This window comes from Phytophthora cinnamomi (assembly GCF_018691715.1).
Source record: "Phytophthora cinnamomi strain GKB4 chromosome Unknown Contig36, whole genome shotgun sequence".
Classification (NCBI taxonomy): Eukaryota; Oomycota; class Peronosporomycetes; order Peronosporales; family Peronosporaceae; genus Phytophthora; species Phytophthora cinnamomi.
Window position 1 is genome coordinate 212,377 of NW_027150969.1, and position 68,102 is coordinate 280,478.

A 68,102-nucleotide genomic window follows, 5' to 3' on the forward strand; every position below is an offset into this window, starting at 1 on the left:
CTCGGCCTGCTGGTCTTCGCCGAGTCGGTAGATCATCACTTGGTACAATAACTTTTAATCTTCATCTGCAACTTGCAACTGTTTTCACTTTCGTTCTGTTGCAGATAGTCGACATGCCCCAGACTCGATTGGGCTCAGCCGAGTTTGATCTCGGTATGCCTCAGCCAAACTTGAAGTCGGCGAGGCAGAGCTAGGGTCAACACCGACATGCCCCAGACTCGATTGGACTCGATTGAGCTTAATCTCGGTATGCTCCAGCCGAACTTGAACTCGGCGAAACACAGCTGAGGTCAACGCCGACCACGGCTCGGAGACTTGGCAATTTGCATTCAGGTCTTACGAGGTAACTTAGCTCGGCAGTGCCATAGTCGTATGCAGCTTGTGTAACTCAGCGTAATCCGTAATCCATCATCTCATCAGTACATTCCATGCAATTTCAGCAGTAGCAATTCCATTCCGCCGAGCCTGCTTATCACTCGGCGGGTGGTCAACATGTGGTGCAGTAACTTAGCCCTCGTCTGCAACCTGCACCATTTGCAGACGGGTTTCACGTTTCTTGTTGTGATCATCGACCTTCTTTTTCGCCACAAACGGTATACGCCAGCAACGAACAAGCTTCATCTTCACGCGAGGCTTTACGTGCTCCATAATCAACCAAACCCGGCTACCTTCCTTTAACAGGTGCCTTGCAGACTCGGCGACTGGACGTTTTACTGACGCGGCCATGTCAGCGGATTCAATCTGGGATTCGCATTTCTTCCGGCCCAGCCGAGCTCTAGGTTTCTCGGCGTGCTGCGTTTTCTCAGCTATCGGGTCGCTCTTCAACTCGACTTCTCTCTGGGCGCCGGCTTCTTGGTGAGGCCTGAGGTCGCCGAGTTTGTCTTGGGGTTGCGCCTTCGAGTTGACCCGCCTCAACTTCTCATCTTCGGACTCAGCTGTTCCTCGTCGTTGCTCAACTTGTGTTGACACTGAGACGGTGTCAGCCGAATCCAGAAAGCGATTATCACTGACTTCGACTTCGACTTGATCCTCTACTCGGCGAATTTGTGCAGTGGCCTGTTGCGACTTGCAATGTTTGCACTTGTTAGAGCTCGGCGAGGTTGACAAATCTTGACACTCAGTTGACGCGAACTTCTTTGTGGTGGAATTCGCAACGTCTTCGGTGTGGCCTTCTTGATAACTATCGCCAAAATGAACTCGGCGAACTTGGTTCTTCGGCCTTACGCTGACATTAACTGTTGAGCCGTGGAAGTTGGATGCTTCGGATCTGCCCCTGTAGATGACCTCCGGGATTCAGTTCAGCATCCTCAACTCGGCTTTTCTCTCCCGACGAAGAATTACGCGACCTGCCTTGTTCTCCAGGGCTTCCGACGCAAGGGAGTCGGCGGCGGCGTTGTCGCAACGCCCTACATGAAGGTATTGAACCGAACTCAGCTGTTCGACCAACCTCTTGTGGCGTGCCAACTCGACTTGCAGCACTTCCCCCTTACACGCGATCACCCCCATGGATTGCTGGGTCGCAAGCCGCGAGTCGCCCACGATTATCAGCTCAGTTACCCCATGTACCAAGGCGGCGGTCACCCCGTTGCTCATGCCGGTATACTCGACTATGTTTGCCGTGGTCGACGGAAGGTGCGCGCTCGCAGCGATCTCAATGCGCCACTCGGCCAATCGCCACAGGATCCATGAGCAGCTTCCATGCCCGCCGAGGTTCTCCGTCTTCGCCGCGCCGTAAAATGACATCACATACCCCTTGAAGTCGGTTGGTACTCGAGCATAGAGGAGGCCTGGATCCATCCTCATGGCAGCCGAGTTCTCCGAGTAGTCTTCGAGCGGATTGGCTACGACGAGAGCTCGGTGATCAGCTTCAAGCTCCGTAATCGAACTCAGCGGACCGCTGATCTTCCTTAGAATCCCATTCTCCGCTGAGTCGCACGGCCAGGTGACAGCATAGCCGAACGCCTCCTTCGGGGTCCTCGTCCATGGGTGCAGGTCCTCGTCCATGGGTGCATCGCCGACGTCGATCTCTTCGCAGCCGAGTCGACCGGGAGGTGGTCCCGGTCCAGTCTCTTCCAGGATCAACTCGACTGGCGTGGGGGGTGGTTCACTGTCAGAAACAACAGGATCTCTGGCCAGTCGGTCACATGATCTCGGCTCAGCTGAGTCACACGGTGAGCCGGGATCGCTCGGCTCGGCCGAATTTTCATCCATATCCAGGCAGCGATTCGGGGTAGAGCGATTGGCTCCCTCAACGACATCCCTTCTATCAGGGCTCGACTCGGCTGAGTCATCCCCGTGGCTCCAATTGCTGCTAGCCGAGTTGATAACGTGGTCCCCATCCATGGCCAGCGGCCCGGACAGGTCCATCCTGCCTGCAGACTCGGCTGACTCTTCCTCGCGCTTGGCAATCAGCTCCCATTGCTGGGCGCACGTGAGCTCTGGTTTCTCTCTTTCTTCTGGGGGGCGAGCAATCACTTCTTCAGGCTTCGTGTACGGTCTACGTTCTACCGCTGGTGGCTGTCATACCAGCCACTCATCATGCACTGTCGCTCCTTCTTCAACAAAACCTTGTCGATAACCGCTTCATAGGCGAGAACCTGCCAATCTCTGTACTTCGCCGAGTTCAACCGGACGTATCCCTCGGGGGGAAGCACGCCATAAGGGGCCCAAGCAATCACTGAGAAGTGGGCAGGGCACCAGACGGCCACTGACCTCACGTTCGTGAGCACCACGCGCACGGCTTTACCATTCCGGTTGACGATCACAGTGGGGACCCAGTCTCGTGTGCGCCGCACCCACAAGTCATGCATCGAGTCGTCCGGTTGCTGCTTACGCAACTTGAACTCGGCGGGGAGCCTACTCGGCCAGCTCATAGGCTCCGCAGGCCCGTCTGTGATGTACAGGCTGTCCCGCGGCATTTCCGCTGCATTCTTCGACCGGAGCAACGGAACAGTCACCTCGTCGGGCAGTTTGGCGTTAAACAAGTCGAGTCGGATCCCCGCGGGGATCATGAAGTCGGTCCCCAGGATCAGGTCGGCTCCTGCATGGTGGTTCATAACCCGCACATCGAACTCGTAGGCCACTTCCCAGCCGAGTGTCACCTTCACAGTCGCCTTGGTCTGAGTCGGGACCTTGTATTCCCCAATGCCTTGTACATCGATCTGCATATCTTGGCTCACGAATCGCTGCTTCAGCCGCAGCTTCCGGGCGAATGCTTCTGTAATGACCGTCACATTCGCCCCCGTATCCAGTAGGATCTTCGTTCGCTGGTCGTTCACCGCTCCCATCACGAGCGCTCTCATTCGAACTCGGCGGTCGAACTTCTGGGACGACCGCCACCCCAACCTTTCTCCAGGGAGCAACTTCATCACCTTCGTGGTCGTCACCGAGTCATCACTGCACTATTCACTGTCGCTCGGCGTTCTTCGTCCGATCCGTCGCCATTACCACGTTTTCACTTGCACCATCACCGTCCTCACTCCGTTCATCGGGCCATTTTGCTTCGCCGACGAAAGCAAACACAAAGTTCGCTTTTACTGCCGACTCGACGGACTGTGGCAGCCCGGTAGTGTCCAACCCAGTCAGTGTTGGCGGGCCGCCGAGTTTAAATCACTCGGCGTATAGAGGTCTTGTAGATCATCTGGTACCTTGGACTTGTCGACATTTGCCTTGACAAATGAGGCCAGCTTCTCGTAGCGTTGGAACAGTTCACATTGCCCTGCATCATGGACTTGCTTGCAGAACTTGCATCGCCGACGGCAGAAGTGGACGGAGTGGTTGGCTCCACCACAGGCGGCACAGGGACCGTATGTAACGGGGTTACACAAACAAGTGACAACAGGTACTTGTGCATGACAACGGTCACAAGTGACGACTGTCACTTGTGCATGACATTTGTCACTTATGGTTAACAGATAAATATTTGTTAAAGGTTTTAGATACTTCCTCACATTGGTGTAAGACACACCAATGGATACATTGAAGTGGGCCACCACAATGAGCGGTCCACACCTACTCAAAGATCCTATTGGTAGAAAGCAGCATCTTTCTACCAATTAGAGACGTGCATATTGGCGGGGCTCTGACAGCCAGCCGCTGTCAACCCCTTTCATAGATGATAAACAGTTTTTAGCCGATTTAGGAGGAAGATCAATTTACAAACAATACAGTTCTCATTTTACCTTAAATTAGTTACTTGGAGTCTTGTCTAAGTGAAATTATATGTGTGTATTCAAATATAATTAACCTAAGCAATTACTAAGTACTTACGCTTCCTCATACACGTGGCGCAACGTGTAAGCCAAAATAGTGAGTCAAGTTAGATCCACTACACAAGCACTTTGTCAAAGTTGGAATGCTTTTGTTGAGAACTTCATCAAGAAGCCGAGTGCTTACCGTGATCGGATTAAGCAAGCGCGTGATCGGTTCGAGACATACTCGAAGCGTGGAAAGTTGGAACAACTCCACGTTGCTGCGGAGGAGGCTAATGTGCCGTGCGCTGTGCCCGAGGGCTTTCAGTGAGCGAAGTGCTTCCCAGGCGCGACGTGTAAGCTAAAGTAGTGAGTCAAGTTAGACCCACCACACCTGGTAGCACTTTGTAGTCCCTCCAACGACCGACTGCTTGACGTTCGTACGAGGTGTACGAACGCGAAGCCGAGAACCCCATGAGCACGGAGGTGCCCATGGAGAGCTCCAACACGCCTGCAACGCATGTTGCACGCGCTGACTGCCCCCACCTGTCTGACCCAGAGTGGGAAGTCCTCCAACGACTGTCAACAGTCATTGGAGAAGCGGCGATAGCTACGATGCGGCGTACGCTATCGCCGACGGAGCAATATGGTGTTGCTCTGGGGTTCATCGTGAAGGAGCAGCGTGATGCTGCTTCCTCAGTGACGGCGTCGTCAGGGACGACACCGCGTGCGCAACCATTGAAGTTGAGCGTAAGCAATTACGTGGGAAGAGAGGGCGAGCCTCTCCTCCGATGGCTTGTCGAGCTCGACACAGCCATAGCGGCTCGACGCATCGTCGACCCGCTGTCGAAGGTCGCGTTCGCCATGTCCTGCCTTGGCGGACGCGCAAGGGGTTGGGCGTATGGACGCCGACTCTCCGATCCTACGTGCTTCAGCACGTACGAAGTGTTCAAAGAGGAGCTCAAACAAGCGTTTGAGCCCCCGCAAAACGAGTTCCGGTCGAGGGCGGAGTTCCTCGACCTTCAGCAGGGTAAGCATGACGTCCATGCTTACGCGCAGCGCGCACGATATTTGATATCAAACATCGTGACTAACCCGATTGACGAGGCAACCAAGGTCGTCACGTTCATGAAAGGACTTAGAGATGGGCCCGTGAAGACCTATCTCTTCCGAGAGTACCGAGTACTCTCGAAGCTGCAATCACCCTTGCCATGCAAGAAGAGTTTAGCCTGCGGCAGGCTAAACTCCATGTAAATGTACCGAGGCCGCAACCGCGCCCGGTAGCGAGGACGGGAGGTCCGGAGCCAATGGACCTCTCGAACGCAACAACTGCTGGTTACCAGCAGCAGGGAGGTAACGTGCGATGCTTCCGTTGCGGAAGGATCGGTCACTTTGCACGGGAATGCACAGCTCCCATGCCCCCTGGAGGTGGCCGTCGTGGCGATGCTAGGCATCGCCGCGGACCAACAAAAAACGCGAACATCCAGTAGGCGCGGGGCGCCCTACTGGTAATGCAGTCGCGCGTGCCGACATCGGGCCCGCGACACTGAGGACTGCAGCCCCCAGTGAGACTAGCTATCGCTGCAAGAAACAAGATGACAGGCCGAACCTAGTCATCTTGAAGGTTTATTCGAAGAGAGCGAGGGACTCTCTTCGAGCTTTGGTAGATTCAGGCGCGTCGAACAACTTTGTTCGACTACGAAGCCTGTCGAGACTTGACTTCGAGGAGGTTAATGTACCTCGAAGTCTTCTGGAGGTACGACTGGTGCCATCGTGAAGACTGAGAAGCGCGTCGTGAACGTGCGCTTCTCGTACAAACAACAAGTGTTTGTCGAACACTTTATCGTCCTGGACCTGGACGATAAGTTCGACGTGGTAATGGGCATGCCGTGGTTTGCACGGCATGATCCGGTAATAGACTGGAAGAAGCGCACGCTCGTGCGCTTCGGACGCGACAGCGGAGCAGAGAGCGATGGCCCTGTTACCGCAGCGCACGCACCAACAGGTGCGCGCGGCTCACCAGTCGAGACAGCGCTTAATGCTGCTGTCCCGGAGTGCCCAAGAAGTGCGCGAGGGCGCGCACAAGTGAGACCCACGTCGGCAATGCTGCCGACGTCTGAAGAAAAAGATGTGCTGGTTCCGGGAACCAACACCCACGTTCAAGCGTGTAAGGGACAGTCCCTGACCCGAAGAGGTCAGGTCGACAACGACGCGTCGGCTCCGGGAGCCGACGCACCCTCGGTCATGAGGGGCTCCGCCAATGAATGGCGTCGAGGTGACGAAGGCATGTCAACTCCAGGCGTTGACGCTGCAAACAGTGCGGACGGTTGCAAACGTACCGCACTGACGCAATTTGCATGCTGTCGTGCAGCCGGGCTGCACGACGAAGCGCCATGCGATCAAGCCGGGCTTGATATCGCGCGCCCGCAGACAGGGTCCGCCGGTGAACAACTGTCCACGTCCGGCCTTGGACCAGAAGAACAACTGTGCGGAGCCGGGCTCCGCACAACAGGAAGACAGCGCATGCGGAGAACGCTGCGCAAGTCTCGGTCCGGGACCGAGACGCCACAAGAACCGTCTGCTGGGCAGACTGAGGCGGTGACGCCGGATGTCGAGACGCTAAGCGTCTTGATGCGCACCGATACTGGATTCCAGTATCGTGAGATGGAACTCGCTAATCCTCCGACGACGGCGGCGGAGTTGACTTCGCTTCCAGTCATGAGCTGGAAGCGCTTCACACGCGACTTGCACGATGGACTCATCGAGCAGGTCTGCGTTCTTCGAATAGCGAAATAACGGAGTGCGAGAGCGAAGAGCTGAGGCAGCTCTTCATGGGAAGTACCACTGAGAGTGAAGCCACTCTCAGTGCGAAGACGAAGCGAGAGCGCTTCGAGGAACAAGGTTGGGACTCGTTAAAGTCGAGTCCTTATTACGAATTGTTGAGGAAGTACAAAGACGTACTCCCGGAAGAGATTCCTGCGGAGCTTCCGCAGGATAAGGGCATTCAGCACGAGATTGATCTCGTGTCGGGCACGAAGTACTGCGTCACGCGGCAGTGGCCACTGCCGCGAGAGCAAGTAAAAGCGATCGACGACTTCTTTGAAAGTCGTCGCAAAGCAGGACAAGTGCGGGAATCAAAGTCCCCGCACAGTGCTCCGACGTTCTGTGTCAAGAAGCCACAGGGCGGATGGCGCATCGTTCATGCGTATAACAAGCTGAACGATGCGACGGTACCGGCGCAGACACCGAGACCGCGAAAAGATGTTATCATCGATTCGATGGCCGGGAGCACCGTTTACAGTGCTCTCGACTTGCGAGACAGATTCTATCAGATCCTAATGCGTGAGAGCGATACCCCTCTCACGGCAGAGAGCACGCCAAGCGGCATGCTCTGGGAATGGCTAGTGATGCCACAGGGGCTTAAGAACGCCCCTGCGACTTTCAACAGGTGCGTGGCGCACTTGTTGCGCTCGGTGCGCGATTTCGCACCGAGCTACTTCGATGATGTGTTCATCCACAGCCGGGCTGTGGACGGGAAGACCGACGTAGAGATACACAGGGTGCATCTCCGGAAGCTAGTTGATCTTATGCGAAAGCATAAGCTCTACCTGAAGAAGTGTATCTTCGAGGCGACCGAGATACCCGTCCTCGGGTGTCTCGTAGGGAAAAATGGTGTTCGCCCTGACCTGGAAAAGGTCAGAGTGATCAATGAATGGCCAACGCCTTCAAGTGTCAAGGAACTGAGGCAGTTCCTTGGCTTGGCCACGTACTTGTGCAAGTACGTGGAGGATTACGCGGGCAAGATCCGCCCGCTGTCACAGTTTCTTAAGAAGGAAGCTGTGTGGAATTGGACAACCGATTGCCAATAGGCATTCGATGCAGTCAAGCGGGGCTTGACTGAGGCACCTATCTTGGCAGTGGCTGACAAAGATCGTCCATTTCACGTCGTATGCGACGCATCTGACTTCGCGATCGGATGCGCGCTGATGCAGCACGATCACGAGGGCCGTGATCGTGTCGTCTATTACCAGTCGCGTCAGCTGAAAGCAGCTGAGCGTAATTATCCGGTACATGACAAGGAATTCCTTGCCATGAAATATGCACTCGCAAAGTTCCGAGTGTATCGACTTGGAAGTAGACCATTTGTGGTCTACACCGACCATGCATCACTGCGCACCGCAGTGAAGTCACCACACATATCACAGGGAATGGCGAGATGGCTCTCATTCTTTGCAGAATATAACTTCCGGGTCGAATACAAACCCGGAAGATTGAATGTGGTGGCCGACGCGTTATCACGTCGGCCGGATTATGCAGAAGCTGCTGACGTCAATGCCATTTACGCCATGCGAACGAGCACACCCACGTCGTCTCTGTTGGACGACGTGAAGGCCGCGTACGCGCACGACGCGGACGCGAAACTCTTGCTGGCCTATGGCACAACACCTTCTGACAAGGCTCGTCAGAAGTTGCCAAAGCACCTTCGTGCGCGTGCACACCGATATCGGGTGCAGGACGGACTGCTTCTTTATAATGCAGTCGACGACAACGCGGACCGCGTTGTCGTGCCAAATGACCATGACCTGCGCCTCAGGATCATGTACGAATATAATGATGCCCCGACTGCGGGACATCTCGGACGTGAGAAGACATACGTCCTTCTTACGCGCGACTTCTACTGGCACCACCAGTATAAGTGGGTGCGCAAGTACATCCGTGCTTGCGAGGTATGCTAACGCATAAAGCCTGCGTCATTCGCGCAGGCTCCGTTACAATCACTACCGACTCCGTCGGAGTGTTGGAAGTCCATGTCTTTGAACTTCATCTTTGGTCTTCCCCCGGATAGCGGAGGGAATACCAGTGTTGTGGTCTTCGTCGACCGCTTCGGCAAGATGGTACATCTTGCAGCCGTGCCAGCAGAAGTGACCGCGAAGCAGACGGCCCGTCTGTTCGTCGACATGGTGTTCAAACACCATGGCATGCCGACCGACATTGTGTCGGACCGAGACCCACGCTTCACAGCGAACCTGTGGCAAGAAGTGTTTACGCTTCTTGGGAGCCAGCTTTCAATGTCGACTGCGGATCATCCGCAGACGGACGGTCAAACCGAGCGCGTGAATCGCGTGCTCATCGACATTTTGAAGAGCTACGCTCACTCGTTCCAATACTGGAGCGAGTGTTTATCGATGGCAGAGTTTGCCATCAACAACTCAGTGCATGCCTTGACCGGGCATACACCGTTTTATGTGAATGCCATGCGGCATCCACGTCTACCGAGTTTACTCGGAGTGATGGCTCCCACTTTAAGTGGGGGAGTATCTACGACTGCAATACAGCAGCCGCAGAAAACCGCTGACACTTGCATAGTGTCAGCTGCAACAACGAACGAAACGCATGAGTCTGCGCAGGGCGCACGCAGACTCCTCCAACAACAAGGACAACGACCACGGGTCTGCGCAGGGCGCAGACACCGCGAAGAACCACGCAGAGACCGGGCATCCAGCGGAGAGCGAGCTGAATGACTCCAGCTCGGATGCAACCAACTTCCTTTCCAAAAGACAAGCCGTAATCCGGTTTGTCCAGGATGCAATAGCAGCTTCTGTTGATCAACAGAAGCTGAACGCAGACAATGTGGGCAGAGGCAACACAAATGAATTCACAGTTAGTTCATTCGTTTTGTTAGCTACTCAAAACCTGCCTAAACATGCAGTTTCGGATTTCGGAGCAAGTAAGCTTGCTCCGCGCTTCATCGGGCCGTTCACTGTGTTGGCACGGCACGGCAACGCTTACACGCTAGACATACCGTCTAGCATGCGCTTCCATCCGACCTTTTACGTCGGACGGCTGAAGCCATACCTGCAGCACGAGCCATCTAGCTCGGCTGACCCGAAGCCGAGGCAGAAACGGAAGCCTTGGCCTCGGCGACGAGCAGCCTCTCCTCCAGCGCGCGGACGCGCCGGAGCAACCCCTTCGTCTGCGTCCTCAATTCGACCTGAATATTCGAGGCGGTCTGCGAGACCGCCGCGACTTGGGCCTTCTGGTTCGCCAGCTCCTGCTTCAGGGCGGCGAACCCAGCGCCCTGCAGACGCTCCGCGGCGGTCACCCGGTCGTGGAGAGACGCATACTGATCAGCCCGGGGCTGATCATACCCGGGGCGTGTTCCCACCCCCTGCCACCGCCCATCCGTGACGCCCGCGGCTCAACCCGCTGGATTGTTGAGCGGATTGTTGACCATAGTATCACGAAAACGAACCCTCAAGGGGCTCGTTTTCGTATTCGTTGGAGAGGATTTCCTCCCCATCAAGATACATGGGAGCCGCGGAACGTCTTGCTGGAGGACGTTCCGGAAATGGTGAGGGCGTACGAAGAGCAGTACGCGCTGGCGCAGCGGAAGTAGTGCGAGCGCTGCGGTGATCGCCAGCGCCCGAACCCTCACGTGCTAAGAATTTAGCACGGAGCTCTTTGAGACTCTCGGGCACACGGAATGACGTGTACCCGTTCAGGTCGCGGTCGCTCAAGCGGACCGCGCCTGGGAAGCACTTCGCTCACTGAAAGCCCTCGGGCACAGCGCACGGCACATTAGCCTCCTCCGCAGCAACGTGGAGTTGTTCCAACTTTCCACGCTTCGAGTACGTCTCGAACCGATCACGCGCTTGCTTAATCCGATCACGGTAAGCACTCGGCCTCTTGTTGAAGTTCTCAACAAAGGCGTTCCAGCTTTGACAAAGTGCCTGCCACTCGGGCACTTTGCTGTGAGAAGATGTCTTCTTGCTTTGAAACCATCGGAGCCTTTGATGGCGCTGCATACGTACAGCGGCACCTCATTCGGAGGTACCGAGTTCCCATACCGGTCCGCGATCTCGGACGCGGACGGCATCCATGGATCGCGCGCTGCAGGCGCAGCGCGCGGAGAGCCTCGAGCTTTTGAATCACGCGCTGCAGCAGCAGCGCGCGGAGTACTGAGAGCCCCAGCGGAAGCGAGTGGGGTATCGCTCTCAGTTCGCGAACGTTTCGAACTCGAAGCGTCCGATTCGTCCCCTTCACGCGGGCGAATGTTCTTGGCATGAGGGTTGAGCGATTCGCTCGACACTGAGTCTTTGCGCTTTGAGGGCGAGTCCTCCTCGCCCTCCATTTCTTCATCGTCGTCGTCGAAGTCGACGATGTCGCCATACTTCGCCTTTTGGCGTTCGAAGTAGTCGTCGATGGGGAGATGACTCCCCATCGACTTTGAAGTCTTCTTCTCTTGAGGCGCGCTCATCGTTGAATGAGCGCGAGTTTCTTCTCCAAACGCGGAGAATTGACGAATGGTCAATTCCGAAGATTGACGTGCGGAGACCCCGCGCGTCTAACCTTAAGGGGGAGATGGTGTAACGGAGTTACACACACAAGTGGCTACAAGCCACTTATGCTTTTTAACAGACAAGATATCTGTTAAAAGTTTTAGATACTTCCTCATCTTGGTGTAATTCACACCAATCGATACATTGAAGTGGGCCACCACAATGAGTGGTCCACACCTACCCAAAGATCCTATTGGTGGAAAGCAGCATCTTTCTACCAATTAGAGACGTGCATATTGGCGGGGCTCTGACAGCCAGCCGCTGTCAACCCCTTTCATAGATGATAAACAGTTTTTAGCCGATTTAGGAGGAAGATCAATTTACAAACAATACAGTTCTCATTTTACCTTAAACTAGTTACTTGGAGTCTTGTCTAAGTGAAATTATATGTGTGTATTCAAATATAATTAACCTAACTAAATACTAAGTACTTACGCTTCCTCATACACGTAGCGCAACGTGTAAGCCAAAATAGTGAGTCAAGTTAGATCCACTACACAAGCACTTTGTCAAAGTTGGAATGCTTTTGTTGAGAACTTCATCAAGAAGCCGAGTGCTTACCGTGATCGGATTAAGCAAGCGCGTGATCGGTTCGAGACATACTCGAAGCGTGGAAAGTTGGAACAACTCCACGTTGCTGCGGAGGAGGCTAATGTGCCGTGCGCTGTGCCCGAGGGCTTTCAGTGAGCGAAGTGCTTCCCAGGCGCGGTCCGCTTGAGCGACCGCGACCTGAACGGGTACACGTCATTCCGTGTGCCCGAGAGTCTCAAAGAGCTCCGTGCTAAATTCTTAGCACGTGAGGGTTCGGGCGCTGGCGATCACCGCAGCGCTCGCACTACTTCCGCTGCGCCAGCGCGTACTGCTCTTCGTACGCCCTCACCATTTCCGGAACGTCCTCCAGCAAGACGTTCCGCGGCTCCCATGTATCTTGATGGGGAGGAAATCCTCTCCAACGAATACGAAAACGAGCCCCTTGAGGGTTCGTTTTCGGGATACTATGGTCAACAATCCGCTCAACAATCCAGCGGGTTGAGCCGCGGGCGTCACGGATGGGCGGTGGCGGGGGGGTGGGAACACGCCCCCGGGTATGATCAGCCCCGGGCTGATCAGTATGCGTCTCTCCACGACCGGGTGACCGCCGCGGAGCGTCTGCAGGGCGCTGGGTTCGCCGCCCTGAAGCAGGAGCTGGCGAACCAGAAGGCCCAAGTCGCGGCGGTCTCGCAGACCGCCTCGAATATTCAGGTCGAATTGAGGACGCAGACGAAGGGGTTGCTCCGGCGCGTCCGCGCGCTGGAGGAGAGGCTGCTCGTCGCCGAGGCCAAGGCTTCCGTTTCTGCCTCGGCTTCGGGTCAGCCGAGCTAGATGGCTCGTGCTGCAGGTATGGCTTCAGCCGTCCGACGTAAAAGGTCGGATGGAAGCGCATGCTAGACGGTATGTCTAGCGTGTAAGCGTTGCCGTGCCGTGCCAACACAGTGAACGGCCCGATGAAGCGCGGAGCAAGCTTACTTGCTCCGAAATCCGAAACGGCACGTTTAGGCAGGTTTTGAGTAGTTAACAAAACTAATGAACTAACTGTGAATTCATTTGTGTTGCCTCTGCCCACATTGTCTGCGTTCAGCTTCTGTTGATCAACAGAAGCTGCTATTGCATCCTGGACAAACCGGATTACGGCTTGTCTTTTGGAAAGGAAGTTGGTTGCATCCGAGCTGGAGTCATTCAGCTCGCTCTCCGCTGGATGCCCGGTCTCTGCGTGGTTCTTCGCGGTGTCTGCGCCCTGCGCAGACCCGTGGTCGTTGTCCTTGTTGTTGGAGGAGTCTGCGTGCGCCCTGCGCAGACTCATGCGTTTCGTTCGTTGTTGCAGCTGACACTATGCAAGTGTCAGCGGTTTTCTGCGGCTGCTGTATTGCAGTCGTAGATACTCCCCACTTAAAGTGGGAGCCATCACTCCGAGTAAACTCGGTAGACGTGGATGCCGCATGGCATTCACATAAAACGGTGTATGCCCGGTCAAGGCATGCACTGAGTTGTTGATGGCAAACTCTGCCATCGATAAACACTCGCTCCAGTATTGGAACGAGTGAGCGTAGCTCTTCAAAATGTCGATGAGCACGCGATTCACGCGCTCGGTTTGACCGTCCGTCTGCGGATGATCCGCAGTCGACATTGAAAGCTGGCTCCCAAGAAGCGTAAACACTTCTTGCCACAGGTTCGATGTGAAGCGTGGGTCTCGGTCCGACACAATGTCGGTCGGCATGCCATGGTGTTTGAACACCATGTCGACGAACAGACGGGCCGTCTGCTTCGCGGTCACTTCTGCTGGCACGGCTGCAAGATGTACCATCTTGCCGAAGCGGTCGACGAAGACCACAACACTGGTATTCCCTCCGCTATCCGGGGAAGACCAAAGATGAAGTCCAAAGACATGGACTTCCAACACTCCGACGGAGTCGGTAGTGATTGTAACGGAGCCTGCGCGAATGACGCAGGCTTTATGCGTTAGCATACCTCGCAAGCACGGATGTACTTGCGCACCCACTTATACTGGTGGTGCCAGTAGAAGTTGCGCGTAAGAAGGACGTATGTCTTCTCACGTCCGAGATGTCCCGCAGTCGGGGCATCATTATATTCGTACATGATCCTGAGGCGCAGGTCATGGTCATTTGGCACGACAACGCGGTCCGCGTTGTCGTCGACTGCATTATAAAGAAGCAGTCCGTCCTGCACCCGATATCGGTGTGCACGCGCACGAAGGTGCTTTGGCAACTTCTGACGAGCCTTGTCAGAAGGTGTTGTGCCATAGGCCAGCAAGAGTTTCGCGTCCGCGTCGTGCGCGTACGCGGCCTTCACGTCGTCCAACAGAGACGACGTGGGTGTGCTCGTTCGCATGGCGTAAATGGCATTGACGTCAGCAGCTTCTGCATAATCCGGCCGACGTGATAACGCGTCGGCCACCACATTCAATCTTCCGGGTTTGTATTCGACCCGGAAGTTATATTCTGCAAAGAATGAGAGCCATCTCGCCATTCCCTGTGATATGTGTGGTGACTTCACTGCGGTGCGCAGTGATGCATGGTCGGTGTAGACCACAAATGGTCTACTTCCAAGTAGATACACTCGGAACTTTGCGAGTGCATATTTCATGGCAAGGAATTCCTTGTCATGTACCGGATAATTACGCTCAGCTGCTTTCAGCTGACGCGACTGGTAATAGACGACACGATCACGGCCCTCGTGATCGTGCTGCATCAGCGCGCATCCGATCGCGAAGTCAGATGCGTCGCATACGACGTGAAATGGACGATCTTTGTCAGCCACTGCCAAGATAGGTGCCTCAGTCAAGCCCCGCTTGACTGCATCGAATGCCTTTTGGCAATCGGTTGTCCAATTCCACACAGCTTCCTTCTTAAGAAACTGTGACAGCGGGCGGATCTTGCCCGCGTAATCCTCCACGTACTTGCACAAGTACGTGGCCAAGCCAAGGAACTGCCTCAGTTCCTTGACACTTGAAGGCGTTGGCCATTCATTGATCACTCTGACCTTTTCCAGGTCAGGGCGAACACCATTTTTCCCTACGAGACACCCGAGGACGGGTATCTCGGTCGCCTCGAAGATACACTTCTTCAGGTAGAGCTTATGCTTTCGCATAAGATCAACTAGCTTCCGGAGATGCACCCTGTGTATCTCTACGTCGTCTTCCGTCCACAGCCCGGCTGTGGATGAACACATCATCGAAGTAGCTCGGTGCGAAATCGCGCACCGAGCGCAACAAGTGCGCCACGCACCTGTTGAAAGTCGCAGGGGCGTTCTTAAGCCCCTGTGGCATCACTAGCCATTCCCAGAGCATGCCGCTTGGCGTGCTCTCTGCCGTGAGAGGGGTATCGCTCTCACGCATTAGGATCTGATAGAATCTGTCTCGCAAGTCGAGAGCACTGTAAACGGTGCTCCCGGCCATCGAATCGATGATAACATCTTTTCGCGGTCTCGGTGTCTGCGCCGGTACCGTCGCATCGTTCAGCTTGTTATACGCATGAACGATGCGCCATCCGCCCTGTGGCTTCTTGACACAGAACGTCGGAGCACTGTGCGGGGACTTTGATTCCCGCACTTGTCCTGCTTTGCGACGACTTTCAAAGAAGTCGTCGATCGCTTTTACTTGCTCTCGCGGCAGTGGCCACTGCCGCGTGACGCAGTACTTCGTGCCCGACACGAGATCAATCTCGTGCTGAATGCCCTTATCCTGCGGAAGCTCCGCAGGAATCTCTTCCGGGAGTACGTCTTTGTACTTCCTCAACAATTCGTAATAAGGACTCGACTTTAACGAGTCCCAACCTTGTTCCTCGAAGCGCTCTCGCTTCGTCTTCGCACTGAGAGTGGCTTCACTCTCAGTTGTACTTCCCATGAAGAGCTGCCTCAGCTCTTCGCTCTCACCTCCGTTATTTCGCTATTCGAAGAACGCAGACCTGCTCGATGAGTCCATCGTGCAAGTCGCGTGTGAAGCGCTTCCAGCTCATGACTGGAAGCGAAGTCAACTCCGCCGCCGTCGTCGGAGGATTAGCGAGTTCCATCTCACGATACTGGAATCCAGTATCGGTGCGCATCAAGACGCTTAGCGTCTCGACATCCGGCGTCACCGCCTCAGTCTGCCCAGCAGACGGTTCTTGTGGCGTCTCGGTCCCGGACCGAGACTTGCGCAGCGTTCTCCGCATGCGCTGTCTCCTGTTGTGCGGAGCCCGGCTCCGCACAGTTGTTCTTCTGGTCCAAGGCCGGACGTGGACAGTTGTTCACCGGCGGACCCTGTCTGCGGGCGCGCGATATCAAGCCCGGCTTGATCGCATGGCGCTTCGTCGTGCAGCCCGGCTGCACGACAGCATGCAAATTGCGTCAGTGCGGTACGTTTGCAACCGTCCGCACTGTTTGCAGCGTCAACGCCTGGAGTTGACATGCCTTCGTCACCTCGACGCCATTCATTGGCGGAGCCCCTCATGACCGAGGGTGCGTCGGCTCCCGGAGCCGACGCGTCGTTGTCGACCTGACCTCTTCGGGTCAGGGACTGTCCCTTACACGCTTGAACGTGGGTGTTGGTTCCCGGAACCAGCACATCTTTTTCTTCAGACGTCGGCAGCATTGCCGACGTGGGTCTCACTTGTGCGCGCCCTCGCGCACTTCTTGGGCACTCCGGGACAGCAGCATTAAGCGCTGTCTCGACTGGTGAGCCGCGCGCACCTGTTGGTGCGTGCGCTGCGGTAACAGGGCCATCGCTCTCTGCTCCGCTGTCGCGTCCGAAGCGCACGAGCGTGCGCTTCTTCCAGTCTATTACCGGATCATGCCGTGCAAACCACGGCATGCCCATTACCACGTCGAACTTATCGTCCAGGTCCAGGACGATAAAGTGTTCGACAAACACTTGTTGTTTGTACGAGAAGCGCACGTTCACGACGCGCTTCTCAGTCTTCACGATGGCACCAGTCGTACCTCCAGAAGACTTCGAGGTACATTAACCTCCTCGAAGTCAAGTCTCGACAGGCTTCGTAGTCGAACAAAGTTGTTCGACGCGCCTGAATCTACCAAAGCTCGAAGAGAGTCCCTCGCTCTCTTCGAATAAACCTCAAGATGACTAGGTTCGGCCTGTCATCTTGTTTCTGCAGCGATAGCTAGTCTCACTGGGGGCTGCAGTCCTCAGTGTCGCGGGCCCGATGTCGGCACGCGCGACTGCATTACCAGTAGGGCGCCCCGCGCCTACTGGATGTTCGCGTTTTTTGTTGGTCCGCGGCGATGCCTAGCATCGCCACGACGGCCACCTCCAGGGGGCATGGGAGCTGTGCATTCCCGTGCAAAGTGACCGATCCTTCCGCAACGGAAGCATCGCACGTTACCTCCCTGCTGCTGGTAACCAGCAGTTGTTGCGTTCGAGAGGTCCATTGGCTCCGGACCTCCCGTCCTCGCTACCGGGCGCGGTTGCGGCCTCGGTACATTTACATGGAGTTTAGCCTGCCGCAGGCTAAACTCTTCTTGCATGGCAAGGGTGATTGCAGCTTCGAGAGTACTCGGTACTCTCGGAAGAGATAGGTCTTCACGGGCCCATCTCTAAGTCCTTTCATGAACGTGACGACCTTGGTTGCCTCGTCAATCGGGTTAGTCACGATGTTTGATATCAAATATCGTGCGCGCTGCGCGTAAGCATGGACGTCATGCTTACCCTGCTGAAGGTCGAGGAACTCCGCCCTCGACCGGAACTCGTTTTGCGGGGGCTCAAACGCTTGTTTGAGCTCCTCTTTGAACACTTCGTACGTGCTGAAGCACGTAGGATCGGAGAGTCGGCGTCCATACGCCCAACCCCTTGCGCGTCCGCCAAGGCAGGACATGGCGAACGCGACCTTCGACAGCGGGTCGACGATGCGTCGAGCCGCTATGGCTGTGTCGAGCTCGACAAGCCATCGGAGGAGAGGCTCGCCCTCTCTTCCCACGTAATTGCTTACGCTCAACTTCTATGGTTGCGCACGCGGTGTCGTCCCTGACGACGCCGTCACTGAGGAAGCAGCATCACGCTGCTCCTTCACGATGAAGCCCAGAGCAACATCATGTTGCTCCGTCGGTGATAGCGTACGCCGCATCGTAGCTATCGCCGCTTCTCCAATGACTGTTGACAGTCGTTGGAGGACTTCCCACTCTGGGTCAGACAGGTGGGGGCAGTCAGTGCGTGCAACATGCGTTGCAGGCGTGTTGGAGCTCTCCATGGGCACCTCCGTGCTCATGGGGTTCTCGGCTCCGCGTTCGTACACCTCGTACGAACGTCAAGCAGTCGGTCGTTGGAGGGACTACAAAGTGCTACCAGGTGTGGTGGGTCTAACTTGACTCACTACTTTAGCTTACACGTCGCGCCACGTGTATGAGGAAGCGTAAGTACTTAGTAATTACTTAGGTTAATTATATTTGAATACACACATATAATTTCACTTAGACAAGACTCCAAGTAACTAGTTTAAGGTAAAATGAGAACTGTATTGTTTGTGACTTGATCTTCCTCCTAAATCGGCTAAAAACTGTTTATCATCTATGAAAGGGGTTGACAGCGGCTGGCTGTCAGAGCCCCGCCAATATGCACGTCTCTAATTGGTAGAAAGATGCTGCTTTCTACCAATAGGATCTTTGAGTAGGTGTGGACCGCTTATTGTGGTGGCCCACTTCAATGTATCGATTGGTGTGTCTTACACCAATGTGAGGAAGTATCTAAAACTTTTAACAGATATCTTGTCTGTTAAAAAGCATAAGTGGCTTGTAGCCACTTGTGCGTGTAACCCCGTTACACTTACCCACCTGTACCCGGTAAAGACACGAGCTCAGTCAGGCGCCGCGATGTACGCCGAAGCCAAAGTGACGGCTGAAAAGATCGTGGATCGAATGGCACTCCAATCGACGCCTACATTTCGAGTAGCACTGAAGTGGCTACAGGATTTCTATGCGGCGCTCAACTCTGGGGAGGTGATCGACTTTGTTGAATGTGGTGTTGCAGAACACAGAAATACCGTCAGATGTGGATTCCGTAGCACAAACCACAACAATCGCCGAGTTAGGTCGGCGTTTGTTGGCCTGTGCAGGGGTTGTCCCCTCGCGGTTCGGCCCAACCGGGACAGCGGGTGTCTCGCCTCTCGCCGACACCTGCCAACCAAGGTCCACTCTTCCGGAGATCCGCCGAGCTAGCGGACTCCGTTCACATACTCCTGTGCCCTCCACCAAAGGATGGACGGCGGCGCGCTAGCGCTTTTACAGGCCGCCGGGGCAGAAGCAACCCGACTTGAAGAGTAACGGCACTCGGGCTGTCCGGCGTACCGGCTCGCTGAGTTAGCGAGACTTTTCCTTCGCACTTGACGAGCACCCAACGCCCAATCCCGGGCCGACCTAATCTCTTGGCGCTGCCAGTCGAGTACCCTACAAGCTATGCCTCTCGGGTACCGACGGCAGGCATAATCCGACCCCGTGCAGGGACTTACCGGAAACTGTGCACGTGTTGTGGGCCTAGAAAATTCTGCTCTGTTTGTTCTTAAGTCTTTTGGGCGCCCTGAAAGGGCGTCTCCACTACTCCTAAGGTCCTATACAAATATCAAGTGAAATGGAGTGGTTTCGGATCTCGGCCGACCCTTCAACCTCACTACAACGCCTCGAACTCGGCGGAGCCGGATAAGTTGTCCGGATAACCCGGCGAGCTCGACGGGGAGGTCTCGCCGACTCGACTGAGCGCTGCTGGGCTCGCCGGGCTCACGCTTGGTCCTCTTGTGCGGCTTCTGTCCATGCCCTGCGTCGTCTGGGCGGCCGGTGGCTCTGTTTAGCCGAGATCAGGGCCTGGAAACTGCCTTGAACTCGGCTGAGCGTCTCCTAGCACTCCCCGCACTCGACCGCCGTACGTGCGTCTTCCCCTTGCGTGGCGCCACCCGTCCTTGGTCTCTGGTGCTCTTGATTCCTCGTCAGTCGACCGCAGTGCGCCCGTGAAGCCTGCGAGCGCGGCGAGCTCGGCGGACTGGCACAGTGTACCCATCCAGCCGAGTAGTACAGTCGATTCCGCTATTAGGCGGATTTGGCACACTATTCCACTTGGGTGCTCCACAAAACTGATGCTTCCTACACCACATGAACGTGAGGTTCCTGAGTTCCCTGGGTTGTCCCAGGTGGCTTCGGTTGGCGGAGCAAGTCTTTCACAGTTTTCTTTTGCCGATGCGTCGTCTCAGTTGACTACAAAGGCTGATGTCGAAGTTGTAAGCAACGATGGAGGTAGTGTTGCGCAATTTGAGACCAAGGATAAGGGCAGCGCGGTCGTTTTCAGCCTAAGAGTGGAGGTATTGCCGTCCCTGAAGATGACTCGACCGAGGTTGTGTGCGAGGACACTGGAGCCGATGATAATGCTACATCTGTCAAGAACACTGAGTCACAAGATGATACCGAACCCACCCAAATTTCCACCGAACCTGGCGTTTCGTCAACGGAGAGCGTGAGGGCAGTAAATTGGGCATTTGCGGATCGCCCAGTGATCAATGGAATGACCGAGGCACAGCGCAAGCGGGCGCAGGCAAAGCAAGACAGCGAAACTGCGCTTCAACTAGCTGCTAAATATCGCCAAGGGAAAGTGTCCAAGTTCGTCTCTTTCGACGAGGTCGCTGCATTACTGGACGGTCCCTACAATCTTTTTCACTCCAAACCTATGGTGGACGCGCTAATACTTCCGAATGTTGATGTTGTCGGCCCTCTATCCGTTCGATCCTCCGAGGTTGGACAAGCCATTCCTGTTATAAAGAGAATTCCACCACTACCGGTAGTGGTGGAAGCCATCGAGGCTATCAAACTCAAGCAAAACGTTGATTTACTGGCCTACTGGTCAGACTATGGGTATGCTACGTTTGACCAGCTGGATGCAATGGCGAGCATTGCGGAAGCTCGCCAAAGGTTCCTGTTAAGTGATGCGCTCCACTAAATGGATTGACAATGTGGAATGGCGAGTTGCTGACCTTCGTGAGCACTTTACTGATACGCACAACGTCACCAAGGTAAATATCCACTACAAAACTTTGACCGATTTTGAACCGAACTGACTAAACCATCGTATATTATGCAGAGCGAGCACAAGGCTTACGTCGAAACGCTAAATCTAAGCGTGAATCGCGTACCAGGCGAATGCATAAATGGATATCAGCTGCATGACTTCCGTGAGAAATTGGGGCTCCACACCACGTTGATACTGCTGTCTCTGACGGATCTACGCGATGAATACCCAGGCGTCGGTATTATCAGCCCCAGCTACCACGATGTCACCATGCCGGAGCAGAAACGTAGAATCGCAGCGGAGCTTGGAGCAAGAGATCATAAAAACAAGCGCTTCATTGGAATCATCCACATCAAGCATCATGGGGTTGCTTTTCTCATCGTCAGGACGATCGGAAGCAGCAACAAGAAAGCAACGTGCTTCATGTTTGATTCACAGCAGCGCCGCAGCAATTATACAGTCATCGAGAAGAGCGTGCGCACGGTGATCGAGGGAGTGCTACAACTGGGAGGCATGGTGGCTTACGAGCAGGTAGCGTGGTACACTCAGCAAGATGGCAGCTCGTGTGGACTTTGGTGTATTACAGTACTGGAAATGCTGCTTAGCAAGTCGTCGTGGGATGACTGCTTGTGTAACGGGGTTACAAGCACAAGTGGCTGCAAGCCACTTGTGAATTTTACAGATAGGTTATCTGTTAAAAGTTTTGAATACTTCCTCACCTTGGTGTAAGACACACCAATGGATACATTGAAGTGGACCACCACAATGAGCGGTCCACACATACCCAAAGATCCTATTGGTAGAAAGCAGCATCTTTCTACCAATCAGAGTCATGCATATTATCGGGGCTCTGACAGCCAGCCGCTGTCAACCCTTTCATAGATGATAAACAGTTTTTAGCAGATTTTAGAGGAAGATCAAGTCACAAGCAATACAGTTCTCATTTTACCTAATCTAAGTCACTTGGAATCCTTTCTTACTTAACTTATATTTGTGTATTCAAATGTAATTAACCTAAGTAATTACTAAGTACTTACGCTTCCTCATACACGTTGCGCAACGTGTAAGCTAAAGTAGTGAGTCAAGTTAGACCCACTACAGCTTGTATAACTTGGTGCCCTATCTGCGAATGCGCTCCCCGCACAAGGCTCTAGGTTTCCTCGGCAAAGTAGCAGCTTAAGATGGATAACTTCAACTTCAATATACGTGTCTCTTGATTTCGGTTTTAGTTTTGGTATCATTAAAAATAGTATACCGAAATTTGACAAGATGACTTTACCTCACATGAAAATACGCGAAGTCCCACGATTCCCAAATCTAGAATTGGCCCGAAAAGACCGAGACTTTGTGGTGTATTTTGCATACACCAATCCGAAAATAAAATAGCTTTCCCCTAGATAATGGGTAACGATTTCTACATGTGTTTTCAGGACAACGCAGACAGTGCAGATGCATCGTTAATGATCAAATAATGGCCATCTAAATTCGGCGGTAGCAACATCGTCCTCATTTTTCCCCCAGCTTCGTCCGCTTGCTCATTCCGCCTTGCTCCAACGCTGCACTCACTTCGCGTGGAAAACTACCTGCCAAACTACTTTTGGTATCGGGCAGTTGGTGTAAGCGGGAAGGTAGATGCCGGTGTCGTCGTGAAGGCTGGTGTAAGTGGTGTCGTCATCAAGGCTGATGCCGACCTCGGGTCAAGGCTGGCGTGGGTGGTGTTAACGCGAAGGTTGGTGCCGCGGTCGGTGCCAAGATTGGCGGTACCGGAGTCAAGGCGGGTGCCAATGCCGGCGCCACTGTCAGTATCGGGGGCGCTAAACCTAACACCGACGAGAAGACTGGAAGCGGCTACTCGAACGGCATGAGCCCTGCGGTAAGCCGTAAGGCCACACAAACCGCAGCGCAAGCTGCTGGGAAGGCGAGTGTTTACCGAAACCTGCGCGCGTAGTTTGTAGTGTAGTCTGGTTGTTTGCCGTGCCACTGTACAGTCTAACTTGTTTATATGAGGCCCCGTTGGTGGCCATCTACAACAATGACTCATATAAAATGGACTCAGTTAAAAAAAATTATGTGGTGCACGTAAAGAAATCGCGCATAATTCGCTGCCGCTTTGCCTTCACCGTAGTATCCCGAACCAAAGTGGTCACGGTCTGTAAAGCTCTTCGTTCTCTATCAGTCTGCTCTCCGCATTGAAGCAGAAATGCAGACAGCTCCATGCAGTGTCTCAGAGCGATGGCAGGTTGAATTGTGGGTTCCTGGTCCTCCTCCTCCTCCTCCTGCTTGTCCTGCGAAACTGCATCACTTCCTGCTGCTTCGTCCAATATCACATCTGGCTCGTGCGCAGGCACGTCCTCGTCCACTGCCAGATACTCACTAGCGCTCACAGCGCCCTCCCACTTCGATAAAATCGCTGTCAAATCCACTCAGCGAGCATGGGGTTGTTCATGCCAGGATTCTGCTTGAGCTTTAGGTGCACTTGGAGCTTTTGTTCTAGCGTCAGACAGGTGCGAGGAGACATTGCGAGGGAAGGGGACTTGCGTTGGGCGTTGGGCGTTGAGCAGTGGGGGCTTTGAAGAGTGTGTGGTCGTGAACAGTGTGAATCAAATAAACAGGTTAGACCTAATTTGGTCCTCCAAAATGTGACTCATATACCTTGTATACATATAAACAGCGGTTATACAAAAACTAAGTAAAATATTTGGTAGCAACAAAGCTTGCATCAAATAAATGGCAAGGCTCAAATAGGGAGGATCATATAAACAGGTTTGACTGTACCATATTTTGTTGCCATTAATCATACTGTGTCTGCCTTTCGCGAAGCGTGGAGAGGTCTTGCTACCTAGACTGTCACTATCGTGCCAGTCTGTGTGCGGCACACCACGAGCTCCGATCTGCGCCTGCCTCACTCTCTGATCCTTCCGCCACTTTCCGCCGCCCAACGCTCGCCATGGACCCGGTGACGGTCTTCAAGCTCGTGTCCATCGGGTGCATCTGGGTCGTGGGGCTGGCTGGCGGCCTGACGCCGGCGCTGCTGGCCTCGCGGCACGACAAGTCGCCGACGCTGAGCATCCTCAGCGCCTTCTCCGGCGGCGTGTTCCTGGCCGGCGGCTTCTTCCACCTGCTGCACGCGGCCGTGGAGAACCCGGCGCTGCGCCGCTGGTCCACGCAGGACGAGGGCCGCTACGAGTTCCCGTACGCCGAGATGTTCTGCACGCTGGGCTTCCTGGGGCTGCTGCTGCTGGAGCAGGCCGCGCAGGCGCACATGAGCAGCAGCAGCGAGGCCGGCGGCTACGTCCCGGCCAAGGGCGAGGACGACGAGGAGCTGCGCGGCGCCACCGAGAGCGACGACACGTACCTGGGCGACCTGGACGTGGACGACGAGGAGCAGGCCCTGGCCGCGGCCAGCAACGTCCGCCACAGCCACAGCCACTCACACGGCCCGGGCCAACAGGCCGACGAGGCCGACGCCGGGTCGCTGGCCGTGGCCATGGTGCTGTTCGTGGCGCTGTCGTTCCACTCGGTGCTCGAGGGCCTGGGCATCGGCGCGCAGACGGAGACGGCCTGGGGGGTCTTCCTGGCCATCATCATGCACAAGGGGCTGGCGGCCTTCGCGCTGGGCTCGGGCCTCGTGCAGAGCGCCATGCCCGTGGCCTACGTCATGCTCTACATGTTCGTCTTCTCCTTCATGAGCATCATCGGCATCGTCGTGGGCTGGATCATCGCGGCCGACTCGTCCGAGGACTCGGCCGCGGCTGGGATCTGCGTGGCCCTGGCCTCGGGCACCTTCATCTACGTGGCCGTGATGGAGGTCATCCCGCAGGAGTTCCCGCGACACAGCCACGGCGGCGACGAGGGCCACAGCCACCAGCCGAAATCCACCGTCACACTCAAGAAGTCCATTGCGCTCGTGGCCGGCTACGCCATCTTCGGCCTGCTTGCCAAATGGTCGTAATAACTGTTTGCATGTAGTTAGCCTAGCTGGAGATATCGTCGCGAACGTGGCACAAACTGAAGTAACGTTAGTAAGAAATCCGAGCGACATCATGAGTAAGACAGCAATGCAAGTGAATACACACGGATTTAACATACGCTCGCTTTCGCTGCAAGATCGTCGCGAGCTGCTACCTTTCTCTTCTCTCTCTCTCTTGCTCTTCCTGTTGCTTCGTTCTTCTTCTTCGTCTGCTTGCTTTGTCTTCTTTATCTTGTGATGCTCGTTACTTGCAAGGCTCTCAGTCCTCGTGTCTCGTGCGTGTCCTTCTGATCTCAGTATCGCATCGCTGTTTGTACACGGCATTTTGTACACCTTCACGCCTCAAAACTCACCACCAACCAACCGACTGACAGACTGACTGACATGATCGACGAGTCACAAAAACACACCGTGGGGATCTCGGGCTTACGCGTCAATGCGCAGGTTCTGGACGGCCTCGTCTAATGACGTGTCGACGCCGTTGTTGCCTTCCGCAGCGCTGCTCGGGGACTTGGCGCCGTTTTCATCGTCGTGCGGGTCGAGGTCATCATCCAGGCCGGGGATGCCCTGCTGCGCCTGGTGGTGGTACTCCATGCCTGCCAGCTCATCGTCGTGGCCGACGAGGCTGCCACTGGAACCACCAAGGTAGTCGTTTCTCTGGTGAATGCGCTTGTGCTGGACCTTAAGTCGCTTGGTGCCAATCTGGAATCCGTTCATACTTGCAATAGCAGCGTCGGCAGCATCCGCGCTGTCGTAACTAACAAAGCCGAAGCCCTTGCTTTCGCCCGTGATCTTGTCCATATACACCTTGGCGCTGATGACAGTTCCGAACGGCGCGAAGGCAGTGGCCAGGTCGGCGTCCGTCAGGTCGTGCGGCAAGTGGTAGATGAAGAGGTTGGCGCCGGTCGGGCCTTCCAGCTGACTGGTCGTCCGCGAAGCCTTGGCCGCAGCATCCACACCCTGTCCCTGCAGGTCGAGACCAGCACCCAGGCCTCCTGCCTGGATGTCGAAGCCAGCAGCCCCGCCGACGTTGGGCAGGCCGCCAAATCCGTACGGGCCAGCCGCGCCTGCAGCAAAGCCGTACGGGTTGTAGTACATGAATGAGTTTGTGGGGCTTCCCGGGCCGCCAGTCGTAGCTCCGACGGGCGATCCCAGGCCGGCCACCGCGGGGTTCAGCCCGGCCGCCGCCTGGGCCCCGAACGCCTGCATCTGCTGCATGTACTGCTGCTGCAGCTGTTGCAGCTGCGGGAAGGCCAGGCCCGCACCGGGCGGCAGCGGCCAGTAGGCGTTGGCGGCGACCGCCGCCAGATTGCGCGCCCGCTGGAGGCGCTGGCGACGGCTGTCGGCGAACTTGACGACGAGCGGCGAGGTGCCGCGATCCATGGTGACGTTGCCGTTGACCTCCTCGATGGCCGCGAGCGCCGAGCTGCGCTCCTTGAACTTGAGGAAGGCGCAGCCCTTGCTCTGGCCCGTGGCCGGGTGGCGCAGGATGTAGACCTCCTCGATGGAGCCGAAGAGCTCGAAGACGTCGCGGATGGCGGCCTCGTCGGCCGTCTTGGGGATCATGCCGATGAAGAGCTTGTGCTCCTGCGAGGCGCCGGCCTGGCCCTCGGCCGGCCGCACCTGCAGCGGGTTGATGCTCTGCGGCAGCGTGACCTTGTTGTGCAGCTCCTGCACGGCCTTCTCGGCCGCGTCGCGCGTGAAGTACGAGGCGAAGGCGCAGCCGCGGTGCGCGCCCGTGATCTTGTCGCGGATGATGACCAGGTCCTCCAGCGGCCCGAAGACCTCGAGCACGGGGCGCAGGTCGTCCTCCTCCATGGTGCGCGGCACCTGGCCCACGAACAGCTTCACGGGCCCGTTCTGCGCGTCGGCGTAGGCGTCGGAGGCGGAGGCAGAGGCGTCGGCGGCGGACGGGGCCTCGGCGTCGTACGGGGAGACGTCCATGGCGGCTGCGGACGGAGAGGGGGACGGAGAAGACGTTGACGCACGCACACGGCACGCACACGGGACTCAACACAGACGAGTGGCGCGGACGCTGGAGCTGGAGCTGGAGCTGCCTTGGGCTTGACCTTGGGCTGCTGGCGCGCGATTGTTACGAAACCACTATTGGGGAGATCTCGTTGGTGACAAAGGACTTGGGTTGAGTATGCGCGCGCAGAGAGGAGACGCCATTGGCGGAAAAACGCAGGAATCAGAACAGCACAGGGAGAGGCCGACTAGGTGCGATGAAACTCTAGCCACAGTGCCGAAATGGCTACAGTGCGACTCATGAAACCCGACGTGTTCGTCGTCGGACGCGAGGCGGACGCGCCGGGCGTGGTGGTGCCAATTGCTTTGATTGCGGCAGATTCGTGTCGTCCACCAGAGCAGACGAAGACTGAAACGAGCACAACCATCAACGGCTCCAGGCTGTGCTTGAGAGACAACGTGTAGGTGAGACCTAAGATGCAGCAAGTCAAGTCAAGTGTCGACGTCACGCATTGGCGTGCACAATCACGACGTGGACGAGCTACTGGGGCGAGAGCTGTGTCAGTGGGTGATGGACCTCAAAGCGCGAAAGGTGCGCGTGTACCCGATGATTATCAAGAAGGCCGAGTTACTGTACGGATGCCAGAGCTTCGAGGCTGGTGGTACGGGGGTTTCTAAAAGAAAGTAAGTGGAGCAGGTTTGTACGAGTCACTAAGCTTCGCTTTAGCATGGATAACCGCGCATACGTGGTACGTATATAGATTTTAAGCCCACGAGCAAGTACAGTGCAAAATCGTTAAAGTCACGGAATATCCACTCAGCTCATCATACGATCGCGCAATACGACGCGAAATACTCTTTGTGAGAAAACGTTCTCGAGCGGCTTGTGGTTTGTTTCCAATGTTATCTAAATGTGAAACTCAAGTCCGAAGTGACGATGCCGTGTACATGAAAAACTAGTGAACCACATGTGAAGATTCTTCAGTGACGGCAACGGTCTTGATTCAGGGGCTGCAAGAAGAGTGTTCTAATACTCAGGATCCCATACAATACAGTGCTACAGACTGGAACAACGCGTACAATTGAAGCACCGAAGCACATCACCTTGGTGCCAAGCACACAGGTGGTGGCGGCGCGCGCGCACAGTCGGCGTGCCGAAATCCAAGCTTGTGCGGCGTGTACGTGAAGTACTGAAATAATGATCAACTTTGGGATTTGTAGTACCCAACCCTCATGATTTGTCACGATGGTATCCTAGGATCGCAACTCAATGCAAAACGTAAAAACTGTCAGATCTCCGCTAAAGACAGATACAAGATAATTGGAGGGTGACACACCGTCTTTATCTTAGTATTTGTATGTTAGAGGCTAAGCATTTCTTCAATCCCGCAAATATACGATGACTGATCATGTTTACTTAAGTAGTAGGAGTTTTTACGCCGTAAAAACTTAGAATTTGTTGACAAAGTATATAGGACGGGAACTTTTTACGACTGTTGCGGTGACTTATGACATATGTAGCACACTACATGTATTATATGTACGTCGGAGTGCCAGGCGCCGACAAGAAAACTGTTACTACACGAGCCTAAATACTGATGGAATATTCACGAGGCAGCAATGCGCTACTGAGTAGAAGAAAAAAAAAAAAACAGTTTTTCGAGGGCAATGGACAACTCTAGGTACCGTAAATCACGGGTTCATTGCAACATTCGCAAAATTTTCCAGTCCAATTTAATTTGTCAGCAAATTATAAGTTTTTGTAAAAACTAAACGTGATCAGTCATCGCATAATTTGCGGATTTGAAGAAATGCTTAGCCTTTTCCATACAAATATATGTGTTGAGATACCCCACATCGGTATATCTGATCTGTGCAACGTTTTTTGCCGAGAACGTGGCAGTTTTTACGTGCTTCATTGAGGCTGTGCGTTGCGATGAACCCGTGGTTTACGGGACGTTGCCAAAAGTACATGGGTTCATCAGAATCATATGTAAAAAATCAATTCATCTTCAACCCGAATTTTCATCCGTGGATGAGTATGTACATGTACCTTCCCGACTGTGCTGGTTTTATATTGAGACACTGAGTGCAAGATCTGTTGCCAGATGGCCTTTACACCTCCACTCTTGAGTCGACTAGCCAACAGCTAACGGCTCGCATAAATCAAGCGTGAGCTCATTCTCCAATTCGACTCCGCATCCCCAAGGTACATCGTCCAAGTCCAAGATGCATATGAGCTACGTGCTGCTGGCGATTGCGACCGCTCTCGCTGCCTCTACTGATGCTTCCTCCCTCACGAGCGCAACATCGGACCAGACAAACGTGGCAGACCTTGTGCGGGCCGGCGGAGCTCAGCCGCCACAAATGCGATTCCTGAGGAAGCGTGCGAATGACCAAAAGAACGATGAAGAGAGGGCTGGAAACCTCGACCTACTCACGTTCCTTCCCAAGTTTGTTAAGCAGATGAAGGGAAAGAGCACTTTGGTAATAATGCACCATTTGCAACTACTTCGGTTTACCGACAGCCAGCGCCAGGCTTTCTTCGTGTTGTACGATGCCCACCTCGAGAAGGCGGCGAAGGCCGCCGCTGCAGCCGGCAAATAGAAATCTACCAGATTTCTGCGGAACAGCAAAAATACGTGATCGTGCTCGTCTAAGAATGAATGACCCCACTCTTTCATCTCGTAAGAAAAGCTCCATCTGGTCCTCACCGATCATTGTTCACATTCGTGCAACCTTCACTCGACAACCTTTTTTAATCGACAGTATTTTATGCGGGCATGGAACGGAAGGAGAGTATCAAGGGCGAGTACGACGCTGAGAGCTGTGGCTCCTCCAGAGCGGAGACACCCGACCAGACGCTTCAGACAGGTGACGTGGAAGAAGAACCCCCTGCGTCTCCCCCAGCAAAGAAGAAGCGGAAACTAAGCACCACTAAACCCTCGAGATCCACGGCTAAAACATCTAGTAAAACCACGGCAAAGTCCGTAAAACCCAGTGGTAAATGCGCCCTCGAAGGCTGTAGCAAGAAAGCGCTGCAAGGCGGCAGCTGCTTCGAGCACGGCGGAGGCTACAAGTGCTCGGAGGAAGGTTGCGTCAAGCAGGCCAAAGTGAAGGGCAAGTGCGTAACCCACAGTGGGGGCAAGCAGTGCTCCCACCCGGACTGCACCAAGCAGGCCAGAGCAGAGGGGCTCTGCGCTGCACACGGAGGCGTTAAGCTGTGTTCGGTCGAGGGCTGCACGAAGCAAGTTCAGTCCAAGGGGAAGTGCTTTGAACATGGTGGAGGCAATAAGTGCTCCAAGAGGAAATGCACGAAGCAGGCGCTCTCCAAGGGACTGTGCTTCGAGCATGGAGGAGGAAGTAAATGTTCTTATGAAGGTTGCACCAAGCAGGTCAGGGCGAATGGGGTGTGCTTCGAGCATGGCGGAGGCAAACCGTGCTCGGTCGACGGGTGCGACAACCAAGCGGTGACCAAGAGCTTGTGCTACAACCACGGCAGAAGCGACCCATGTGGGCATTTGGGCTGTCTTCGCAATGCTGAAGCGAACGGATTTTGCTACGAGCACGGTGGAGCTCGACAATGTTCGGTCGAAGGTTGCACGAAGCGCGCACATGCTAAGGGTGTGTGTGCCGCTCATGGTGGAAGCACCCAGTGCTCCCATCGTGGCTGCGTCAAGCAGGCGCTTGCGAAGGGCAAGTGCTTTGAACACGGTGGAGGTACCAAGTGTGAACATGAAGGGTGTGAGAAGAGGGTCATGTCAGCGGGACGGTGTGGCGACCATGGAGGTGCTGCTTCCTGCACGCACCCCGGGTGTGCCAAGATGGCGTACTACCAAAACCTTTGCATTGCGCATGGCGGGAAGAGGAAGTGCTCGCATGAAGGATGTGACAAAAATGTCAAGTCCAAGGGATTGTGCTACTCGCACGGTGGAGGCACCAGGTGCTCCGAGCCAGGATGTGAGAGCAACCCCAAGATTGACGGCAAGTGCTTGGTGCATGTTCAAGGTTCCAGCGGAGAAGAATGCTTTGATTGAACCAAAACTCCCGGGTCTGATCGCCTTTCAGTTTTGTAGTGCTACTAAAAAACTATTGGCCTCTCTTGGTACAAAATATACCTTCTTATCGTCGAACATTTTGCTGCGTTGTTGGCTGCAGTAAGAACATTTTTTTTAACTCGTAAGTGACCTTATTGCCTCTGTTACTAATGCGCCGCGAAAAAAAAAATTTAGATGATGGCTAGCCTTCGTCTGCTCTGAGGGGAACTCCATGGCAGCAGCTTACACTTTACTTAAAGAGTCGGTAATTAGTCATTACCGTATGCGTCATCGTTCATTTTATTTCTTGCCGTTCGGCATACAAACTCAATTGTATTATAGTAAGTTACGGTTGGCCTCGTGTAGTCTGCCGTCTGGCGGTATGTGATGCTGCGAGGTTGTCATTGCCAAAAAATCTGGTTGGCGCACAAGCGGATGGGCGACTTCCTGGAGGTGCTGGAGCTCTCGCGCTCGGGTCTAAAGTCCGCGAAGATGGTGTAACAGTTGTTACTGTAATTTAGGGTATGTTTTAGGGTAGGATTTACTACTATACAAACTTTAGTATAAACGCAGAGTAGGGCAGCCCGTGGGAGCTTCGCTCCCAACTGCCTGAACTGCGTGGGGCGGCAACCTCATCACTTCTCGTTTTGGCCGCCCCTGCACAGATAGTCTTCACAGTATCTGCATCGTCAACGATAAACTGGTAGCACTTGTTGGTCCCATCCCCTGTTCAAGAAGACGATGCCTCCTACGAATGCACAGTTACGTGCCGAGATCGACCGACTCAACCAGTCGGTCGCCGATCGATCCAAGGTCCCAAACAACCTCCCTAAGTTCAAGGGCAAGCGTGGTGAAGACGTGAGAGAATGGCTATTCCAGATCGAGAACGCGTGCCGGATCAACGGAATCCAAGTTGAAGACACAAGCGCAAGACTGCCAGGAATCGCCGGATCTGCGATGGGGAAACCCGCGTCCGGATGGTTCCTGCATTGGTCGTCGGCGACAAGAGTGGATGAGTACACGTGGGAAAATTTCCGTGAACATGCGCTCAAACACTTCGAGTCGTCGAACTATCAAGCCTCGCTCCGTGACAAACTTCAACGGCTCAAACAGACAGCCGACATCGAGTCATACAACGGAGATTACAGTGCTCTCATCTTCCGTGTCGAAGGCATGAGCGAGCTAGACCAAGTCCTGAACTACGCAAACGGTCTCAGGCAGGGCACGCGCAGCTACGTGAAGCTGCAAAACCCAGCGAAGCTAAGTGAAGCGATGGACCTTGCAGTCAAGTACGAGGTGACCCACTACGTCGAGGAAGCCCGTACTCGCCAAGTTCATCTAGACAACAAGAAGGCATCGACTGGGCAAGAAGCTAACCAAGGAGGGCGGAACAATGGGAAACCTTTCCGTGGAAAGGGTCGCTTCAAACCCAGCGCGAAACCCAAGGGCGGTAAAGAGACTCGCACGAGCTTCTACTGTAAGAAACCGGGTCACATCAAGCTCGAGTGCTACGCGTGGAAGAAGAAACAAGGCGAACAGGGAAACGACAAACCGCGCCAGTGAATGAGGGTCCTGCCGTGGTCAAGAGAATAACTGGAGCATTAACGTTGGAGAATATCAGCATCAATGTTCTGAGTGAAAACCCTCTCGTGTACAAGTCGCGTCCGCTATTCTCCGTTGGTGGCGAGATTAGCGTCGGCGACAAGAGCTTCACGACACCCACTATGCTGTTGGACAGCGGAGCTACAGCGGTGTACGTGTCCAAACATTGGGTCGAGAAGAACCAGCTTTCGACGACAAAGTTCAGCGAAAAGAGCATACGCGTCAAGCTGGGAGACAACCAAGTGGTTGCAGCTGAGCTAGAGCTACTGGCTCTATCCATCAAGATTCAAGGATTGGAGGAAGCATACGACTGTGTTGCCGTTGTCTATGCGATTCCAGATGAATTCGACTGTATCCTCGGGGTACCTTTCTTCGAGGATGTGCAGCCGATGATCGACTGGAGCGGTCGACGGATTGAAGGAACAAGGACGAAAATTCTGCAAGCGGAGCAAGCAAGCAAGACCAGTGAGCCGATCGAGGAAGGCGGACAGGTGATTGCCTCCGGGCTTCGGAGATCTGCCGGAGCGAAAGGCTTGTCGGCGAAAAGACCTGATTCCTGTAGAGGCGCCGCACTGGAAACGGATGTGAGGTCCACGGTTGAACTTGCTGGTGAAACTGAGCAGAAGGATACCCCGAGAGTTGCTTGCGGGCAACTCGACCGCGAGTCAGCGGAAAGAGACTCGGCAGTGAGGAGGGACACGAGGTCATCCTCGGATAAAGGCACTGTGGAGAAGAGCAGCGCTGGGGGTAACAACAGCGTCGTGGTGAAGATGTTCACGATGGGAGTTGTTGATGCAGCGGGCGTGGAGACGAAGTACATCACGCGGAAGAAGTTGCGAAAGTTCCTGAGAATCAAGACCAAAACTCCAGACGAACCTGGTTTCATGCTGGTTTTGTCGAACGATACGATCAAGCGCGTCGCAAGCTCGTTACAACGGCACGATCAAACTGATAACGTTGGTAGCGCCAAAGCTCAACATTATCTGGATACGGACTCGGAAAGCTTTCGTGCTAACCCGGCCTACGAGCTACTGAAGGAGATTAAGGACACCATGTTCCGTCCTGAACTCCCTGAAGGTCTACCCAAGAAGCGCGAGATCGAGCATCGAATCGATGTGCGAGATCCAAACGTGGCAATGTACCGTCAGCAATGGCGGCAGTCGCCAGAGCAACAACGTGAAATTGTGCGCTGGGTAGAAGATATGGTCAAGAAGAAGCTCATCCGACCAAGCATCAGTCCTCACGCAGCGCCAACTTTCTGTGTGCGGAAGCCTGTCGGGTGGCGAATTGTCCACGACTACAGGTACCTCAACTCGAATACGATCCGACAGAGTGTGCCAATGACCAGGAAAGAAGACATCATGGACGACATGGCTGGAGCTTACTACTTTTCGACAATGGATTTGATGTCTGCATACTACCAAGTCCGAATGCGTGAAGAAGACATCAAGTTTACGGCGTTTCAAGCACCAAACGGACTCTGGGAATACCTAGTGTTGCCTATGGGAGTCTGCAATGCACCTGCTACTATGCACAGGTTGACGTCGAAGTTGTTTCGCCGGTTAAAACATACAAGATCCTTCTACGATGATATCTACATTTTCACCAAGTCACAAGACGTGAACGTCCACTTGGAAGCCCTGCGCAAGACGCTGGATATACTGCGAGACAACAAGCTATATGTCAAGCTGGCCAAGTTTGTGTTTTGCGCCTCGGAGATTCCATGTCTGGGAGACTTCGTGGGACGCAATGGTGTAAGGATGGATCCTGAACTTGTCAACAAAATCAAAGCGGCGTACTTGAAAGATCGTGAGAGCCAAGCCATATTTGCCACTATCAAGCAGCGTTCCGGATCGATGAAGCAAAAAAGACAAGCGTGAGCAACGGAAGAAGTACCGGCTGTACACAGAGGACAATGGCTTGCTCTGGTACCAAACTCCTGCAGACGACGTACCCCGTGTTGTCGTTCCAAACGATGTTAAGCTTCGGAACGAGATCATCAGCGAGTGCCACGACTCCAATTATGGTGGACACCCAGGTGCGGAACGGACATACCTGACTCTCGCTAGACGGTGGTACTGGTCAAAGATGTTAGTGTCGATCTAGCAGTTCATCGCGGATTGTGAGCAATGCAGACGCAACAAGCCTCGGCTAACCAAACCACCAGGTCTGCTCGAGCCTCTAAGTATCCCAGATGAACGATGGAGATCCATCTCTATGGACTTTATCACTGACTTGCCTCGGACGAAGAACAAGGTCGATTCCATATGGGTTGTTGTGGATCGCCTCACGAAGAGATGTCACTTCGTGCCGACCACGAAAACCGTGACAGCAGAAGGTGTCGCTCAATTGTTCGTGAATCACATCTGGAAGCTCCACGGTATGCCGACCAACATTGTTTCCGATCGTGACAGGAAGTTCGTCTCAGCTTTTTGGCAACATGTTTTCAAGTCCATCGGGACCAAGCTTCGCATGACGGTCGCTCATCGAGCTCAAGGCGACGGACAGACGGAGCGAATGAACCGAACTCTGGAAGGGTATTTGCGATGCTTCGTTGGACCTTTGCAAGATGACTGGGATATCCATCTTGCCAACGCTGAGTTTGCAGTCAACTCCACAGTCAACTCAAGCACCAAGCTTGCACCATTTGAAGCTAATCTGGGCTACATCCCGTTGAACCCACTTCAACTAGCAGCTGAAAAGCTCGCTAAGGTGCCGTCAAGTCGACGTGGATCTGACTTTTTGGATCGTCAAGCATCCATCTTACTGCGCTGCCGTGAGGCATTCGCGCAGGCGCAAGAACGGATGCGAGATGTATACGATCGCAACCGTGTGGAACAAACATTTGATGTTGGCGACCGAGTGTACCTGAGCACTCAACATTTGGATCCAAAACATACTGGGCTACCCAACTCGACTAAGTTTGGGCCTAAGTGGATTGGTCCGTATACCGTCGTGCGGAAGGTGCACAATCATGCCTACGAGCTGAATATTCAAGCAGGCAGCAAGCTCCACCCAGTGTTTAACACTGGATCACTGAAGCCGTACATTGAACCATCAAGATTATCGAGACCCCATGATGTGATTCTTGCGGATGGAAGTGTCGGTCAACTAGTAAAGCGACTACTTAAGAAGCATCATCACAAACAACGGACGTAATTTCTTGTGGAGTGGGTGGGCGAAGAGGAACCCACTTGGGAACCGGTGGAGAATCTAAGTCAAGTTCCTGGTTTGATTGCAGAGTTCGAAGCTAACAGACGCTTGAAGCGGCGAAGGAGAACCAAGCAACCATGAAAGGGGGCTCAAGGCCTACATGTATTAAGGCTCATGCCTGTCCTAGTTGTGGCTATGCTTGGCCTTCTTGCGCAATCTTTGCTTCTTGGACATCTTCGATTTCTTGGGAACCTTGGGAACTGCTGGAGCAATGCGATACACGATTAAGCCATCCCAACTTGCGCACAGGCTCCAACTTGCAAGGCGGGTCCGCGCTGTCATCGTAGTCATCGTATATCATCGCCGATTGCTTGGAGTCCGTCTTGGTCACCACGAGCGTGAAGCAATGCTCAACGAAGTGCTGATCAGCGTGGACGATGTAACAGCCAGACGGAAGCTCAAGCGCTTTACGTTCCAGCTCAGCAGGAGTTGTCATAGAAGACTTCTGGAACACCTTGAACAAGCTGACATAGTCCAGCGGAACATGTTCACCACGGACGAAGTTGAAGAAAGCATCGATGTCCCTTGTAAGAACGCCACATGGGAACGTGCTGTTCCTTGCACGGCAGAACCGGTCCCAGTGACCATGATTCACAAGACCATCCAAGTCAAGTCCATAGCAAGCTGCTTGAAACGAGTAGAGGAAACACAAATTTGTCTTCGACGCTCCAGCTCCACGAAAGTGTTGCTCAAAGAACTTGGTGAAGGTAACGCGCTTGCCGGACTCGATCCACTGGTTGATCTGGTTCATGCACTAGTATACACCCTCGAAATTTTCAGGCCACTCCCACGTCAACTGCAGATCATCGGTCTCCCACTCGACGAGGAACGCGACGTCCGGAGGCTCTCCATACCGATCGATGAGACGACGTACTTGCCAAATCTGCTCCGGGTCATACGGATCATCTGTATTGAAGCAATTCTTAGCGTGTGGCGGTGATGGGTGACGCTCCGGAGGCGCAGGCAGCAGCGGACGCTCGGTGATTTCCTTGGCTTCTAGCAGCAAGTTGTATGCCGAAAAAGGGTCATCAAGCTCGTCTTGATCAACGCCAACGATCCAAGCAGGCGGTTCGTTAACCCAGTTATTGTCAACGGCGCTGGGATCCACAGCAGGAGATAACGCTGGAGCCGAAGGCGCAGGAGATTCCGGTGAAACCACAGTATCGGCAACCGACTCACCCGAGTCCGAGTTGCCTGGAGACGAAGGTCCACCATCAGGCGACGGTGGAGGCGAAGTCGAGCGAAGCGAAGTCGCAGAGACCACTGGAGAAGGCAGAGCAGCACAGCTGAAGACTGGATTCACCGTTTGGGAGGCCGTGGAGATATCGTTGAGCAGCGACATGGGCGAATGGGAGCCCAGGAACTCGGTCAGCTCTTCCTCGGTCATGCCACCGAGCGTGTCGATCTGGCAAGACCGCTCAAGCAAAGGCGGCGGCGTTTCGATGACACCAGCAGCAGCGAGCAGGTCAGGCACGAGGCCAAGACCGTAATCTGGCTCAGCCACCACTCTTCCCTGAAGTGGTGGCACGAGCACCTCTTGCTCGGAGCTTTGCTGGACCATGGTCTCAACCGGCGGCAACCTCAGAGAGGGACCAGCCCCTCCCGAACCAAACGTCATTTGAAGCATTGGAACTTTGGAGCCGTTCAAATGCCACCGGATCCACCCGAGCAAATTTCCGAATGACTGGCTATTCACGGACGGACGACTCCTGGAGGATGGGTGTAACGGGGTTACACGCACAAGTGGCTACTAGCCACTTGTGAATTTAACAGATAGGTTATCTGTTAAAAGTTTTAGATACTTCCTCACCTTGGTGTAAGTCACACCAATGGATACATTGAAGTGGGCCACCACAGTGAGTGGTCCACACATACCCAAAGATCCTATTGGTAGAAAGCAGCATCTTTCTACCAATCAGGGACATGCATATTAGTGGGGCTCTGACAGCCAGCCGCTGCCAACCCCTTTTATAGATGATAAACAGTTTTAGCAGATTTTAGAGGAAGATCAATTTACAAACAATACAGTTCTCATTTTACCTTAAACTAGCTACTTGGTGTTTTATTTGATTTATATTATACTTGTGGATTCAAGTATAATTAATTCAAATTATTAATAAACTCCTACGCTTCCTCATACACGTAGCGCGACGTGTAAGCTAAAGTAGTGAGCCAAAGTAGGCCCACTACAATGGGTGAGTGTAACAGTTGTTACTGTACTTTAGGGTATGTTTTAGGGTAGGATTTACTCCTATACAACTTTAGTATAAACGCAGGGTAGGGCAGTCCGTGGGAGCTTCGCTCCCATCTGCCTGAACTGCGTGGGGCGGCAACCTCATCACTTCTCGTTTTGGCCGCCCCTGCACAGATAGTCTTCACAGTATCTGCATCGTCAACGATAAAGATGGGGCCTGGGAACGATGCGATCTCAGCCAAAGCCTCATGAGTAGCCGACGCCTCGGAGCTCATTGACTAGAAAGTATTCATCTGCGAGTAGTGACATCCAGAGCGGGTCGTCAACATTACTGCGACAATGCTCGAGAATTGAATGGCTCATTTTATTCGTCGTTAGTTAGATTTAATGACCGTCATGCCCTTGCTTCAAGCTAAAAGGACTTGAATTTTGTTGTGAAATGAAAAGTGAGGAGTATTAAAATGTCCACGGCCAATTTAAATTTAATCTAGAGTAAGTTTGATCCCACATTTTCATGTGCAAACGAACAAAGATGCTATAGGTATGGAATATCCACAAGTGTTGTCAGATCTCGGTTGCTCTGTTGATCTGTGAGGTCATTCGGACTCTCTTTACCGAGTTTCGAACCACTTCAGGACGGTAGCAATTGCTTTTTTATCCGTCACACCTGCTTCCACGAGATCGTTACGGATTGTTTCCGGGGAAGACTTTTTCAACTTAAGACCGGGGACGATATCGTCCACAAGGAATTTCAAATCGTCGTACATCTTTTTGTCATCCTCCTTCGCGTCCAGCTTTTTCAGATCGATCGCATCGTCGAGCTTCTTGGGTTCGACCACGTCGTCCAGCTTCTTCACATCGAGCACGTCGTCGAATTTCTTGGCATTGATCACGTCGTCCATTTTTCTCAGGTTGACCATTTCAATGGCTTTCTGCGGCGGTAAGTCATCAAGCTTTAACAACTTGGTAAGCCATTCGATCCCTCGTTCTTCATCATCCGCATCTTCATCCTCAATCGCGGGGACGTGCTTCCTCAAGAGTCTGGATTCAGCAGGGCTAGGCTCATTCCCTTCTTTTTGGTACTGCTTGGAGAGATTCATCGCTTCTGAAACCATGGACGCCGCGACATCGTGAGTATTGGCAGCGAAAGTAAGCGCTGTAGCACACAACAGTATCGTTTGCACGCGCATGACAGGTCCTTGTGGATGCGAGTAAATTGCAAAATGACCGCAGGTCACTGTAGCTGGATACACTGCTGTCACCAACGATTATTCCCATTACGAGGCACAGACGTTTATGCCGTTTGATGACGGATTATGGGGATGGACGGTCACTCCCGGAACTGTACAAGTAGTGGTTGTTCGTGTGTAATTAATATACGTACATGGTACCGGCAAGGATGGGGCAAAAAACAGAAAGTAATAATACGACTGTTGGTACAGAATTTGACGGCTAGCTGTTGTCTTTTAAACCAAATGAATTTATACAATGACTTGTACTGCACATCCGGTTTGGAAAAGAAGCCGGTTGATTATGAAAATCGAAGATTATGGGGCAGATCGATACCACTCCGTTTCAGAATACTTGTCCTCTTTGCTTAAGTGCTTCGGGATTCGTCAATTTTTGCCTAAAACAACTACGATTGGTCTTGATAGAACGCAGGCGCTCTGACGGTTTGAATGGTGGGTAGACCTTCACAGAGCTCTCAAAATTGACAGCGTGATGGCCTCAAAGGAGCTTTTGCACCCGAATCGTCCACAAATGTCGCCCAGCCTTCCCCTCGTACCTCAAATCTCAACTATGAATGTCAAACGAATCAGGAGAGAGCTTACAGTGATGGAGCGTCGACAGGCAATCAGCTTTGTCCTCGTGCGTTCAAACGGAGGCAAACCGCGTCGAAAAGCGGTGCATGAAGTGGCCAGCAGCTTTGGCGTTCACAAGAGGATGATTGCGAGGCTGTGGAAGCGCGCCAAGGCGAATGCAGAGCTTTTTGGGGTGTACGAGGCGCCGTCTTTGAAGCACCGATGTGGCAGGAAGCCCTGTGACTTGGCTGCTGCCCTTGAACGCCTCCGAAACGTCAGCCCCCATGAACGAACAACGCTTCGCTCGGCGACAACGGCTTCGGGCGCGCCGACTAAGACGCTGTCCCGTCGTCTCAAGGAGGGCAAGTTGCGCTCGTGCACAAGCGTGACCCGCCCACTGCTCACTGCCGACAACATGCAGGCCAGAGTGACGTTCTGCCTCGACCACGTTGCTCACATGGCAAAAGCGAGGTTTCGCCGGGAGGGAAGACTTCCTTTATGCACCCCCTGCTCTGACCATACAGTCTCGGTTATATGAACAGTAGCTAGCGTAAACACAACTGGCCATAGTTAAACCAAGTATATTTGGCGACAAGTTGAGGGGTGACAAGTATTCTGAAACGGAGTGGTATTGCAGGAATTTAGGCATGTACATGTAGCGGTAACATGCCATACCCCTTCTTCTAGTGGTAGGCTGTAACGGAATACAATGCCTCCTTTGAGTTTTGATCGCACAGGTTTATCCAGTTTGTTTAGATATTAGAGTAGTGATCACTATAGTTTTGACAAGCGTTCAAGCTACTATTCTACCTCGCAAAATGCCTTTGTTTGGGTACACAAGTACCTAACTTTATGACCGGACTGACAATTTTATCGTTGCTTGTTTCCAGCAATAAACCCTTGTATGTTAGAGCAAGCGAGCTGCGTTACCTTCCAGCTCTCTCTTCTCCCTGAAGGTTTCAACGAGCGGGCGGGGGAGGAATATTGTTGGCTGTCACCGGAGGACCGGGAGTCTACACACCTGAACTTACATGAAGCTGCCGAGGCCTGCTGGAGGCTCGGCGTTCTCACAGTTTTCCGAATCATATGGAAATGGAGAACCGATCATTTTGCTAACGTAACTTTGCTGACGGCAACAAGGTACAAGACCATTCTGAGAGCCCGGCTTCGGGAAGCGTATTACACCGTCGAAGCTGCATATCGAGCGGCGGGACGATCACGAGCTCACAAAAGGGCGATCCACTCAGCCGTGGGCGCACTAAATGGGCGGTGAGAGCCAACACTGCCACAACTAGATAGCAATTCGTTGCTGTATGTATTTTTTTTTAGGTGGTTCCCGGGGGAATCCTGGACCTGGGGGTAGTGGAACAGTCATCGTGAAGGTGGACAGCACCTCCTCCGCAGGCGTCGTCATCTGGGCAGCTAGCATGTCGTACGCTGCACCAACCACTACGAACAATCAAGCGGAATACAAGGGCCTGCTTCAAGGGCTGCTTCATGCTCTGAAAACTCCTAATTTGAGGCCAATCCACGTCGTTGGGGATAGCCAACTCGTCATACGGCAACAATTGCACCGAACCCCCACCGATGGCGGCACATTTACGCACATTGTATCAACGATGCCGCGTGCTGGCTGATAAATGTGGCGTCCGATCGTGGACCCACCATTTTCGAGCCTTCAACAAAACGGCTGATGCTTTGGCGAATATGGCGATGGACACGGGCCGCAGCAGGCAGACCACCCTTGAGGCTGGTGGAAAACCGAATGCGCTCTGGCCATCAGCTTTGAGCCACTTTAATAACGACCTTCAACACTGGACGAATGGAGCTGCACATACAGAAGGATCAAATTACAGAGCGGATTAGTCTCCCCACAAGGGACTACACCCACGGTGACAGCTTGCAGACGACGCAAACGAGCGGAGGCAGGAACTTTGTATTAGAAGTCGTTAGAGTACCTAAGTGACTACAATACAAATCAAAAAAAAAAAAACCTTGTACAGTAAGCGCGCCCACTTCCGGTACTGGTATAAAGTGATATCCCGGATAAAAAGATGCGATCTATTTGGAAAGGTTTATTGTTACAAAACTTTGGCGGGCGTTTTGGCGCGAACTACTGCACACCAACCATTGCCGTAGAGCAACCGCACAGCCAACCTTTAGCAGGTTTTCATTACAGAAATAACACAGAGCGACACAAGCAGAAGCACGCCATGGGGGCCTGGATGAAAATACATCAGAAGCGAGGTCTCATCGAGAAGGCAACCGACTGCCCCACGATGTCACAAGCGGCGCTCGCAGCATGGGTTAAAGCGCACTACAAACTCAAGCGCGCGCCAGCCCAGTCGACCGTCTCGGACATACTCAAGAAGGCCGCGTTGATCATGAGCAAGGACTGCGGTGATGGCAACCGCCGCAAGCCCGTGAAGGTGACCTCGGCGGAGCTGGAGATTCCAATGGCACTACTTACGACGAAGACGTCAACGTAGAAGATATTATAATTCGTGCTTCGCAATTGAGCTTATAATATATATTTTACGTGTGCTTCATTGCGGTCCCTTTAAAATAAAATTGCAAATCTTGGGAAATGGTCGGACCTCGTTACCGGAAGTGAGAGCTTTTACTGTATGTCAGTGTGACTTCGTGTAGGCAGGCATTTCCTTCTGCCATTTCCTGAAGAGCTCGAAACGAATTGGCTAATGCACATAACTGTGTCCCCAGCAAACGTAAGCGGAAAGCAAACTACTTTCACTCGGTGGACACGTCCACATGGAGACCCTTCAGCGTCAACAAAACTTGTAGGAGAAACACTGAACGCTTCAATTTCGACGAATAACACGTCTGAGCTTTAGAGTGCGCTTTATGGCGATCCGCTTTCTCTGATATCCATTCGGTTAAGTACGACAGTGAATGAAGCTTTCGTAGGCAGCTACAACGCGTGGGCGAAAACAGGAGACGGCGTAATTCACCTCATCTTTTAAAGCGCTGATGACAAGGAAGTGACGGTCGTTACCCATTCAGGTGGAGACAAATATGCTGAAAAGTTGACATGAATGCTGGCGCAACCGTTGGGATTCTACAATTCCAGAGCTGAAGGATAAAAGCCGATCTTTGGATCGCTGGCGCCCGGGCTTGCCTGGGTCTGGAGATGATTCACTGCTGCTTTGGATTCCTCGGTCGTCGGATGGGGAAAATTGGCGATGCATGTGAAGGTTAACGCGAGCTGAGGGCAGTTTGGTGGTGTACTGTGCTTTATGCAACTTTGATAACCTTGTGTAGACTTATTCAACTCAACGTAGTTACTCGTCATGATTTGCTAAAACAGCGAGTTACGACCTGGTTTGGCTACAATGCAATGCATTGAATGCATATTCAAAGCACAATAGGATAGACTTCGGCAAGCTCCTTTGTAACTAAAAGACGCTTCAAAATCCTCCATCAGCATCTTTGTGGCTATTCCTTCATAAGAACCGTGCTGTTGGGGTCGCGGACAAATTGCCATGTCGACCAGAAACAAGTAATATCTACTGCTGCAGTTCCGGACAAGAATGCCCTTCAGCCTAATAACCTGGGATTGTAGTCTTGGAGGACGACGATGTGCACAAGGTTTCGTTAGCACTTTCTACTAGGTAAAAAGGTACATAGTATCTTGTACCCACACTACCTGCACGAACCTCTGTTAGACGAGGTTGCATGACGTACTGTACAGTGTCATAAGCTTGGTAAACGCATCCTGCCTGTCCGGTTAAAAGACTTCAGTTTTTAACAGACGCACCCCGCTCCATAGTTTTTGGGCTGCGCAAGCAATATTGTGAAGAACGAAGATTGGGAACTGCGGTTAGTATTTATCGATGTTGTGTTAAGCCTGGGCCTTCAGAAAATTCACTCGAGCTTAATGATGAGCTTGCCGATGTTCTTGCGCGCGTACATGAAGTCGATGGCCTCCGGGATGCTCTCAAGTCCGCGGAACTCGGTCGGGTCCACGCCGGGGTTGAGCTTGCCTTCGGCCATGAGCTTAAGAAGACGCTCGATGTGCGACGGAATGAACTTGGCGTGGTTGTGCAGCAGGAAGCCGCGCACACTGGCCGACTTCATGAGAAGCGTCGGGTTGAGCTGGTTTACCAGCATCGGCTCAGCCGACTTGTCGCCGTGGTAGCCCGAGATGTACCCGAACACGATCACGCGCGCGTGCACCGCCAGGTTGGCGGTCACGGCCTTGAACATGTCGCCGCCCACGGTCTCGAACACGACGTCCACACCCTTCGGGTACTCCTTCTTGAGCACGACGTCCACGTCCTCCTTGGTGTAGTTGATCACGCGGTCGCAGCCGAGCTTCTTGAGGTGCGCCACCTTCTCGTCCGAGCTGCACGTGCCGATCACGTGGTTGCCCGCGAGCTTGGCCAGCTGCACGACGTACTGGCCGGTGCCGCCAGCAGCCGCCGACACGAAGACGGTCTCGTTGGTCTTCATCTCCCCGATCTGCTCCAGGGCGATGGAGGCCGAGATGCCGCCCACCGTCATGGTGAGCACGGCCGGGGACAGCTCCGGCGTCTTGATCAGGTTGGCCGACGGCACCTCCACGTACTCGGCGAAGGCGCCGAACTTCTGGTAGGCGACGGCGTCGCCCACCTTCACGTTGGTGACGCCCTCACCGACGGCCGACACGATGCCAGCAGCCTCCAGACCGCAGCCGAACGGAGGCGGCAGCGTGCCGGTGTAGGCGCCGGCCGTCAGGTTGATGTCGGTGGCGTTGATGCCCAGGAAGTGGTTGTTGACCACCACGTTGCCAGCCGCGGGCGCCGGCACGTCGGCCACGTCGACGATCTTGGTGGCCGCGCGGAAGTCCTTGGACTTGGTGTGCACTTGGACGGACTTGAAGGATGGCATACTTAAGCACTGGGGTGGGTGGTGCAATGCAGGACTCGCCTTGAGCTCTTGGTCTCAGATTCAGGAATGACGTCAGAGCCGTTTGTGTCATCCACAAGATCACCCCAAAAAGTGTTGATGCATCAAAAAGAGGAGGACTAAAAACGAGACAAACGGGTCGGGAAATGCCGGCCCGGGTCGAAATGACTTGGAGGTTGTATGTGGGCAAAAGCAGGTGGTTTTGTGATTTGTTAATCGCAGCAGAGCACGTCAACGGGATCACTTTCGTCCACAGCGCGTCAACCGCGAAATGGATTGCGGGGAGCCGAATTGTCGAGAACGAGCGGTTTTCGCGACGAAAGAGTGTGCGGTGGTGTTAACTGCGCGGTCTGGTTCCCTTTGTCGTCCTGTTCGAACCTGGGGCTCCTCTTTAGGCTCACGTGACTTCAAAGGACCCAACTTTAACTAAAGTGATTATGCTTGTCTAGGCAGCTTTTTATTTGTCTTTACATGCATGGGTTTGGTCTGTTCATGTAGTCTTCGCTAAGATCTAGTTGTTCTGACGGGAGTCGAACTCGGCCTGGATCTCCTCGCTGCTCTTGCCCGAGGTCTCAGGCACCAGCTTGAGTGCCAGGAGGTAGAAGACCACGAGCAGCACCACGAACGGCAGGTAGGCGTAATCATCCAGCGCATCCGAGATGTACGGGTACGCGACGCCGACGATCAAGTTGCACAGCCAGTTGATGCCGATGCAGAGCGACGAGCCGCTGGCGCGGATCGAGTCCGGGAACAGGTCGGCGGTGACGACCCACACGAGCGGGCCGAGCGTGGCGCCGAATGCGATGACATACAGAGCCGTGAAGACGATCGACAGCGCCGACACGTCCACCAGGAAGGCGATAGTCATGCACACGGCCATGATGCACATGCTGGCAATGCCCCACAGAATCATCTGGCGGTTGCCGAAGCGGACGGCCAGGGCGCCAGCGGTGAATCCAGGGAAGATGTTGATGAAATCAATGATAAGCGTTCCGATGCGCGAATCCGAAATGCCAGCGTCAGCGAAGATGCTGCTGGAGTAGTAGAACACGGCGTTGATACCCGAGAGCTGCTGGGCACACGACAGAAGAATAGCAGCGGCCAGTTGCATGCGGTAACGAGGCGAGAACAGCGACTCGATCACTTCGGGTTCGTTGTTGACTTCCCCCAGCTCAGACTGGTTGGACTTGCTCGACGACTCCAGCCAGTTGAGGGCGACTTGAATGTTCTCCTCACCGTAGAGACGACCAATTACCTCTTTGGCCTCTTCGCGGCGGTTCTTCATTAGAAGCCACGCCGGGCTCTCAACGCACATCGTCGGCGCCAAGAGGAGGAAGAGGACCGCGAGAATGATCGGGAAACCGGCCAAGTAGCGCCAGCCGCTGCTCGTGTTGGCGAAGAAGAAGGCGATGGCAGGGAGCACGATACCCATGGTCACGGAAATCTGCAGACCCAGACCAAGGATATTGCGAAGGTGCGGAGGAGACAGCTCGTTGATGTACGAGCCCAGTGTGCCCGTAGCGACACCGGAAGCAATACCAGATACGACGCGGCCCACGGCAAACGCCCAGATGTTGGAAACGGAGGCCTGGATTACAGCACCGACCACAATGAAGGCGCAGTTCACGAACAGCAGCTTCTTGCGTCCCCACATATCGCTGAAGTGGCCGCAGAACAGAGAGCCGATCATACCGCCGAAGATCCACGCGTTGACGGCGAACGTCCACTCCAGCTTCGAGTGGCCCGGGAACATGAGGCACGTGCCGTCCACAACGGGGCGCGCATTGCACTGGTCGGTGTCGTTGTACTGCGTCAGGTTCGTCTGCGAGGTGGACCAACCGCTCTGAAACGGCTGGAGCAGAGCGACCAGGACGCTGCTGTAGAGGATCCAGTTGGGCTTGATGCTGCGCTCCGCTTCCTTGTTGGCCTTGTCATAGGTGGTCGGGACGGCGGCCTTGGGCGTGGAGACCTCCGAGTACATCTCGTCCGTGACTGTCTGCGGCGGCATTCTTGCTTGCTGTCTTGCTTAAGCTTGTACGAAGGCCGGAAAAATGGAAAATGAAAGAGAACTGGTGTGCAGGCGACGCGCTTGGACTCAAGGCGATTGCTGGAGGCGCGTCCCCCGTCTCTGTTGTTGTAGTTTCGCCGCGGAGCACAATCGCTAAAGCGACATGAGAAACCCAGGCACACTTGGATTTATTTCTCCAGTAGGTCCGGCGTTTACGAGCCCTCTGCGTTCATGCTCTGCAGAGCGCACGTGCGCCTTGGCGATCGATGCTGGGTGGCACTAGGGTTGACGGGCCAGGTTGACGGGCCCATCCCACAACTTCAATTCTGATGTTTTCGTCTAATCGACGCGCACCAAGCAGAAAAAAAACTAGTCATGATCACAAAGTGTGGGCTCGAAACTTGGGAGCTCTGCTGTTGCGGTACACTAGCACGGACCCAGAGAAAATATGCCAGACTGTAAAGACATTATGTCGTTGTGTGAGGGGCAAGAAATCGGTCGTGAGCGTTCAAAGTAGGTTTTGAGATGTCGGTTTGGCTAGATTATGTTAAGTCGCTTATCTTGGGTAAAGTATGCATGGAATTTGATCGTCACGCAGACCTCTGTTTTGCTAGAAAAATGCAGTGCTGTTTGGTGAGACGTCAAACGCGAAAGAACTGGGTTTCCGCGAGCTGCGCAGCAATCAGCCAGTCTAGACTCTATTGCAGACTTACAACCTCGCTGCTCGAGGTCGTGCGCGTTCGCCTGTATTACGCCACACAACGCTGCTGCAGCTGCGAGGTCTGCACGCCCATGTGACGACTTCCACGAGCACTTTCGCCAATTGAGCCCCTCGTTGCCACAACAAGGCAGCGGTAGCTCGTTGTTTAATGGTCACGATATCGCGCGTCAGCGACTACGGCCGGAGGAGGTCTGATCTTGTAGAACGGGGTCCCATGGAGTGATCTTCCGGTACTTGAAGTGTTCGATGACTCCAGTACATGTACCTCGTAAATCTACAAACCACCAGTATACCACTGCAACCATGGGCTGTAACAGCGACTGGTATTATAACTCTTCAACCATATATCTACGTACAGTGGTGGAAGTGCGTTTAAAGCACCAATTCAATATAATATACGTATTACTATATTATAGTACATGTATTGTATCAGTGTTGCAGCCGAGGATGGACGCCAGGTGGGACCACGGCACCTTTGCCGTCATCGTGGCAAGCCGGACAATAGTGTGTTCTCATGAAACTGCGACAGCTTACACACCATTCAGTTGCTATCACCCACGACGCCATTGTTAGCGCCACGAAAGATAGGCTATGCTCGAGTTGATTGCTACAACCACTTGGAATCAAGGCTGCCTATGCTTCATGGCGGCAGGCGAGCAGACAAACAAGTGCCGCCGTAGCATGTTCAACTTCAACCGCTAAGTCCAAAGCGGCCGCAAAGTATCCCCGCTGACCATCAAGCTGACGCCCACAGCAGCAAAGTTGAGCAAGTTACTAATGGATCACTGACTTGAGACAACGATTGTCGAATACGACCAGTGAATGCAAGGTGACGTGGATGTTTGTTGGTGAAGACTTCCCTTCCCGGCTCACATTGCCGCGATCTCAGGATTTTGCTAGAAAACTCTGTTGTAATATGATCGATCCACTACCAGCATTCGTTAAGTAAGGCAGCTGAAAGTGATAGGAGGCGTAAAAGGCGGAAGTGCATTTTCATCCAATGTTAATCCGTATCGGCTAATGTGCCACTCTGATCGGGTTTTCGTGTTAAACACGATAAACCCTTGTTCTCAACACCCACCTACAATTTTCAGGCACCTTGTGCTCTTAAATATGCCCAGCAAGTTAATGAGAAGCGACCACGACAGCGCAAACAAGCAGTATGCGATGGTAACCCCACCTAGCACCTTGCTGTGGTGACCAGTGCGCTTGAGCTCTTGCGTCTGCGCTTTTTGTCGGGGTAGCCATACAAGAAACACCAACGAGAAGAACTTGCATACGTACGAAATGAGCACGGTAATCGTGACGTCGCGGCGCGTGGTGTGCGAATCGTTCATGATGTCTCGGTTGCTCACCGCAAACGGTTCGTTGATAGCCTTGGTAAGAGTCGCCGAAAAGGGGTTGCTGAGGTTACCCACCGTGGTAAGCAGTCCGTAGATGGCGGCCTCATTGCCTTTGTCAGCCAGCTCCACGACCACAAAGCTCGAGACGATGAAGTTGACGCTCGCTGGAACGGTCTCCACGACAGGCAAGCCGAGCCAGAACCACTGGTTGCGCACGACAGCCCAGGTGGTGAGCATTGCGCACACAGAATCAAGCGCTACGACCGCAATTGTGGTGATGATAATGACACGACGCCAGTCCCAGTCAAGCCCGTAGCGCCCCATCAACGCCAATGTGAGAGCCGTCACTCCGGAGCCGATGATCTGTGAAATTGAGATGTTGAAACTCGTGGCGCGCGCCCAATACATCGTGACCGGGTCCGACGCCACGTAGCTGATGCCGCCGAACACACCTGAAAAGAAGCTGTATGCGATGACCTGGTAGACGGCGCGACTTTGTAGCGTTTTCCACATTATGGTCATGTACTTCTTCGTATTTGGAGTCGCCACCCGCTGCTCTGAGACGAAGAACCAGGTCATCGGGATAACCGGCACACAGAATACGGCCAGAATGATCGAGCACAATGGGAAGCTGATACCGAAGTCAAAATCCCCACCGTAGGGTGGTGAGCTCAGTCCAAATCCGATCAGAAGACTGCCGAAAATGCTGAAGATGCTACGAACAGTGTAGATTGCTGTCTGCGTCCGTCCTCGAATCGCGATGGGTTCTCGCTGAGCATACTCGACGACTACACCGTCGGCTGCCACATCAGCAATAACGTAGCCGAGAGTCGCCAACATCATGAGCACGACGTACTGGCCTCCAGTGTCGGGAGCATGGTAGTTGATGGCTGCAATTTCTTGAGCGGTGTACTGGCTGGGCTTTAGTGTTCTCCACGATGCTTCGGGGAAGTACGGATTTTCCAGGGGCAGCAATGCCAAAACGATGAGGCAAACTGTGCACAGACTCCAGCCGGTGATCATGAATGGCCGACGACGGTAGCCGCAGATAGGGAAGCAGTCCGAGGTGATTCCGATGAAAACCTTGACAGACCACGGAATGCCGAGCAACGCGCGAGCTGACGTCGTAGCTCGTCCTTCCATGTTCAGGTAGTAGCCGAGAAACGGTGTGACCGCGCTGGGCAGAGCTCCCATCATCAATCCTACCGCAGCATACTGCGCTAGAAGACCACACGACTCAGCAGAAAAGAGTTCTGGAGCTCCACCGCCCCTCAAAGCTCCTTGATTGTCGGATCGATCACCTTCTTCGCAGGAATTCGGTAGCTCACCGTACACGTCTTGGTGCGGCACCTTGGTGGAACTGTGATAGGATTGCCTTTCCGCTGCCTCCACATGTCGAAATGAGCCAAACATTGTCTCGTCGTGCTGGAAAGTTGGGCAAAGGGGCTGGAGTAGCTGGGGGTAAATTCACAAGTGTGAGACTGCTTTGTGCCGTCTAACGTTCACCTTTGTATGTGCAACCACAATCAGTTTTTTCGTCTCACGTCGAGAAAACAGAGCTTCGATACGCTATGAAAATTGTAGTACTGGTGCTGAATCTGAGTAACCGAGTGCGACGATGGGAATACACCGCATCGAGAACCGCCTTCACCTGGATTGATGCGATTCATTTGGGGAGAAAAGTTTATGCTTGATGGAAAATATGGAAGATGTTGGACAACTTCACAGTGATTAGTTGTCAAGATGCATTCTCAGACGCTAGAACGGATGGAAGAAGAAAAAATATGCCAGAATAGCGCTTGCCAATGGAAAATGCTTCCATCAGATACACCGCTTGCGCTTACGCGGATTTTCATAGTGGTCCTTGTACCATTCCGCCACTTCAGGGTGGTGGTTGCCGCATCCAACGTAGAAGACTGTTGGATTGCGACAGAAATCCGTTTCGTTGTTAATAAAGTCGAGGAGGCTGATGTCACCGTTGCGAGCTGCATTAATCGCAAATTGCGGTAAGAGCTTCATCCCCAAGTGGCGGTAAAGCCATTTGACGGTCTTGGTGTGGCCTTGTGAATGCGCGCTTGTGATTGCTTTCTCAGGCCAATCCAACGAGTAATTCTCGGCCAAAAACTTCACGACCTTGAGATAGCCGCCTTGAGCTGCCAGATTCATGGCAGCCGCTGTGCATCCTCCTTGTCCGTTCTCGTGGAGCCACTTCACCACGTTGATATGTCCATGAGCCGCCGCAGCATTCATCGCTGGTACTGTGCTACCTTTCCGCCTATTCGCACGCAGCCATTTAACCACATCCAAGTGGTTGTGCTGGGCTGCTTTGGTCATTGCACTTTTAGTGCATCCTTTCTTGACGAGACGGTGCGCAAGTAGAAACTTTAGTATCTCCAGGTGACCATGACTTGCCGCCTCGTCCATGGTTTGCTTGGACCAAACTCCTTTTCCATTGGCGTGCAACCATGAAAGCAGCTCGAGGTCCCCTGTCTGCGCTGCTCGGTCAGCGATGTCGTCGGGGAGCTTGAGGCCTCGATTTTCATGAAGCCACTTCGCTACGTCCAGGTGGTGATTGAGCGTATACGATATTCCCATAGCTCGTGAAGTGCAGCCTTCTGTCCGATTAACATGTAACCACTTGAGGACGTCCAAATGGCCCCCGATAGCCGCCGAGTTCATTGCTTCCGTAGTACAGCCTTCCGATCTGTTTTCGTGCAACCACTGCACGACTTCCAAGTGACCGTTCCTCGCCGCAGAGTCCATCGCATTCGTAGTACACCCTTCCGAACAATGAGCATGGAGAAATTTGACCAGCTCCAGGTGACCGTATTCCGCTGCGTTGTCCATGGCGGAAGTCGTGAACAGCTTGGAATAATTATCGTGTAGCCAGTGCACCATGTCAATATCTCCTGTTTTCACGGCATAGCGCAGTGTGGAATCACGGAAATCACAGAGTTTTATCTCGTGGAGCCACTGCATCATTTGGAGGGATGTGACTCGTTGTAGTGGCCAATACGACTTGGACATTGTCGGCTTGTGGTGGTATAAGAATTTAGCAATGTCGAGATGTCCCTCCATGACAGCTGCATAAAAAGCATCCTCGACTTGTGCATTCCATTTTGTGTTCTTCATCAGCCACTTGATCAGGCCCACGTGACCTCCGCGAGCAGCAAACTCGAGAGTTCGTACTGTGTCAGGGAACAGTTTCACCAGCCAACGCACTACATCCTTCCTGCCTTTCAGCGAAGCGAACTGGAATATTCTCTCATCACACCACGGGAAATTCTTGAACAACCTGGGCTCGCATGCAAACAGCCACATCAGCACTTGTAGCTCTGGTTCATCAGTTATAGCTCGGACTGTATCATTATCCACCGATTCACGGTATCGTTTGTACAGTTCCTTCATTGCAGCCAACTTTCCTTGCTTCAGTGTCATTTTGCTCGGAATCCATTTCATGGCGAGCCGATATTGGCGCAACCTCTCGTGGTGAACAAAGTCCACACTCTCGTCCACAATTTGGAGCATCTGGAAGAAAAGACTCGCGTCGCCGTGCTCCAATAGGTTGGGCAGCGACATTGACGAATCGTCTACAGTAAACTTCTGAATGAGCAACACCGCATGAGGCAACGCCTCGACGCTAGGCCAGTGGCGGCACACAACGCGCACCATCGCGATAGCACACGCCTCGGACTCCCGCATTACTCTCGAGTGAGAAACTTGATCGGATGGCATTGGAGACAGGAATTGACCAACAGGATTGATGCAGTTTTTTTTTTCATAATTTGAAAAATAATCCAAACATACCTTTCGAAGATCATTAGGTATCATGGTTTTAGTAAAATGAATGCTGGAATGATAGTTATGAAGTTAACTTGTGCATACTAGAAACAAATCGCCACTTGCGTTTGCGTGGGTTGCAGTAGTGATCCTTACACCATCCGTCACTTTAGGGTTCTTTCATACCGCAAGCAGAGAAGTATAGTGTAGGATTCTCGCAGAACTTGCTCAAAATCTCCAGGAAAATGATGAGACCACAGCGAGCTGCCGACAGAACGAATGACGACGAGAGCTTCATTCCCATGTGGAAGTAATGCCACTTCATGACCTTAGTATGGCCTTCGGACACCGCGTTTGCAATTGCCTTATCGACGAACCCAGAGTGTAATTCGTGGACAAGAATTTCACGACCTTAAGATGTCCGCTGTTCGCGTGGTCAATGCCGTTCTTGTGTATCCTCCTCGGCCGTTCTCACGAAGTCACTCAAAATGGCCATTTCTTGCCCCGCGTTCATCGCCAAGGTTGTGCTAACCCTTCGCCTATTTGCACGCAACCATTTCACCACGTGCAAGTGATTGTTTCCGGCTACATTTATCATTGCAGTTTTGGCGTAAGCAGCGAGGCTTGGAGTTCCCCCATGACTTCGTCAACTGTGCAGCGCAGACAGGAAATCTCAAGTTGCTTTCGTGGTTGTTTTTCAATGGAAAAGGAAGTATGGTATAAGGAAATCATGGACGAGGCGGCAGGTCACGGACTTCTCCGATTCTATAGGAAAATCGCATGAGGCCACTTCAAAGTTCGAGAAAAATCGAGAATAGTTAATGTGCAGCCATTGCACCATTTGAAGATTTCCCGTTTTCACGGCACGGAATCCGGGAGCTCCCAGAAATCCTCCACTGCATCATCACGAGGACGTGATTGACTCCGAGAACTGACACTTGGTCATTGCCGGCTTGTATTTGTATAAAAACTTAACACTCTCAAGATGCCCCGCCTTGACAGCTTTGGCGAGAGTCGTCCATCTCTCATAAAAGGCATCGGCAAGCGAAGCTCTATCCCATTCTGTGCTCTTCAGCGCCACTTGATAGGACTAACGTGACCTCATCGACTTGCAAGTTCTAGACCCCGAACTGTATCATCTTTTCGACCTTTCAGCGAGGCGGATTGAAATATTTTCCTTTCGCTCATTTTGAAAATATCTTGGGTTCACATGATTCAACACAGGCAGCTCTGGCGTTCTCGCAATGGCAGTAGCTATACCAGCGTTCACAGACGCACAGTACCGTTGGTACAATCGCTTCATCGCCTCCAACTGGCCTTCCTCTAGCGTCATTTTGCTTGGGATCAAGGTAAGGCATTACTGCCGCAGCTTCTCGTGCCGGAGGAGGTTCGAGCTCTCGTCCACCGCCTGTAGCGCCCGGAAGACTTGACGGGTTTCGCCCCGCCCCAGCACACCAGTCAACGCCTCCAGGGAGATGTTTTCAAGCGAACACGAGAATCAGGTTCGCGTGAGTCCCTCGACCCCGGACCATCAGCGCTCGAGCAAAAGGCCCGCCCGCTGCCGACGTTCTTGATGATATATGAAGCATCCAAAGGGCAATGAACCGCCCGTTGATTGACAGGTACAGTAGTCAGCACAGCAACTTCAACTTGTACCCCTACGTTCCAGCATATGGCTGCACCGCATGCTCTAGCACAGGCTTGAAGTGACCCTCCCCCTGACTTACCATCGCCAATCTTCCCTACGTATACTTACCTCCATATGCGGCCCGACTCCCATCAAACACCTCGTACTTAACCCGACAAGATCGATGTTGAATGCGAACGGGTGCGTAGCAAGCAACACAATCCAAGGCAAGGGGCAAGAAGCAACCAGCACACACGCCACCTGCGTGACGCCACCAACGTGTACGCAATCCCCTCCACCTCCCCCCTCTGCCCTCCTTCTATCACCCTCTCACTCTGCAACTCGCCCAGCCCGACACACTCCAGCACCGCCCAGCACCGCCCACAATGGCCCAAGAGGAGCAAAGAGTGGCGTATCTGCGCTCGCTGCCGTCCGTGCGCGACGGCTGCCAGCGCGTGCTGGCTCTCGGGCGGCAGGACAAGTTGCCGCACTTCTCGGTGGTCGAGAGCCGGATCCCGGCGCTGGCGGACTACGTCATCGCCGTGATCCGCCAGAGCTACCCGCCGCCCAACGAGGCCGCCGTGCCCTTCCACTCGCGCTGGCGCCACTTCGAGGCGGGCGACCCGCGGCGCGTGCAGCAGATGACGTCAACTTGGCGCTGCGACACGCTGGAGAGGGCGCGCCGCCTGTTGGACCTGGCGCTCGTAAGCGTCCTCCTGGACGCCGGCGCGGGACCCTCGTGGACCTTCAAGGAGCCCGGATCGGAGGACGTCTACAGCCGCAGCGAAGGGCTGGGCGTCGCCAGCCTCCACATGTTCCTGGACGGCAGCTTCTCGGCGCAGCCCAAGGAGGACCCACACAGGGTGGACGCAGCCGCGCTCGCCACGTTGCCGGACGATGCTATTGCAAAGGCCTTCCAAGTGGTCAGTTCGATGTAGTTGCAGTTTTATTTATTTTTTTTACATTTTTTTTTGACTTTTTTGTTGTTGTGGACAGAGTGACGCCAACCCGTTGGTGGGTTGCGCGGGGCGCACGGATCTACTCAAGGTGGGTGTCGTTATTGAGCTTTAGCTGTTTTGATTTTGCGCTCATGATGAGCTTAATTTCCTTTTTGCAGCGGCTGGGGAAGAGTATTGCCAACTACCCCGAGTTCTTCAAGGGGGTGGACGGGTCGGTTCGGCCGGGGAACATGGTGGACTACTTGAAAAAGCACCAGAACGCGACCGGTGAAGTTTCCATTACGGAGCTGTGGAAGGTGGTGCTCTACGGGTTGCAGGACATTTGGCCCGAGAGCCGAACGCGCATCGGCGGCCAGAACATGGGCGACGTCTGGGAACTTTCGTACGTGGATCCACCCTCGATTGGGTTTTGAGCAGCGGTGAGAGGGTTGATAAATGCTAACAGGTACTTTTGTGGTTTGATTGCCCAGCTACTTGCCCGAGCATGAGAGAGCGGGCAAATTCGTGAGCTTCCACAAGCTGTCGCAGTGGCTGACCTACTCGCTGATGGAGCCGCTCCAGGATGCAGGTTTTAAGATCACGGATCTCAAGCTGATGACAGGTGCGACGATCAGATACTGCTCCTTTGTTGCTATACGGCGAACTTACTTTTGTGTGGTAATTGCCAGGGCTACCTGAGTACCGAAATGGAGGACTCTTGGTGGACTTCGGTGTACTCGTGCCGAAGGCCCCGAGCATTTTGACGGACGAGTTTGATCCGAGCTCTGAAGTCATCATCGAGTGGCGGGCTCTGACCGTGGCAATCTTGGACGAGTTGCACAAAGTCATTCTTGAGCAACTTCACTTTACTGCTGACTTCTTCCCGCTCGTGAAGGTATTATATTTTGCGATCTATATATTTTCCCCGCTTTTCTTGTTACTAAGCTTCAATTACACTAGATGCTCGAAGGAGGAAGTTGGAAGGCTGGGCGCGTTATTGCCAAAGAGAAGCGCGCCGACGGTGGCCCTCCTATTAAAATCAAAAGTGACGGCACCGTCTTTTAATCACGAGGCTTCGACAGCGGTGCTTTAGTTGATAATTCGAAGTGAATTAATATACTAACCGTTTTATATGAAATACAGCCCCCAGACTTCTGTCTACTTCGCCTATTGCTGTTTCATCCCAGAGATATGCGTGATAGTGGGCGACGCACAAACCGTCCGACACGACGTGTTTGATCAACCTTCATGCTGGCAACGCCTCGCCCCGTCGTGCAAAAAACTGACCACTTTCTGATCTTGCGTTGACGTACTTCGTGGCGCAGCTTTGTCTACAGCGATTGGCATCACGAGGTTGGGAGCGGACGCCTCATTGCCCCCGAGCAAGAAGGCATTGCCATCGTTGAGTTGGTTGGCGACCAAGTTTGTGCAACACCATTGTTTTCAACATTGATTTTGGGACACCGTGTGCGAGATTTGCCACTGCTACATGTATCGTGCACTCACTCGCTACCTTACACCACCTTCGCTTTGGAGAAGCTGTTTGCGAAGGCTTGCACCTTCTGGACCCACTTCGCGTCCTTGATCTTCGCTGCTGACAGTTGCTTGAGAATGGCTTCTTGCTTCGTCATCCACATGGCATAATACTCCTTGGTGCCGGCCTTGACGTTGCTTGCGCCACCACGCAGCTTGGCGGTGACGGACTCGACGGTCTGTTTGAATCGGACCCTGTACCTAACCTTCCAGTCGACCATCTCAGGGGCGAGGTTCACCAACGTCTCTTCAATCTGGTTTTTGGCCTTCTTAAACAGCGGGCTGCCTTTCACGGACTTCATCACGTTGTCCGCCTGCTTCTTGATATTTTGGACCATCGGGTTCATTTTGTCCGCGTACCCCTTCTGTAGACTTTCCAGGATGGTAGGCGCGGCCGCCTTTTGCTCGTCAAGTTTCGTGAGCATTGAAGCTTTCTCGACCGCCGGACTCAGCTTCGCCATGACGCCATCCTTCAGCTTTCCGAGGGTCGGCGTCACTTTTTCCAAACCAAAGAATCGCTCTTCCTCATCAGTCTCTGTGTCAGTCGTGCCTTTCTCGGCGAGGAGGTTTCGGTGGGCTGCGGCGTGTTTGCCGTGAGTCTGCGTGCGGCGGTGAATTGGAGCTGGTGGCGTTGCTGTCGCCCTGAGGTTCCTGTCCGAGGAGACAGCTGGAAGAGCATTGGTGCTGGTGAGGACCGTCGCCAGACTCACCAGCACAATGTAGTACAACAGTACAGTGTAGTGTCGACGCATGGTTAGTATCGCTGAGGAAGCTTCGGGGGCAGGAGGAAAGAACCAAAGTGAGATGAAAGGGACAGCCTGTGATCCTAGACGCGAACAGTGCTCAACCGTTGAGTCAACGGGGAACAGCACATCCTGGCCTGGTAGCTTTCGGCTGCATGCATTCTACTTGGCACTTGAAGTATAGACAATCCTCTTCGTAGCGGAGCACATTTTATGACAATCGTGAGGAAGCACTATCTGGAGCTGTACCATTATGATGGTACAAACAGAACTCGTGGAAACAGGGCAGTGTGGTGCCCCGTATGGTGAGCTCGCATAGCACTAGTAAAACGTAGCATGTCCTCTTTGGTTGCATCGTATCTCCTGCCACCACAGGAACGAGTTATGATGTAAAATATGCTGGCCATTTTACAGTTAGGCTAAGAAGAACTGTGTGAGCGACCATTGGGGGTTAACCTCATCTTCGCTTACTGTTGGCTCACTCATTGGCTATACTTGGCCAGGCCTCATACCGATGAACAAGTAATGATAGCATGCGTATTTCGTTGGAATCTAATCAATTTGATGCCACAAGCGACACATACTGTTACTGAACTTCGAATCGGACTTGTGCGATAGTTAATGACCTCTTGTTAGTGGCATTCATCAATTTCGTATCGGTAACCACAACCTGGAGGTTAGAGGGTGTTTTGAAATGAGTTTGTATACAGGAGAACCCACTAAAAGTACTAACTAGAAAGTATCACTATTTGGGATACCACTGCAAAGTTTTTTTTTGTAGTTTTGTACCAGTACCATATTACTGTGTACAGTGTATACGCCCATGATGACTTGGCGCGCAACGCGTGTAAGTAATGTTCAAGAGCCTCTGACGCGCAGTACCAATTGTGGTGGTGATCTTCGTGATAAGAAGAGAAAGAAGGAAAGCGAGGTTGCGTGCTCCTTTTCCTACGAACGCATCCTCTCGACAATTTCTACTATCCCTTGGATTGGGATCGCAAAGCCCTGTGCAATGCAGTAACCCATGGTCAGGATTTGCACAGCCAAATCACAGGGTGTACTGACTTAGCTAATATCGTTAGGGATCTACAGGGACAAGTGTCCCTTGCGGGAAGTCGATGCGCCTCATTCTTAACTATATTTCAGTACATCTTCGGATCTATGTGCAACCTGCGGGAATGCTGCATCTTTCCTGTGTTCATACAGGTGTCCCCGCTGAATCTGCAACTGCCATCGGCTATCTACCGCGAACACAGAGTGTGCGGGAGTCTGCCAGTGCACAAGATTTGCCACAGCTGTCTGGTGAAATATACTGAATTAGTAAGATCATTGCGGGAAACATTTGAGTGGCTAGATCACGGTAGAAAATGAAAGGCCCACAATGAACATTACATCTTGCAGGACATGCAGCGTACACCACAACCAACTCCATTTACCTAAAGTCCTCATGACGAACCAGCCCAAAGTTAACAAGAAGGCATACGTGCGCATGACGCTGGGTGAGAAGGTCATGGTGTGCGAGATGGCGCGCACAAGCAGACCGGCAACCGAACTTTCAGCATCCACGCACGGCCACTATCAGGAACTGCTGGCTGCATTCTGGCATCGTATCTAGCGCAAACTCAGCTATGTCGATCCGTAACATTCTTCATTAAAAAGCAGTACATTAGCGTCTATGCGCAACCTGTGCAGATATTGTAACCTCGCAGTTTTTTTTGGTCCCACCTTTGCAGATTCAGCGGGGACACCTGTAGTATGAACTTCATACATGTAGCACATGTACCACTCCGGTAGACTAGGCAGGGGTGCTTGTACTGGGAACTGCATATCGTCGACTTAAAATGCAAGTCTAAATTTTCTTCTCTAGGGGGAAACGGCAGGCATGCTGATTGGCTACTTTTACCTGCAGGATACACACCTACGAACCGTAATGAGTACCAATATTGTAGAAAGCTCTCAATGCATGCCCTGTCATATCTGCTACAGTATAGGGTGCATGGACCAATCAATAGATGGCTATTCCAAATAATCCGATCGATGTACCCATGATGGGAAGGGGGTAGGGGTAGGTATTGTGCATTTCAGGTGTTTTGACGAATCGGGTTTGTAAAACAGCTACCACTCCGTCTCAAAATTGATGTCCCATCCCACTCTTGTTTTAGTCTCGAAAATGATGTCCTCAAACTGTATTTGATTTAACTATGGTGAGTAGTCTGCTCCCTGTAATGCTGCGACACAATTATGGCTGTTTTGGGGGAGCACTGAAGGCTCAGAGGCAGTCTTCCCTCCCACTGAAGCTTCGCTTTGGCCATGTGAGGAGGCTTGAACGTGTTGCCTCCTGTATCCTGAATGCACAAGTCCATCGACCCCTGAGGAACGCCGTTCTCCGATCGCTGCAGCAGCAACACAACGACCTGCTCGCGCTCGATGTCAGTGAGCTCCCGCCTTCGCGGCGTGCTTGAAACCTCCATTGGACTGGGAAAGTAGGAGAATGGGCGGAGCTGGACGCTTGGTTTGAGGAGGAAGGGCTCCATCTGCGATCTGCCGCCCTCTCCCAGCTCTTAAATCACCTCCGTATAGTGCCCCCTCCCTGTTTTAGTACCCCATCTCTGATTCAGATTATCAGACGATCGTTGACATCATAAGCAAAAATCAAGGCCTCGCCGGTTTGGTTCGATCTCTCTCATTGTCAAGTTTGACTCGCGATAATGAAGCGCAAGTTCACCGTGGAAGAGGAGCTGCAGACTACGCGTGGTTCAAGCCTCCAAGCAAAACATTATGAAAAATATTGACGAGTAGAAAATGAGCGGCAACGCTCAGTACACTCGATGTGGTAACGTGAAATTACCGGGAAACGATGTGGTTCGAAGCTGGTGAGGTGCCGAGCCGCCTGCGCCATTGCCTCCTTCATTATGGCCAGCCGGTGCGCCGTGCACTCCTCGATGGTATTCAGATTGGGGCTGTACCACAACCTGCCTGTTCGCCACCAATACTGCTTGGGCTCCAACCCGGAGCCCGTTGAACGGATGGAGTCCGATGATCGAACTCGTCCGAGATTTGAGTTGGCTATCCTCTAACATTTAGGGATCCCCAAACTCAGATTAACTGCCAGCCCAAGTCCTACGAAGAATGACAGAAAGACACAATGAAGGTTCTGCACGGATACTGCACGGTACCGGTATATTGCCTCCCCACATATTTTCCGAATTAGTTGCGGTCATGATACATCTGAATGAACAGGCGAGCAAGTACATGTAACTTGTCCAGGAGGCACTTTGCTTTTCAAGAAAGACTATGTATTCGCAGTTATGTGAGACGTCGGAGCCACACAGTTGAATAAAACGAGGTGCGCACAGAAAGTGTCTCCACTCTATTACTGCGATGAGGGCGCATTGTTGGAGTCTGCACCGGTCCAGCTCACACGCGATTCTATATTGCGCTCGATTTGGCCATCGTGATGCATCACGGTCGGTGGCAACCACGAAAACTATCACAAGAGTAGAGCGGTGACGACTTGTAGGTGATTGTATGTAAGAATGGGTAAGCTTAAGTAATTCGGTAAACGAGTAGACGCAACGCCGAAAAATTTAGGCTTTCACGTGTTTTAGACCGTTATTCGAGTGAGAAAATGTCTTCTGTACCAGATTTTAAATGAGCTACACGCTCCCAAATAAGTAGTAATTGTGGGGTGTAAAGACATATTCTTTCCTATGGATGTCACTCCTCCAGATATCAACATGTCCAAAATAAACAACAGCTTAAAGACACGCATGTGCGGTTAAATCGCGATTTGTCGATAGGCTCGTCCTTCTTTTAATTTCCTCAACTGACGCTAGCGGAAGGATCATCTAACAGATTTTCCAGAATATAAGATCTGTAGGAAATGCAAGCCCAGTCACCAACTGACTGCAACGTCAACTAATAGAAGCCATGTATCATGTAGAAACCCAGTCTATAATTACATGTGCCGTTTAAATATTCCCAGTGTAGTAAACACTAGAATTTCCAAACGTTTTGTTAGTGTTTACTGGTTAAAATGAAAACGCACTACCGTGGCGTCTTGGCGATTAGATCAAGCAGCATCGGACGTCAAGATATCGACGCCAGATTTTATCGAAGAATGAGGAAAAGAGGAAAACACAGTCTCGGGCCTGTTTTCCAAATTGGAATGACTATTTCAGAAAATTATGTTTCAAACTGATAAAAAATCTCAAAAACGATTTTTATCGTTACATTATTTAACTTTTTTTGATGTGGCATACTGTATTTGCACGGTGCACATCGCGGTCCTACTCCGACCAGATAGTACGCGTGTTTTTACATATCATTGCTGATATGTGTAGTGTCTGCAGGGAAATCGAAGACACGCTGGGGGAGTCGGCGAAGCTCCCGGAAGTTTGTTTAGTCGTAGTGTATTGCCAAAGGTAAATAGCAAAGTGAATAGGACACGAGGTACTCCTAGTGCTGCGGCTCCTGCTAACCAGTGAAGCCGCAGCTACTGTAATCTAGGCTATCGTTAGCTAGTCATCAAGTTTGTCGTTATGGCGCACTGGATTTCTGGCTGGTCATCAGCTTTACGTTATGATCCGCTTGCTTTTCGTTATGCACACGATTTGTTGTTGCAGTCATCACGTTTGCCGTTATTGACTGCGACCAGTTGGTGCTGAAGCTGCTAGCTTGGACAGGCTGGAGATTTCCTCCACTACACTGCCCCCCCCAAGCATGGTCTAGCTAGTGACGATAACGTGGTTTCGACTAGACAATTACACCTGGTTATGTACCAGGTGTAACGGGCTGGTGTACCCATGCCTATGCTATGTAATAAGTCTTACAGGTGCAACGTGTTGATGCTGAACTTACCGAATTGTTTCGGAGTTAATATTGGACTGTTTGGGGTCGGAAGTGATGCAAAATAATGTTACATTGCATAGCTACATGATAGCATAATCCAGGATGGACTGAAGAAAATGTTTGATTTCGCAAAAGTATGCATCCAAATTTATTGAATTTTGGACTGGTAGTCCTTCCCGTACTTGTGCACCTTGGCGTCTTGCTTTTGAATGTATTGGTCAAGTAGAATCTTGACTTCTTCGGCTAGAGATGTTAGCGGCTCCCACGAGTCTTCTACAGACTCCAAGCCTTTCCAGATTACTAGGACTTCATAGTCTTTGATTGTAGTGCTCCAGCGACGCTATTTCAGCTCGCTAATGGCCAAAATTGTAGTGGGCCTACTTTGGCTCACTACTTTAGCTTACACGTCGCGCTACGTGTATGAGGAAGCGTAGGAGTTTATTAATAATTTGAATTAATTATACTTGAGTCCACAAGTATAATATAAATCAAATAAAACACCAAGTAGCTAGTTTAAGGTAAAATGAGAACTGTATTGTTTGTAAATTGATCTTCCTCCTAAATCTGCGAAAAACTGTTTATCATCTATGAAAGGGGTTGACAGCGGCTGGCTGTTAGAGCCCCGCCAATATGCACGTCTCTAATTGGTAGAAAGATGCTGCTTTCTACCAATAGGATCTTTGGGTAGGTGTGGACCACTCATTGTGGTGGCCCACTTCAATGTATCCATTGGTGTGCTTTACACCAATGTGAGGAAGTATCTAAAACCTTTAACAGATATTTATCTGTTAAACCATAAGTGACAATTGTCATGCACAAGTGACAGTTGTCACTTGTGACCGTTGTCACTTGTGTGTGTAACCCCGTTACACCATTCCCCCGTTAAGCTTAGACGTGTCGGTCTCGACATATTGACTGCTTGTCAATTGTTTGTGCTGGGGATTTCCGTGCTCATCCACAATGAGCACGATCAAGCTGAAGACCACCATTGCAACAGAGTGTAAACTCTCTGTTGCTGTGTACAATGCGCGGTAGCGCGAGGTGCGCCGCTACCACGGGGACAGACAACACAGTGTCTGTGTACGATTCTTCGATGTCGACCACGTCTATGCGTCGACATCTCTAAGCGAATTTCTATTGCTTACCGTGATCGGGTGAGCAAGCGCCAAAGCACTTCGAGTCCTTCCCTGAAAGCTTCAATGATCTCCGTGCTAATTATCTAGCACGCGAGTCGTCAGGCGTTGTAGATTACTACAGCGCTCGCACTACCTTCTTGCTGGTAGTGCGTGTTGGGTTTCGTACTCCTTCACCATGTCCGGAACGTCTTCCATCAGGACGTTCCGTGGTTCCCACGTGTCGTGTTGGGGAGGGAAACCTCTCCAGCGAATGCGAAAGCAATCCGGACCTCGGATTGTTTTCCTATGATCAACAATTCGCTGGACGATCCAGCGAATTTCTCCGCGTGCGTCTCGGAGCGGTGGCGGAGGTGGTGGAAACACGCCCCGATGGTCAACGCCGTGTTGACCTTCATCTCGTGTTGCTCCACGACCAGGTGACGGTCGTGGAGTACCTCCAGAGCGCGGCGGTTGCCGCTCTGTACCATCGTGTCCCGGCTGTGGCGGTCTCCCAGACCGCCTTGAACGTGCCGGTCGGGCTGTAGGCCCGACTGTATTAACTGCTCCAGCGCGTAGTCGCGCTGGAGAGGAGGGTTTCCCATGCTGAGTCTTTATCTTCGGGTCAGATGAGCCATGAGGCTCGTGCCGGAGGTATGACTTTAGCCGCCCGACATAAAATGTCGGGTGGAGCCGCATGCTAGACAGTATGTCTAGCATGTATGCGTTACCGTGGCGTGCCAACACAGTGAACGGCCCGATGAAGCGCGGAGCAAGCTTACTTGCTCCGAAATCCGAAACTGCATGTTTAGGCAGGTTTTGAGTAGCTAACAAAACGAATGAACTAACTTTGAATTCATTTGTGTTGCCTCTGCCCACATTGTCTGCGTTCAGCTTCTGTTGATCAACAGAAGCTGCAATTGTGTACTGGACAAACCGAATTACGGCTTGTCTTTTATTGATGAAGTCAATCGCATCCGAGCTGAACTCGTTCAGCTCGCTCTCCGCAAGAGGCCCGGCCTCTGCGTGGTTCTTCACGGTGTCTGCGCCCTGAGAAGACCCGTGGTCCTTGTTCCTTGTGGAGTCTGTTCTCTGCACAGACTCGTTTTCCTTGTTCTGGGGGTCAGCGCAGGGCGCTGACCCTTGGTTCTTCCTGCCAAGGTCTGCGCCCCGCGCAGACCTGGTTGTCTTGTTCCTTGTTGTCGCGGCTGACACTGTGCAGGTGTCAGCGGCTTTTTGCGACTGCTGTGTTGCAGTCGTAGATCCCCCCCCCCACCTAAAGTGGGAGCCACCACTCCGAGTAAGCTCGGCAGACGGGGATGCCGCATGGCATTCACATAAAACGGTGTATGTCCGGTCGAGGCATGCACCGAGTTGTTGATGGCGAATTCCGCCATCGACAAACTCTCGCTCCAGTATTGGAACGAGTGAGCGTAGCTCTTCAGAATGTCGACGAGCACGCGGTTCACGCGCTCGGTTTGGCCGTCCGTCTGCGGATGGTCCGCAGTCGACATTGAAAGCTGGCTCCCAAGAAGTGTAAACACTTCTTGCCACAGGTTCGCTGTGAAGCGTGGGTCTCGGTCCGACACAATGTCGGTCGGCATGCCATGGTGTTTGAACACCATGTCAACGAACAGACGGGCCGTCTGCTTCGCAGTCACTTCTGCCGGCACCGCAGCAAGATGTACCATCTTGCTGAAACGGTCTACAAAGACCACAACACCGGTATTCCCTCCGCTGTCCGGGGGAAGACCAAAGATGAAGTCCAATGACATGGACTTCCAACACTCCGACGGAGTCGGTAGTGATTGTAATGGAGCCTGCGCAAACGGTGCAGGCTTTACGCATTGGCATACCTCGCAAGCATGGATGTACTTGCGCACCCACTTATACTGGTGGTGCCAATAGAAGTCGCGCGTGAGAAGGACGTATGTCTTCTCACGTCCGAGATGTTCCGCAGTCGGGGCATCGTGATATTCGTACATGATCCTGAGTCGCAGGTCATGGTCATTCGGCACGACAACGCGGTCCGCGTTGTCGTCGACTGCATTATAAAGAAGCAATCCGTCGTGCACCCGAAATCGGTGTGCACGCGCACGAAGGTGCTTGGGCAACTTCTGACGAGCCTTGTCAGAAGGTGTTGTGCCATAGGCCAGCAAGAGTTTCGCATCCGCGTCGTGCGCGTACGCGGCCTTCACGTCGTCCAACAGAGACGACATGGGTGTGCTCGTTCGCATGGCGTCAATGGCATTGACGTCAGCAGCTTCTGCATAATCCGGCCGATGTGATAACGCGTCGGCCACCACATTCAATCTTCCGGGTTTATATTCGACCCGGAAGTTATATTCTGCAAAGAATGAGAGCCATCTCGCCATTCTTTGTGATATGTGTGGCGACTTCACTGCGGTGCGCAGTGATGCATGGTCGGTGTAGACCACAAATGGTCTACTTCCAAGCAAATACACTCGGAACTTTGCGAGTGCATATTTCATGGCAAGGAGTTCCTTGTCATGCACCGGATAGTTGCGCTCAGCTGCTTTCAGCTGACGCGACTGGTAATAGACGACACGATCACGGCCCTCGTGATCGTGCTGCATCAACGCGCATCCGATCGCGAAGTCGGATGCGTCACATACGACGTGAAATGGACGATCTTGGTCAGCCACTGCCAAGATCGGTGCCTCAGTCAAGCCCCGCTTGACTGCACCGAATGCCTTTTGGCAATCGGTTGTCCAATTCCACACAGCTTCCTTCTTAAGAAGGTGTGATAGCGGGCGGATCTTGCCCGCATAATCCTCCACGTACTTGCACAAGTACGTGGCCAAGCCAAGGAGCTGCCTCAGTTCCTTGACATTTGAAGGCGTTGGCCATTCATTTATCACTCTGACCTTTTTCGGGTCAGGGCGAACACCATTTTTCCCTACGAGACACCCGAGGACGGGTATCTCGCTCGCCCCGAAGATACACTTCTTCAGGTTCGCGTAGAGCTTTCGGAGATGCACCCGGTGCATCTCAATGTCGGTCTTCTCGTGCACAGCTCGGCTGTGGATGAACACATCATCGAAGTAGCTCGGCGCGAAGTCGCGCACCGAGCGCAACAAGTGCGTCAAGCACCTGTTGAAAGTCGCAGGGGCGTTCTTAAGCCCCTGCGGCATCACTAGCCATTCCCAGAGCATGCCGCTTGGCGTGCTCACTGCCGTGAGAGGGATATCGCTCTCACGCGTTAGGATTTGATAAAATCCATCTCGCAAGTCGAGAGCACTGTAAACGGTGCTCCCGGCCATTGAATCGATGATAACATCTTTTCGCGGTATCGGCGTCTGCGCCGGTACCGCCGCATCGTTCAGCTTGTTATACGCATGAACGATGCGCCATCCGCCCTGTGGCTTCTTGACACAGAACGTCGGAGCACTGTGCGGGGACTTTGATTCCCGCACTTGTCCTGCTTTGCGACGACTTTCAAAGAAGTCGTCGATTGCTTTTACTTGCTCTCGCGGCAGTGGCCACTGCCGCGTGACACAGTACTTCGTGCCCGGCACGAGATCAATTTCGGGCTGAATGCCCTTGTTCTGCGGAAGCTCCGCAGGAATGTCTTCCGGGAGTACGTCTTTGTACTCCCTCAGCACTTCGTAATAGGGACTCGATTTCAGCGAGTCTCAACCTTGTTCCTCGAAGCGTTCTCGCTTCGTCTTCGCACTGAGAGTGTCTTCACTCTCAGTGGTACTTCCCATGAAGAGCTGCCTCAGCTCTTCGCTCTCGCTCGCCGTTCTTTCGCTGTCCGAAAGAACGCAGACCGGCTCGATGCGTCCATCGTGTAAGTCGCGCGTGAAGCGCTTCCAGCTCATGACTGGAAGCGAAGTCAACTCCGACGCCCTCGTCGGAGGATTAGCGAGTTCCATTTCATGATACTGGAATCCAGTATCGGTGCGCGTCTAGACGCTTAGCGTCTCGACGTCCGGCGTCGCCGCCTCAGTCTGCTCAGCAGGCGGTTCTCGTGGCGTCTCGGTCCCGGACCAAGACTTGCGCAGCGTTCTTTGCATGCACCGTCTTCTTGTTGTGCGGAGCCCAGCTCCGCACGGTGGTTCTTCTGGTCCAGGCCCGGCCATTGGCAATTGTTCGCCGGCGAACCCTGTCCGTGGGCGCGTGGTATCAAGCCCGGCTTGACCGCATGTTCGTTCGTGCAACCCGGCTGCACGGAAATGTGTCCCCTCGCCGGCAGACCCTGTATGCGGGCGCACGATATCAAGCCCGGCTTGATCGCATGGCGCTCCGTCGTACGGCTCCGCTGCTCGACAGCATGCAAATTGCGTCAGTGTGGTACGTTTGCAACCGTCGGTACTTTTTGCAGCGTCAACCCCCGGAGTCGACACGCCTTTGTCACCTCGACGGCATTCATTGGCGGAGCCCCTCATGACCGAGGGGGCGTCGGCTCCGGGAGCCGACGCGTCGTCGTCGACCTGGCCTCTTCGTGTCAGGGACTGTCCCTTACACACTTGAACGTGGGTGTTGGTTCCCGGAACCAGCACGTCTTTTCTTCTGACGTCGGCGGCATTGCCGACGTTGGTCTCACTTGTGTGCGCCCTCGCGCACTTCCTGGGCACTCCGGGACAGCGGCATTCAGCGCTGTCTCGATTGGCGAGTCGCACGCACCTGCTGGTGCGTGCGCTGCGGTAACAGGGCCATCGCACTCTGTTCC

General features: G+C 53.1%; 9 protein-coding genes across 9 annotated transcripts; 3 read left to right on the forward strand and 6 right to left on the reverse strand.

Moving 5' to 3' along the window:
• Positions 1-24,006: 24,006 nt before the first annotated feature.
• IUM83_18766 (Zinc (Zn2)-Iron (Fe2) Permease (ZIP) family) lies at positions 24,007-25,011 on the forward strand (the record flags this gene model as incomplete). The annotated part of the gene is made up of 1 exon (XM_067943779.1): positions 24,007-25,011. One exon carries the CDS (start codon positions 24,007-24,009, stop codon positions 25,009-25,011), a length of 1,005 nt encoding a protein of 334 aa, XP_067792267.1.
• A 444-nt stretch (positions 25,012-25,455) lies between these two features.
• On the reverse strand, positions 25,456-26,973 carry IUM83_18767 (CUG-BP- and ETR-3-like factor; the record flags this gene model as incomplete). Its single annotated transcript, XM_067943780.1, has 1 exon — positions 25,456-26,973. The coding sequence occupies one exon, from the start codon at positions 26,971-26,973 to the stop codon at positions 25,456-25,458; it is 1,518 nt and encodes a 505-aa protein (XP_067792268.1).
• Positions 26,974-38,654: 11,681 nt separating this feature from the next.
• IUM83_18768 (uncharacterized protein) lies at positions 38,655-39,143 on the reverse strand (the record flags this gene model as incomplete). The annotated part of the gene is made up of 1 exon (XM_067943781.1): positions 38,655-39,143. The coding sequence occupies one exon, from the start codon at positions 39,141-39,143 to the stop codon at positions 38,655-38,657; it is 489 nt and encodes a 162-aa protein (XP_067792270.1).
• Positions 39,144-42,058: 2,915 nt separating this feature from the next.
• On the forward strand, positions 42,059-42,334 carry IUM83_18769 (uncharacterized protein; the record flags this gene model as incomplete). Its single annotated transcript, XM_067943782.1, has 1 exon — positions 42,059-42,334. One exon carries the CDS (start codon positions 42,059-42,061, stop codon positions 42,332-42,334), a length of 276 nt encoding a protein of 91 aa, XP_067792271.1.
• Positions 42,335-43,727: 1,393 nt separating this feature from the next.
• Positions 43,728-44,732, reverse strand: IUM83_18770 (putative alcohol dehydrogenase; the record flags this gene model as incomplete). The annotated part of the gene is made up of 1 exon (XM_067943783.1): positions 43,728-44,732. The coding sequence occupies one exon, from the start codon at positions 44,730-44,732 to the stop codon at positions 43,728-43,730; it is 1,005 nt and encodes a 334-aa protein (XP_067792310.1).
• Positions 44,733-45,261: 529 nt separating this feature from the next.
• On the reverse strand, positions 45,262-46,731 carry IUM83_18771 (Solute carrier family 2; the record flags this gene model as incomplete). Its single annotated transcript, XM_067943784.1, has 1 exon — positions 45,262-46,731. One exon carries the CDS (start codon positions 46,729-46,731, stop codon positions 45,262-45,264), a length of 1,470 nt encoding a protein of 489 aa, XP_067792309.1.
• A 1,818-nt stretch (positions 46,732-48,549) lies between these two features.
• On the reverse strand, positions 48,550-49,401 carry IUM83_18772 (Folate-Biopterin Transporter (FBT) Family; the record flags this gene model as incomplete). Its single annotated transcript, XM_067943785.1, has 1 exon — positions 48,550-49,401. One exon carries the CDS (start codon positions 49,399-49,401, stop codon positions 48,550-48,552), a length of 852 nt encoding a protein of 283 aa, XP_067792312.1.
• Positions 49,402-54,615: 5,214 nt separating this feature from the next.
• Positions 54,616-56,232, forward strand: IUM83_18773 (Rho GTPase-activating protein gacA; the record flags this gene model as incomplete). The annotated part of the gene is made up of 6 exons (XM_067943786.1): positions 54,616-55,152; positions 55,226-55,276; positions 55,347-55,570; positions 55,659-55,789; positions 55,857-56,062; positions 56,128-56,232. The coding sequence occupies 6 exons, from the start codon at positions 54,616-54,618 to the stop codon at positions 56,230-56,232; spliced, it is 1,254 nt and encodes a 417-aa protein (XP_067792311.1).
• Positions 56,233-56,681: 449 nt separating this feature from the next.
• IUM83_18774 (uncharacterized protein) lies at positions 56,682-57,452 on the reverse strand (the record flags this gene model as incomplete). Its single annotated transcript, XM_067943787.1, has 1 exon — positions 56,682-57,452. One exon carries the CDS (start codon positions 57,450-57,452, stop codon positions 56,682-56,684), a length of 771 nt encoding a protein of 256 aa, XP_067792306.1.
• Positions 57,453-68,102: the final 10,650 nt, after the last annotated feature.